A 72,089-nucleotide genomic window follows, 5' to 3' on the forward strand; every position below is an offset into this window, starting at 1 on the left:
TTTCTCTGTGATCTCATTGATGCTAAGAACTTCATCTAGGAAAACAGCATTTCTTGTCTCCTTTGAGCCTTTTACCCTGTTGTATTCTCCCATGATATGCTATGGATGTACTTCATATTACTCATCAAAACTGTAATTACTTATTCAATATCTGAATATATAACCCAATTTTAAAGTTCATATCACTATGATCATATCTTTGATTTATGCCATTGCTTCAGCATCTATTACAGTGTTTGGCACATATTGTGGACTTAAATATTTGTTAAACAAGTAAATGGATGAATAAATGAAGAATGAGAGATTTGTGAATTACTCCTAGACCAGCATGACATGTGTCAAATAACCTGGAAACAGATTTTAGCTTAGGTTATTATTTACAAAACAGTACTTGAATCCAGACTATGTACCCTTGCAGCATAATTATATTACCTATGCAATATTTACTTCTTAAAATAAGCCAGTATCATTAAAGCCAAGTATTTAGCCTGATAATTCAGAGTATGAAGAAATAGAGAAAAAAAGAGAGAGTATCATCTTCAGAGCTATTATTAACCAGAAAATTATTCCTACTAAAGGCAAGAAATCAGTGGTCAGCAAGAGATGTGACAAAACAGTTATCTGTAGAGGCTGTATTGTAGCCATTCTTTGACTACAAACTTGTCTTAACTATGCATCTGATATGATGACACTCTTGAATTAGCTGCTTTTTTTAATCTTTATAATTGATGACGTATGTTTTAAATTGAGGTTAAATATATATTTTAAATGCCTTAAAAAGGTAGAATTTTTAATAATATTGGCTTGGACATATGTGCTTCTGAAACTAAAATACAAAAATAATTTGTAAGTGTAAAGAATGTAAGTCCTACCTTGTGAGTGAATGCTCTCTTTGACCCAAATTGGAAGACGATGGTAATTGAAATGCCTGTGTCCATTCAGTAATTCACTCAGGATTCAAGGATTCATTATAACTATCAAAGCTTTATTGCTTTTTTAGTAGCTAAGGTGGTTTATTGTTTGAAAGCACTGGGTGATATACAGTATCCTTGTACAATATGACACCCTTAGAAAATACGGAGCCATGCTATGGCACCGTTATATTTAGATTATAGCTTACCTGGTCCATTTATTCAAAAGAAATTCAATTTTGACTTCTATTTTCACCCAAGGGCCACATACTTGAAATTTCATCCTGTAAAAACCAAAGTTTGAATGAGTAATTTAGCATGAGCCGTACATAATTATTAAATGTATATATATATGTGTGTGTATATATATATATATATATGCACACACACAAATATATATATATTTCTTTAAAAACAATAAAAACATGCAATAGTGGTTAGTGGTCTGGCACAAAGGTTTAGCTAGTTAAGCAACAACAACAAGTAAAGCAACAGCAATAAATATATGTCTCTGTGATCATTTCCTATAACTTGGCTCTGTGTCAAGGAATATGCAAGCTTTTTTTTTTGTTTAAAGTGTCTTATTTAACTTCACTATAGTACTTAAAAATCAATCAATGATGACTCAAAGAAAGTTACTGTCCAATCCTGTCTCAATCTTCTTTCTTTTGGTTTTAAGTTGCTAACTGTTGCCTTTTGTGCACTTAATAGTCCAAGTCTCAAGCTAGTCTGAATACAGACAGAAAAAGGACTTACAATTGTGCTAACATATTAATCTTAGAAAATTTTGAGGCTCTTCATTTCCAATTGTCAAATGCCTTCACTTAAAATACAGAATTCTCCAGGCTGGGCATGGTGGCTCACGCCTGTAATCACAGCACTTTGGGAGGCTGAGGCGGGTGGATGGCAGGGTCAGGAGATCCAGACCATCTTGGCTAACACAGTGAAACCCCGACTCTACCGAAAATACAAAAAATTAGCCTGGCGAGGTGGCGGGTGCCTGTAGTCCCAGTTACTCGGGAGGCTGAGGCAGGAGAATGGCGTGAACCCGGGAGGCGGAGCTTGCAGTGAGCCGAGATCGCGCCACTGTACTCGTTTCAAAAATATATATATATATAATATATAATATAATATATATTATATATAACAACATATAATAAATATATAATATATATATATAATTCTCAACTATGAAGATGGTTCTAATTAGTTTGTTTCTACCAGCTATTTCGCAAATGTAGAAGATACCAGAATTTTAAGTGGTTTTCTCTTGGCTATTGTACTTATTCTCCTCCAAACAATATTTAAACCACCCAAGAAAGTCTCCTCATCTTTACTCTTTTTCCCTGCTGTTCAATTGCTCTGCTTTTTGTTTCTCATTCTCTTTTACAATTTGATTGAGATATATTTCACATAACATAAAATCCACTCATGTAAAGTATACAATTCACTTTTCTAAAGAGTACATTCACAGAATTGTGGAGTGATTATCACAATTTAGTTTCAGAGTATTTTCAATAGCCAAGAAGAATTCCCAAGCCCATAAGTGGTCACTCTCCATTCTTCCTCTACTCTTTCTCCAGCAACAAGCAACAACTATTCTATATTCTATCTATAGATTTGCATGTGTTAGACTTTGTTTAAATGAAATCATATAATAGTTGGTGTTTTCTGTCTGGCTTCTTTCATTAAGCATAATGCATTCCAAGTTCACCCAAATGGTAATATGTTCCAGTACTTCATTTCTTTCTTGTTGTGAAATAATACTGCATTGTATAAATATACTACCTTTGTTTATCCATTCATCAGGTGGTACATATTTGGGTCACTTCCACTTTGTCAGATTATGAATAATGTTGTGAACATTGTGTACAAGTTTGTTATTTAGATGTATTTTGTTTCTCCTGGCTATGTATCATATGACTTGTGAGTCATATGAAAATTCTCTCTTTAGCACTTTGAGAAACTACCATTTTTAAAAATACAAAATGACTGCTTATTTTCCGTTTTTACCAGCAATGTATGAGTATTCCAATTTCTCCACATTCTAGCCAAATTTATTATTGTCTGTGATTTTATTTTAACCATTCCAGTATAAGTGGTATTTTCTTGTGGTTTTGATTTACATTTCCCTAATGACTAATGATTCTGAACATATTTTCATATGCTTATTGGCCATTTGTACATCTTCTCTGGATATTAAAATTAACTTGAATCCACATTCCAGTCCTCTTCTTTGGGTTGTTATTGTCATACAAAATCCATCTTTTCATGCTATAATCTCAGCAAACTTTTATAATTGTTGCTTTATATAATGTCATTTAAAGTAGGTCAGAGATGTGTTACATACAAAAATACATGTTTGCTTTGTAAAATATTTATTTCTGTAGTTTCCTTTATCAGTACTCTTTATTTCTTCATGTGGATTCAAATCATCTTTTAGTATACTTTATTTCTACTCCCAAAATTTTCTTTCTTGTAGGATAAATCTGCTAGCAATAAAGTTTTTCAGTTCTCATTTATTTGGAAATGTTTAATTTTCTCTTTGTTTTGAAGGAGAGGTTAGATTAGTTGACATCCTTTTTCTCTCGCTACTGAGGATGTCCTTCAACTGTCTTCTGTGGTTTCTAATGAGGTCAGCCTTTAGCTTTCAAGGTCTTTTGTACGTGATAAATCATTTTTCTCTTGCTGCTTTAAAATTTTTTTCTTTGTGCCTGACTTTTGACAATTTGGCTGTGATGTATCTAGATGTCTATTTCTTTGGGTTTATCCTACTTGGAGTTCTTTGAGCCCCCAACTAAGCACAACTCTGAGTCAAATCAAATAGCCACTACACTCAGAATAGTGATCTCCAAGGGACAAGTTAGGACAAAATATTGACTGTGCTCTTGCAATGATGCCTTTCACAGAGTTCTAAATGTGGGCACATATTTCCACTGTCTGTAGTGCCATCGGCTTTAGGTTACTTAGTGCTCCAGTGAGCAAAGTAGAGAAGGGATGGGAATAGCCCCACTGTGAAGAATCACTGACTGAGCCAGTTTAATGACATACAGTAGATTCACTTGGATAGGCAATTTTCAGTTTGTTCTGTGGTTTTGGCTAAATGCCAGAATTCTAAAATAAAAGATTTTAGTTATTTCACCTATATTTTTATCATTTTACATTTTATGTAAACATAATTATTACTTATGCATCTGATATGATGACACTCTTTTAAATTAGCTGCTTTTTTAATCTTTATAATTAATGATGTATGTTTTAAATTGAGGTGAAATACATTTTTAAATGTCTTTAAAAAGGCAGAAGTTTTAATAATATTGGCTTGGACATATGTGCTTCTGAAACTAAAATACAAAAATAGTTTGTAGGTGTAAAGAATGTACACCTAACAAAGTCTTCACTCTGCCATTAAGGAGCTGAGTTCCCCTCTGTTACCTTTTAAGAACAAAAGAAAAAAAAAAAAATCTGTTACAGTTGTCTGACTGTAAACCACACTAGTGAATATAACAAAGGATTCAGAAACCAGACATCCTATGTTTGAATCTTGGCCCTACCATTTGTTATGCAACCTTGGTAAATAGCCTTTTACACCTTTATTCACTTATATAATGACATCATAGTAGTGTCTAGTTTATAGGATATTCTGGAGAATTTAAAAAATGAGATAAACAACTTGGAAATATACTTGCCATATAACCATACTCAAAAGTTATCTATTATTGTTTTTGTATGCTGCACCCTTAAATTATCAAGAAAGAGAACAAACATTTTACCATAAGATGTTTTCACACTCCCTGCTTCTCTTGCAGAAAATTCTCTTCTTGGAAGTGGAATAAGGCTATTAATCTGTAGATAAGAGCATTTTAGATATGGCTGTTATTATTGTTCACCTTTAGTTACATCATAAACTTGTACACTAAAGAAAAGTTACACAGAGTAATGGAGATGCACTATAAAAGAGAAAGATATATGGGGTGTCCTTCCAAAACTAGTCTTTCCAGGAAGAATCACACTTGATATTAAGAGCAAAAAGTCAGTATAAGAGAAAAATATTAATAAAACCCTCAGCATACTGAGGATATATCTTAAGGTAGAGAGTATCCACTGATCATTAAAGAAAATAAAGGGGGTAATAGTGACTATTGAGAATGGATCTCCAGATTATTTTCTTTTTGGAAATTCTAAAATTTTAGCTTAAATAGAATTGTTTTCATTTCTGTGGCCAAACAGGCAAAGGAATTCATCTGATAAAGTACAGTACAACTAGCATCCCTCTTTGCCACTATGGACCAGGAGTTAGTCAATTTATTTCCATACCAAGTCAAGGTTTACAAGGTGAATTTAAATTTTCAGGAGCAGTTCAGCATTTCCCCCTGCAGTTTCTTAAGAACTAATTACAAAGTAACTGAAAAGAGTGCAGTTTTCACAATATTCTAAGATCACTTCCTACTGACTTAGAAAAATCATGCTAGATCCTGTTCAGTGAAGCACTAAAACAAAAAACACAAGTGGTTTGGCCATGCTACACCGTGCATAAGGTACTGGATCCATTGTCATTGTCACTGCTTGCCAGGTAAGAACAAAGACCTCGGAAAGTAAGGCACTCATTGATTTGTTTTTGAAGCTTTGATTACATGTCATCAGCTCGGGTGAGTTTGGTGAAAACAGAGAAGCAAAATGCAGCATTTTCTGGGCAAGTCACTGACAGGAGCTGAGGTAGATGCTTTTGGGAAAGCTGCTCAGTGAGCTGTGACTTGTGAACTCAAGCATTTGTCCACATGGTTTTTGTTATGTGACTGTTTATCCTCTGTCTCAGAAGTTGATTTATGAAGTTTGACACGGTGCTATATAAATGCAACACTGTGCTACATAGAAAACAGGAGAAAATGATATATTAATTCACAGCGGCCCAGTTGTTTTGACATCTTAAGTCCCATGCCATAGCAGGACAAATGAAAACTCATTAGAAGTGAATATTTCTGTTCTTCATACTTGAAAATAGGCTTTTGAGCAACTGCCAGGAAGATCTCTGTAAACTCTAGGAGGTTTTTTTATCCTGTGCATAAGTGATCTTTACTTATGTGATTTACACTTTGTCACTATATTGCATTTTATTTTCTGATAATTCCATCAACCCAACTCAGAGGAAAAAAAAAAAAAGCAGAGATCTAAACTTAACATAGATTTTCATAAAGTTACACGTGGAAGTAATCTGGAATGTTCAATTTAGTACATACCCAATTATACCCACAAGCTAATTTATCTAATAATAAGAATGAGTCTTTAAACTGATTTTATGGTAGGCTGGCAATAAAGGTTTCCATATCTGATAGCAGAACTATGACTTGATCTGTTAAAAAAAAATAACTGGGAATCTCTTTGTAATTACATTTCTTTTTGATGCATATGCACCTGATGCAAATCTCAGCAAGTAATTCAAGTATAAACATGTTACATTATCTCTATAATTGAATGAAAATTATTTTTCAAAAATATTATTCCAATGAAGGAAAGAATTATAATCCCCATCAATTTAGTGTATTGCCTTGCCCACTCTGTTTCCCAAGATTCTATCTTTGGTTCTGGGAAGCTCTAGTAGTTGTACAGGATGGGGCAATGGGCAATGGAGGGCTTTAGGCCTCCATCACATGGCCATGTTGGCATCTGTTAAAATGTCCTCTTTCAGGTTGGAGCACTGTTGAAACACAATGAACCTAAATACAAGCCCTTTCCTGTTTTGTTTTGTTTTGTTTTGTTTTGTTTTCCTCTCAGCTACCAACTTGCCACTCCCTGGCACTTGGGAAACATTTGCTCTTTCTAAAACAACCTGGAATCATGAGGTAATGGGTAAAACTTAAGGATCTTTGTCCCACATGCGCCACATGCTAGGAGCAAGAAAAATTGGGCATTTTAAAACATTTTCCCAGGATCCATTTGGGAAGACAGCACAGAATTCTCTGCTCTTCAGCATTCCCAAGGTTATCTGAGATTTCTTGGTACAACCCACTGAGACTATCTTAGAGAAAGTTGGGAAGACTATAACTTTATCGAAATTTCCTTGCAGTGACCAAGATAAAACTACCCCTTGTAAAATGGAGTCATGAATTAGAAATTAAGTTTTATTATGAAGAAAATAAATTTACATTTTCTGTACACTATGTTTATACTCTAAAATTTATATTTGCTACATTAAATTGCTGGCTGTATACAATAAAAGTAGCTGCCATATATTTAACTATTACTTTTCAAGTCTCATACTAAGTATGCTTAATGCACTATATTATTTAGTCTTCATAATCAACAAAAGAAGTAGCTACTTTATATCTAATTTTTATGATTCTCCATTTATTAGCAAGTATATTGAAACCCTGTAACATTATCCATTATTATATCAATGTTACATAGTTTGTAACTATGGTAGAGTCAGGATTTTAACATAGATCAAACTGACATCAAAATCTACATCTTCTCTGTTTTAGGTATAAGGTGTTTTTAGTAGAAAGATACACGAGGAAAGAAAATAATTTACTTTAGATTCTTATAAACATGTCATATGGTCGGAGTACTCTAGTGGACTAAGATACATGATGCTGGAATAGTGAGTCATTAATTGTTTTCCATTTTATATTCAGTAGCCACGTTTGAAATAATTGAGGCAGATACCATCTACAAAGATAATTTGATGCAGTAGCGTTGTAGTCAATGTGGTAACTAGATTTCAAGATTTTCCCATAATAATTCCAGTCTCCAAGTGTTCATGCCCTTGCAGTTTCCCTCCACATTAAACACAGGCTGGCTCTCTGTAACCAATAAAATGCAGTAGAATGACAGCGCTTTGTCTCGCAGGCTAATCTAGATCATAAAAAAGGTCCTACAGCTTCTTTCTTGGTCTTTTAGAACTTTTGCTTTTGTGAATCTTTCTTTTGGAAACAACTACCATGCTGAAAAGCCCGAAACATATGGAGAAACCATATGCAATCACTGTCTTACAGCCCAAGAAAAATGATCAATCAATAGACAACATCAGCTCTGTTACATAGGTGAACTGTCTTTGACATTCCAAACTAAATAGGCACCTGATGCTTATAGCACTAGCAGACATCATGTGGAACAGCTGATGCTAATCAATGGAGCAAAGCAGGAGCAATAACAAAAGAGTTTTTCTTTTAACTTATTGGATTCACACGGGGCTGAGGTGATGTGATTTGGCTGAAATGTAGCTCCCATAATGCCCATGTGTTGTGGGAGGGAGCCAGTGGGAGGTAATTGGATCATGGAGGCGGTTTCCCCCATGCTGTTCTCGTGATAATGAGTAGGTTCTCACGAGATCTGATGGTTTTACAAGTGTCTGCCACTTCCCCCGCTGGCACTCGTTCTATCTCCTGCCACCCTGTGAAGAGGTGCCTACCAGCATGATTGTAAGTTTCCTGAGGCCTCTCCAGACCTGTGAAACTGTGAGTCAATTAAGCCTCTTTTCTTTGTAAGTTACCCAAAGTCAGGCAGTTCTTCCTAACAGCGTGAGAACAGACTAATATATAAGGGAAGGTTGTTAAGTAGGGATAAATAATCATAATAGTCAGAAAACCTGATTCTGTCCCTAAATTTCTATGAGACTGTAGAAAAATTACTGAAACTATGTACACTTCCATTTTCTTATCTGCAAAATTGAGAAAATAATAGTACTTCAACAGGAGTAGAATGAAATGAGGTATTATGTGAGTGAATTTTTAAAAAACTCTATAGCAGCTCTAAGTGTATATTAACTAGTATTTTTGTTATATTTTGTTTTCTGATAAGGTATCGTGTGTTGAAAAATTGGATGACTTGCCTAAGATGAATAACTAGTAAGTGGCCTGGAACTTAAGTTTAATGACTTCTATGAACAATATTCTTTCTACTTCTGTGCATGTCCAATAATATCTTCTATTTGTAAATAGATGATTTTATTTTATTTTATGTTGCCCTTCACAAATTAGGCATTTCCTTATAGGCAATGGAAAGTCATTTTCTTTGTCAAGGAACAGATAAGTATTTCATTTTAAAATATGTGCCTTTTGTCATATTTTATTGATGGTTACTGAATATAATTTTGTCTAAAAAGCAAAATATCTCTTTGTCATTGCACAACAATAGTATTGATTATAATATTTTCAGTCACAACTTTACACCATCATTGCATATTTATATTATGCTCTCACAACAAATCTCACATTCTGTATTATCTATTGGTGCATATGTGAAAGTAAGATTTGTTTCTTGGCTAAGAATTTCATGACCTAATTATTACAGATAGATAGGCTTTAGAAAGAAAGTCAATAAATGTAAAGGAGTATCAAAGCATATATTTATATTATATATTTAAAAACAAAACATGAAGTGATAATTTGTTTAATATATAAAATGATTTTAAGCATTTTTATTAATGAAATAAAAATTAATATTAAAAACTACTCATTTTGCAACTTTGTTAGAATGCAAATAATAGATGAAATTTAAAAAGAAACAGGTGTTTCTTTTTTTAAAATTTCAAACAAGTGAAGTATAACAAAGCTGATTCATTGACTTAGCATAAGGTGGCAAATACTTTACCTCTTTACATGGGTTAAACCTAAGATCTCATTAGACTGTAAATCTGTAGAACTACTTTTTGTTTTTCCCCTTGGTAAAACAAACTTTTATGACAGTTTAAGGAGTAACATGATCTTTGTGTATATGCAGAGATTTATGCTTTTGTTGTTTTTATAACCAGTATGAATGTAACCATTATGCTGAAAGAACAGAATTCTATAGGGTTTGAATAGGACATTTTTTTGTTTGTTTTTCATGTAAATCTGTGGACTCCTTCTTCTTTGCATCTTGGATGAAATCTCACAAGGCTATAATTATTTGATCATTCTAATATATTACAATTTACTTTGATTACTTTGGCCAAATAAAAGTTATCATTTAGCTGTTATAATACCCAACACAGTCTAATATAGAAATTCCGAACATCTTTTGAAGTTGTGTCTTCTTACCTCACTTATCTTGGAACAACTTGAATCTGAGTAGCTTGTAGTGGTAAAGAAGGGCCTACTAAACCTCTTCTCTATGTTTTTAAGTTAGTATTTATTTCCCTTGTACCTCTGTCCCATTCTCTGCTGTTTCCAACCTTCTAGTTATAGCTGTGAGCAAGGCAGAAGAGATGATATGAGATTTAAAAAGGCTCATTTTACTGGTACATTTGTGAATGGCATTGGTGCATACTGCAAATAGTTGTAAATGTGACTTTTCTCTCATGAATGCTTCTGTGTGTTTCTCAGAGATTTTCTCATTGAGAACATCCAACTAAAAGTTCTGTGATGAGCTGGATTTTCTCTGGTTTTATTATTCAGGCCCTCAGTCTCAGGCATTTTAAGATCTTTTCAACACCACTCTATATCGGAGTACCACAATGCCTCCAAGAGAATCTCTTGTGCAAAGTCCCTGTGAAGATAATTCCTGGCTGGCTCTCTACAGAGTGTCCCACATCTGGTCCATGGGTCATACTCATGTCTACTATACACAGCTTCTTCCCATTGTAGCCACCTTTTTCTCCCTCTGCCACTAGATAGGGCTTTCCACACCCAGATTTTTATCTGTAGTATTTTGGATTTAGGGCAACTATCATTAATTTCTGCACTTTCACCACATCACCTCTCCTAAAAAAGATTCCAGGTAATACATATCAAAGTTTCCATGTGGCCCTCTAAAGTTTCTCATACTAGGATTGAGGTGGATGAAAGGCCTCCCTTCACACCACCGTGAACCACTCATCTTGTCATGACAACAAGGAGAAACAGAGGGAACATTTATTTTTTAAAAATTACTTTAGCCAGGATTTTTCAAACTCAGCTTTTTTAGATTATCAAATCCATTGACCAAGTAGGGAAGATCCACCCTTAATGTGGATGAGTGCCACTCACTTGGCTGAGACCTTGGATTAAAACAAACAAACAAATAAACAAAGCAAAGGCACAGAAAAGAAAAATTTGCACACTTTCTCTTCTGGAGCTGGGACACACTTCTCCTGCTCTTAGACAGCAGAATCCAGGCTCTCTGGCCTGTGGATTCTGTACTTAACAACACGCTCTCCTCTCCCCTCACCCCAGGCTGTCAGGCCTTTGGCACAGACAGCCTGTTGCAGGATTTCTCAGCCTCCATATTTGCAGGAGCTGATTCCCATAATAAATCCCCACTCTATCTAACTATCTGTCTATCATCTATCTATCTATCTATCTATCTATCTATCTATCTATCTTCTATCTATCTTCGTCATCATCTATATCCTATTGGTTCTGTCTCTTTGGAGAACTCTGATGAATACATCCTGTTACACAAGCATTTGAAACATTAAAACAAAACATAAACAATTCTCCCAATTTCCTTTCAAGATTGCTCACTAAAAGAACACATGACATGTAGGAGTCCCACAGCATGAAAAAATGTCAAGATCAATACTGCAATGTATTAGGATATATTAATGAAGGTTTACTTATATGTAAGATTGTTTTTTACACTGTTAAGATTGAAAAGGTGAGAACAAACTAAATGTATGGCATAATGGGAGTAATTTAATAAGTTGTAATACAACTATGCAATTAGACATATAGGAAAAATTGATATTTTATAAGAATTAGATATAACAAATATGGGAGAATGGGGGAACTAAAAATCTGGAAATGGGGAATGGGAGAAAGAGTTGATAATCAAAATGTCTAAACCAAGTTGAAGTCTTCAGAGACATCAAAGAAACCATGCATATTTGGACACTAAAGAGGAACCATCAACAGGGGCCCCTGACTAGGTCAATTGAAACTAAACTGCCAACTCTGAGAAAGCTGCTCCTTATGTGTAGTCATCACTGCTGTAGGTCCACAGCCGAGCCCTTAATGGTGGGCTTGAACCCACTTTTGGTTTAGCATGGCCAGCAGTCAGGAAGATGAGTTCGATATGAAACAAAGAAGAGTGAAAAATAGATGGGCATCTCCATCTGTCTGTCACTTTGGCTGACTGTGACAACATTCTGAGAGTAGTGGTTTCTGCTTTACTTCTGCCAAATCTCATGCACTTTCCTCTTTTAGCTAACTTTTACCCAGAAGTGTACAGAGACAATGATTCTGGAAAACAATATCCAGACTTAGCAGACTTTACATAACATGTTCCAGCATATTCTTTTTAAGAAACTTGATTTCAAATACTAAGAATAATTTCATAACTGCTAATCAGTTTAACTTGTCCAATAATTATTGGTTACCTACTATGTGCTAGTCACTGTGCTTACATGGTCCAGGCATGTGCAAAACTGAATTCTATCCCCACAAGAGGCATAATCTAGTAGAGAGGAAGAATGCAGGTGAAGATAAAACCCCAGAATGAAAAGCACAGTAACAGGGGAAATATAAAAGGATTTGAAAGTACATAAACACTGCAAACACTGCATCTAGTGCAGAAATGGGATCAGAGAATGTTTCCAAGATGCAGTTACTTTTAAATGGGTCAGTAGGAAACAATAAATCGAATTTATCAGAAGCATTTGTGAGAGTGTATGTGCGTATATTAGGGGATAATTACATGACAAGGTGGGGAGTAAATTGCACAAAGTGAATGTTTCACAAAAAACAAATATTTTAACACGTGAAGATACCCTGTAGCAGACAGTGTAATGTCCTACTTTTTGTATACCTGACTTTCTGCCTGAAGGCTTTCTGGCTACAAGAGCATGTTTAGCCTAGGGCCATATTATGACTTCTGTGAACCCTAGACTAATTGGTCTTTGAGGTCTCCTTTCTCTATTAAAAATTTTTTAAACACTATACTTTATTACTATGTTGATGTAAGATAAAGACAATCTATACCAGATTGTAAAATCTGAATCCAATTTAGTCATTTAGACTTAAATATTTTCTTTGAGCATTTTTTAAAATGAAATGGCTACTTTTCAAATAAGACCATGAAAGTGTGTGTAATGGAAACTAGTAATCATTTAGCTAATTCGATCACTGCTCATGTCTAATTGAATTTATTCCTGTGTGCAAAATATAAATGTATGGTATTTCAGTCTCATGGATAAGAATAGTAGACTAGTGAACTAGCCTAACTGCAGAGTTTGAAATATTTCTTAAGAAATTACCATTTCATTTTTCCAGGTGAAATTTAACATTTTAAAATATCTCTTAAGAAATGAGTTACCAGTTTTAGTGTGTCACTTGTGGTTTTCCTTACAAATATGAGTTATGTAACCTGTTGGAAGGGCTAGCTTGTAGAGTACCTTTTGATTCTATCCACAGAATTCATCTGTAACAAAGATTCCAAGCAAATATGATATATTTGATATTGTTGCATATTATTCAAGGGAATCTCAGCTAAATGAGCTGATAAACTTTTTATTCATCTAGCCAAATTAAATGGAACATGTCTATTTCTAAATTCTAAAGTTGGTCAATAGATACGATCACTAAGTAATTTACATTCCTGACTTATTTTGCCCCTTAATATTCCAGACAACTTAGGTGACATGGCATGAAAGAGGGAGTTCATTTAAAGGGACATATACACAGTAATTATTGTCATCTATTTCATCTAACTGTAATTTTCTGTGAAGTTCTTAACCTCTTGGTGATAAACTTTATTTTATTGTTCTTGCTTACTTATTTGTGTGTGTGTGTGTATTTTTTTTTTTTTTTTTTTTGAGACAGAGTCTCGCTCTGTCACCCGGGCTGGAGTGCAGTGGCACGATCTCGGCTCACTGCAAGCTGCGCCTCCTAGGTTCACACCGTTCTCCTGCCTCAACCTCCCGAGTAGCTGGGACTACAGGTGCCCGCCACCAAACCCGGCTAATTTTTTGTATTTTTAGTAGAGACGGGGTTTCTCTGTATTAGCCAGGATGATCTCGATCTCCTGACCTTGTGATCTGCCCACCTCAGCCTCCCGAAGTGCTGGGATTACAGGCGTGAGACACTGCACCCAACCTTGTGTGTCTTTTGGCTTACGTTCAAGAAATAAAATCAGTTTCTATGAACATGTATCCTCATTGTGAGAATAAAAAATGCACTTTCCTTACAAGGATACTCAAAGCTCTAAAATAGTTTCATTAATATATAGTTATCCTAATACCTTTGAAATACCAATGAATACTTTTCTTTCCATATTCCTGAAATCTTTTAAATACTAAATCAACTTCCCAACACTCAAAGGAAGAAAAAGTGGAAGATTTTGTTTGTCCTTTTACTGATTTAGTCATCAAACAGCTTTTTTTTTGGTTTGTCTTTAATGATCTACTATATCATAGAGTCCTTGCCCTCATGTAGTAGAACAACTAAATGTCTCATGTGTTCATGTGAAGAGATCCCCAAACAGGCTTTGTGTGAGCAACATGGCTATTTATTTCACCTGGGTGCAGGCAGGCTGAGTCCAAAAAGAGAGTCAGCAAAGGGTGGTGGATTATCATTAGTTCCTATAGGTTTTGGGATAGGCAGTGGAGTTAGGAGCAATGTTTTGCAGGCAGGGGGCGGATCTCACAAAGTCCATTCTCAAGGGTGGGGAGAATTACAAAGAACCTTCTTAAGGGTGGGGAATTACAAAGTATGTTGATCAGTTAGGTTGGGGAAGAAATAAATCACAATGGTGGAATGTCATCAGTTAAGGCTATTTTCCCTTCTTTTCTGGATCTTCAATTGTTTCAGGCCATCTGGATATATACGTGCAGGTCACTGAGGATATGCTACTTCAAGTGGGATTAGGGGCTGCGTGGGAACCTAGAGTGGGAGAAATTAAGCTGAAGGAAGTTTTGGGGTATGGAGTGATATTGTGGGGTTGTTAGAAGGAGCATTTGTCATATAGAATTATTGGTGATGGCCTGGATGCAGTTTTGTATGAATTGAGAAATTAAAGTGAAAGATACAAGGTCCGAATAGAAGAAGGAGAAAAATAGGTATTACAGGACTAAGAATTGGGAGTACCCAGGACGTCCAATTAGAGAGTGTCCAAGGGGGTTCAATGTTATTGTTTGCTTGGTTGGTGAGTTTTTGGGCTCTATCCTTCTTTTATGTTGTCATATAGCAGGCCAGATTGATTTAGGTAAAAACAACACTCTTCATTTAAAAATATACGAAGTCCCCTTTTTTTAGATTTTGGAGTAAAGAGAAATGCAAAGCCAGCAATTGTTTGTTAAAGAAGGATTAGAAATGGCTAGGAGAGAGTGACTGAGATTAATAGTGTGGTGGAGATAAGTGGGGTGAGGTAGAGGGTGGCATAAGAATGGGAACGAGAATAAGAGTGAGTATAAAAGTAAAGAATAGGATTTCATCAAGGTGAAAGTATTGGAGGATACCTTGCCTCTGAAGATCTTCTGTCCACTTCAGGAGAGACTTAAGGGTGGCAATTTGAGGTAAAACCAGGAGACACTAAATACTAAGAGCCTGAGAAACTGCTTGGGTGATTTGACTAATAAAGGCTGGTCCATTATCAGACTGTATAGAGGTGGGAAGGCCAAACCGAGGAATTATGTCTGACAGAAGGGAAGAAATGACCATGGTGGCCTTCTCAGATCCTCTGGGAAAGCCCTCTACCCATTCAGTGAACGTATCTACCCAGACCAAGAGGTATTTTAGTTTCCTGATTTGGGGCATGTGAGTAAAGTCAGTTTGCCAGTCCTGGGCAGGGGCAAATCCCCGAGCTTGGTGTGTAGGGAAGGGAAGGGGCCTGAACACTCCCTGAGGAGTAGTAGAATAGCAGATGGAACACTGAGAAGTGATTTCCTTGAGGATAGATTTCCATGATGGAAAGGAAATGTGAGGTTCTAAGAGGCGGGCTAGTGGCTTATAACCTACATAGAAGAGGTTATGAAATGAGGACAGAATAGAATGGGACTCTGAGACTGGAAGGAGATATTTTCTTTGGTCCAAGAACCATTTGCCTTTTGTGGGAAGAGATAGGGGGACGTTTCAGTGAGGGAGTAGGTGGGAGTGGCCAGATGAGAAGGAGAAAAACTGCCGTGAGGGATAGAAGTTGGAACACTAGCAGCTTTTTTAGCTACCTTATCAGCATAAACATTGCCCAGGGTGATGGAATTTGATGCCTTTTGATGACCTTTGCAGTGAATGACTCCAGTTTAATTTGGAAGTAAAGCAGCTTTGAGAAGAATTTTTATTAAAGAGGCATTAATGATGGAGGACCCTTGCATAGTGAGGAAATCTTTCTCCCCATAAAATAGCATGGTGGTGCAGGATATGGGGCCAGTATAAATATTGACGCATAGTCCCTTTGCAAGAGTGAGGGCCCGAGTTAAGGCAATGAGTTTGGCTTGCTGAGAGGTAGTGGAGGGGGACAGAGTGGTAGCCTCAATGATGGATGTGGAAGATACTATAGCATAGCCTACCTTTGCTCATGAGTGGCGATTAGGCCTGGTGGAACTGTCATCAATAAACCAAGTGTGATCAGGGTGAGGAACAGGAAAGAAGGAAACATGGGGAAATGGAGTGAATGTCAGGTGGATCAGAGAGATACAGTCATAGGGGTCAGGTATAATGGGGGAGGCTGGATTGAAGTCTGGGCCAGGAACAATGGTAACTGTGGAAGACTCAACAAAGAGTGAGTACAGTTGAAGGAGTTGGGGAGCAGAAAGTATATGTGTCAGGTGTGAGGAAGAAAATGGATTTTGGAAGTTAAGAGAACTGTAGAGAGTGAGTTGAGCATAGTTTGTGATTTTGTGGGCCTCTAAAAGTATTAGGGCAGCAGCAGCCACTGCACACAGACATGAGGGCTAGGCTAAAACAGTCAGGTCAAGTTGTTTGGAGAGAAAGACTACAGGGTGCAGTCCTGGCTTTTGTGTAAGAACTCCAACCACACAGCCCTGAACTTTGGCTGTGTGTAATGAAAAGGGTTGGGATGAAGTTAGGGAGCACTAGTGTGGGGGCTATTTTTAAGGAACAGAAAGAGGAGTGGCAAAAGGATTTAGGATCTGTGGGGTCAGCTAGGTTTGCTTTTGTGAGTTTATATAATGGTTTAGTCAAGACAGTAAAACTAGGTATCCAAAGGCGGAAGTACCTAACCATGCCTAGGAAGGAAAGGAGTTGTTGTTTTGTAGAAGGGGTTCAGGTTTGGGAGATTAGCCAGACATGATCAGCAGGAGAGCACATGTGTTTTCATGAAGAATTATGCTGAGATAGGTAACAGATGAGGAAGAAATTTGAGCTTGACTGAAGTAATGGGGGCTGTCTGCAAAGCCTTGCAGCAGTACAGCCCAGGCAATTTGCTGAGCCTGATGGGTGTCAGGGTCAGTCCAAGTGAAAGCAAAGAGAGGCTGGGATGAGGGGTACAAACGAATAGTAAAGAAAGCATGTTTGAAATCCAGAACAGAATGCTGGGTTATGGAGAGGTTGTGGAGGAAGGTATTGAGGATAGGAGAGTATATGGCTTTGGCACCACAGGGTTGATAGGCAAGACAATTTGGTTGATAAGGCACAGATCCTGAACTAACCTGTAAGGCTTGTCCGATTTTTGGACAGGTAAAACGGGGGAATTGTAACGAGAGTTTATGTGCTTTAAAAGGCCATGCTGTAACAGGCAAGTGATAACAGGCTTTAATCCTTTTAAAGCACACTGCAGGATGAGATATTGGCATTGAGTGGGGTAAGGGTGATTAGGTTTTAATGGAATGATAAGGGGGGCACGATTGGTCACCAAGGAGGGAGTAGAAGCATCCTATACTTGTGGGTTAAGGTGGGGAGAAACAAGGGGAGGATGTGAAGGAGGCTTTGAACTGGGAAAAAAAGATGACAATGAGATATGGCTGTAGCCCAGGAATAGTCAGGGGAGCAGATAATTTAGTTAAAATGTCTCGACCTAATAAGGGAACTGGGCTGGTGGGGATAACTAAAAAGGAGTGCTTAAAAGAATATTGTCCAATTTGGCATGAGAGTTGGGGAGTTTTAAGAGGTGTAGAAGCCTGGCCGTCAATACCCACAACAGTTATGGAGGCAAGGGAAACATGCCCTTGAAAAGAAGGTAATGTGGAGTAAGTAGCCTCCATATTGATTAAGAATGGGACTGACTTACCTTCCACTGTAAGAGTTACCCAAAGCGTCTGCGATGGTCCAGGAGGCCTCTGAGGCAATCAGGCAGTGTCAGTCTTCAGCCGCTAAGCCGAGAAGATCTGGGAAGGAGTCAGTCAGAGAGCCTTGGGCCAGAGTGCCAGGGCCTCTGGGAGTGGTTGCTGGACAAGTTGGACAGTCCTATTTCCAGTGGGGTCTCACACAGATGGGACATGGCTTAGGAGGAATCCGGGCTACGAGCATTCCTTGGTCCGTTGGCCTGATTTCTGGCACTTGTAGCAAGCTCCTGGGGGAGGAGGTTCTGGAGGAACCCCTGGCAGCTGCGGTTCAGGCGTTTGGAATTCTTGTGTGCTGGAAGTGTGGCTGGGGTTTGTCTCACAGTGGAGGCAAGGAATTACAACTTAGAAATACACTGCTACTTGACTGCGTCTACTCTGTTACTGTACACTTTGAAGATCAGGTTAATTAAGTCCTGTTGTGGGGTTTGAGGGCCGGAATTTAATTTTTGGAGCTTTTTTTTATGTCGACAGCAGATTGGGCAATAAAATAAAATGCATATTGAGAATAAGACAGCCTTCTGACCCCTATGGGTCTAGGGTGGTAAAACGTCAAAGGATTGTTGCCAAATGGGCCAGGAACTAGGCTGGGTTTTTATATTTGATGAAAAAGAGCCTAAATGCTAACTGATTTGGGAGAGGTAAAGATAAAAGGAGCATTAACCTTGATTATGGCCTTAGCTCCAACCACCTCTTTAAGAGGAAATTGTTGGGCAGGTGGCGGAGGGCTAGTCACGGAATGAAACTGTAAGCCAGACTGGTTGTGAGGAGGGGAGGTGATAGAAGGATTGTAGGGTGGGGGAGCAGAGGCTGAGGAAGAATTGGGACCTGGCTTGGCCTGGTGAGGAGAAGCCTGGGGAGACAGGGAGAGGTCAGATGAGTCCATAGAAAAGAAGGATTCAAAGGACTCAGAGCTTGGGGTGGAGACTGAAGGAACAGACAGGAGAGAAAGAATAAAGATTTGGGAGGAGTCTCATTGGAAGCAGAGACTAGGGAGGGACTGATGTGTAAAAAAAATGCCTGAACATCAGGCATCTCAGACCATTTGCCCATTTTTCGACAAAAATTATCTAGATCTTGTAGGATAGACAAATCGAAAGTGCCATTCTTTGGCTACTTGGAACTACTGTCAAATTTGCATTGGGGCCAAGCAGTGTTGCAGAAGAAAATAAGATGCTTAGATTTTAGATCAGGTGAGAGTTGAAGAGGTTTTAAGTTCTTGAGTACACAGCCTAAGGGAGAAGGCGGAATGGAGGGTGCAAGGTTGCCCACAGTGAAGGAGGCAAGTTTAAAGAGAAGGGTAGAGACACGGAGAAGGGGGTTGGGGAGCAGCCCTGGTCTGCAACATGAGTGAGCAGTCAAAGCAGGCATCCCCACAATTGACTTGCCACTGAGGGAATGTGGGTGAATGATGAAGGCAGGCGTCCCTGCAGAGATCAGACACCAATGGAACATGGAGGAATAATCAGCAAGGCGTCACCGCTATGATTAAACACCAAGGGAAGGCTGCCTTCCTGAGTCCATGACCAGTTCTGGGGTTTTGGGTCCACAGATAAAATGTGTCTCCTTTATGTCTACCAGAAAATGAATGGAATTGAAATTAAGAAAAGGGAGAGATTGAAGGGTGATGCCAAGATTGAAAGGAGAAAGAGGTTGAAGGATAGTGAGAGAGGTTGGAGATGACAGTAAAAAGAAGCCACTTACCTGATTTTAAATCGGTGAGATGTTCCTTAGACTGGTTAATCTGAGGACCTGAGGTCGTAGGTGGATCCCTTCATGGAGTGAGGGTGAGGACAGGGGACTGGTCTCCCAAAGGAGTCCTGCTGACCAGGGTCTTCAACACCAAATGTCTCATGTGTCCATGTGAAGAGACCCCCAAACAGGCTTTGTGTGAGCAACATGGCTGTTTATTTCACCTGGGTACAGGTGGGCTGAGTCCAAAAAGAGAGTCAGCAAAGGGCGGTGGATTATCGTTAGTTCCTATAGATTTGGGGATAGGCAGTGGAGTTAGGAGCAATGTTTTGCAGGCAGGTGTTGGATCTCACAAAGTCCATTCCAAAGGTGGGGAGGATTACAAAGAACCTTCTTAAGGGTGGGGGATTACAAAGTATTTTGATCAGTTAGGTTGGGGCAGAAATAAATCACAGTGGTGGAATGTCATCAGTTAAGGCTGTTTTTACTTTTCTGGATCTTCAGTTGCTTCAGGCCATCTGGATGTATACATGCAGGTCACTGGGGATATGATGGCTTAGCTTAGGTTCAGAGGCCTGACACTAAAAGGAAAACCAAACATTTTAATAATTATTAAATTGTGAATTAATTTCTATCAATAAATAACTGATAAAAATATGTAAACCGAGGGGATAGGGAGCAAGATGGCCGAATAGGAACAGTTCCAGCCTCCAGCTCCCAGTGCGAGCGACACATAAGATGGGTGATTTCTGCATTTTCAACTGAGGTGCAGACCGACACCTCACACCTCACACAGTGGGGTACACCCCTGAGACGAAGCTTCCAGAGCAAGAATCAGACAGCAGTACTCGCTGTTCAGCAATATTCTATCATCTGCAGCCTCTGCTGCTGATACCCAGGCAAACAGGGTCTGGAGTGGATCTCAAGCAATCTCCAACAGACGTACAGCTGAGGGTCCTCACTGTTAGAAGGAAAACTAACAAACAGAAAGGACACCCACACCAAAACCCCATCAGTAGGTCACCAGCATCAAAGACCAAAGGCAGATAAAACCACAAAGATGGGGAAAAAGCAGGGCAGAAAAGCTGGAAATTCAAAAAATCAGAGTACATCTCTCCCTCAAAAGGAACACAGCTCATCGCCAGCAATGCATCAAAGCTGTATGGAGAATGACTTTGATGAGTCGAGAGGAGAAGGCTTCAGTCGATCAAACTTCTCAGAGCTAAAGGAAGAACTATGTACCCAGTGCAAAGAAACTAAAAATCTTGAAAAAAGAATGGAAGAATGGATAACTAGAATAATCAATGCAGAGAAGGCCATAAACGAACTGACAGAGATAAAAACCATGACACAAGAAATACGTGACAAATGCAAAAGCTTCAGTAACCGACTCAATCAACTGGAAGAAAGAGGATCAATTATTGAAGATCAAATGAATGAAATGAAGTGAGAAGAGAAGTCTAGAGAAAAAAAAGGAAAAAGAAATGAACAAAGCCTCCAAGAAATATGGGATTATGTAAAAAGACCAAATCTACGTCTGATTGGTGTGCCTGAAAGTGAGGGGGAAAATGGAACCACGTTGGAAAACACTCTTCGGGATATCATCCGGGAGAACTTCCCCAACCTAGTAAGGCAGGCCAACATTCAAATTCAAGAAATACAAAGAATGCCACAGAGATACTCCTCGAGAAGAGCAACTCCAAAACGCATAATTGTCAGATTCACCAAAGTTGAAATGAAGGAAAAAATGTTAAGGGCAGCCAGAGAGAAAAGTCAGCTTACCCACAAAGGGAAGCCCATCAGACTAACAGCAGATCTCTCGGCAGAAACTCTACAAGCCAGAAGAGAGTGGGGGCCAATATTCCACATTCTTAAAGAATTTTCAACCCAGAATTTCATATCCAGCCAAACTAAGTTTCATCAGTGAAGGAGAAATAAAATCCTTTACAGACAAGCAAATGCTTAGAGATTTTGTCACCACCAGACCTGCCCTACAAGAGATCCTGAAGGAAGCACTAAACATGGAAAGGAACAACCAGTGCCAGCCATTGCAAAAACATGCCAAAATGTAAAGTCCATCAATGCTAGGAAAAAACTGCATCAACTAACGAGCAAAATAACCAGCTAATATCACAATGACAGGATCAAATTCACACATAACAATATTAACCTTAAATGTAAATGGACTAAATGGTCCAATTGAAAGACACAGACTGGCAAATTGGATAAAGAGTCAAGACCCATCAGTCTGCTGTATTCAGGAGACCCATCTCACATGCAGAGACACACATGGACTCAAAATAAAGGGATGGAGGAAGATCTACCAAGCAAATGGAGAACAAAAAAAAGCAGGGGTTGCTAGTCTCTGGTAAAACAGACTTTAAACCATCAAAGATCAAAAGAGACAAAGAAGGCCATTACATAATGGTAAAGGGATCAATTCAACAGGAAGAGCTAACTATCCTAAATATATATGTGCCCAATATATGAGCACCCAGATTCATAAAGCAAGTCCTTAGAGACTTACAAAGAGACTTAGACTCCCATACAATAATAATGGGAGACTTCAACACTCCACTGTCAACATTAGACAAATCAACAAGACAGAAAGTCAACAAGGATATCCAGGAATTGAATTCAACTCTGCACCAAGTGGACTTAATCAACATCTATAGAACTTTCCACCCCAAATCAACAGAATATACATTCTTCTCAGCACCACATCACACCTATTCCAAAATTGACCACATAGTAGGAAGTAAAGCACTCCTCAGCAAATGTAAAAGAACAGAAATTATAACAAACTGTCTCTCAGACCACAGTGCAATCAAACTAGAACTCAGGACTAAGAAACTCAATCAAAACCGCTCAACTACATGGAAACTGAACAACCTGCTCCTGAATGACTACTGGGTACATAACAAAATGAAGGCAGAAATAAAGATATTCTTTGAAACCAATGAGAACAAAGATACAACATACCAGAATCTCTGAGACACATTTAAAGCAGTGTGTAGAGGGCAATGTATAGCACTAAATGCCCACAAGAGAAAGCTGGAAAGATCTAAAATGGACACCCTAACATCACAATTAAAAGAACTAGAGAAGCAAGAGCAAACACATTCAAAAGCTAGCAGAAGGCAAGAAATAACTAAGATCAGAGCAGAACTGAAGGAACTAGAGACACAAAAAACCCTCCAAAAAATCAATGGATCCAGGAGCTGGTTTTATTGAAAAGATCAACAAAATTGATAGACTACTAGCAAGACTAATGAAGACGAAAAGAGAGAATAATCAAATAGATACAATAAAAAATGATTCAGGGGATATCACCACCGACCTTACAGAAATACAAACTACCATAAGAGGATACTATAAACACCTAGAAGAAATGGATAATTTCCTGGACACTTACAGTCTCCCAGGACTAAACCAGGAAGAAGTTGAAACCCTGAATAGACCAATAACAGACTCTGAAATTGAGGCAATAATTAATAGCCTACCAACCAAAAAAAAGTCCAGGACCAAATGGATTCACAGCCAAATTCTAACAGAGATACGAGGAGGAGCTGGTACCAATCCTTCTGAAACTATTGCAATCGATAGAAAAAGAGGGAATCCTCCCTAACTCATTTTAGGAGGCCAACATCATCCTGATATCAAAGCCTGGCAGAGACACAACAAAAAAAGAGAATTTTAGACCAATATCCCTGATGAACATCGATGCAAAACTCCTCAATAAAATACTGGCAAACCGAATCCAGCAGCAGATCAAAAAGCTTATCCACCCAGATCAAGTGGGCTTCATCCCTGGGATGCAAGGCTGGTTCAACATACACAAATCAATAAATCCAGCATATAAACAGAACCAAAGACAAAAACCACATGATTATCTCAATAGATGCAGAAAGGGCCTTTGACAAAATTCAACAGCCCTTCATGCTAAAAACTCTCAGTAAATTCGGTATTGGTGGAACGTATCTCAAAATAATAAGAGCTATTTATGACAAACCCACAGCCAATATCATACTGAATGGGCAAAAACTGGAAGCATTCCCTTTGAAAACTGGCACAAGACAGGGATGCCCTCTCTCACCACTCCTATTCAACATAGTGTTGGAAATTCTGGCTAGGGCAATCAGGCATGAGAAAGAAATAAAGGGCATTCAGTTAGGAAAAGAAGAAGTCAAATTGTCCCTGTTTGTAGATGACATGATTGTATATTTAGATGACAAAGAGAATAAAATACCTAGGAATCCAGTTTACAAGGGATGTGAAGGATCTCTTCAAGGAGAACTACAAACCACTGCTCAGTGAAATAAAAGAGGACACAAACAAATGGAAGAACATACCATGCTCATGTATACGAAGAATCAATCTCGTGAAAATAGCCATACTGCCCAAGGTAATTTACAGATTCGATGCCATTCCCATCAAGCTACCAAAGACTTTCTTCACAGAATTGGAAAAAAACTGCTTTAAAGTTCATATGGCACCAAAAAAAGAGCCTGCATTGCCAAGACAATCCTAAGTCAAAAGAACAAAGCTGGAGGCATCATGCTACCAGACTTCAAACTATATTACAAGGCTACAATAACCAAAACAGCATGGTACTGGTACCAAAACAGAGATATAGACCAATGGAACAGAACAGACTCCTCAGAAATAATACCACACATCTACAGCCATCTGATCTTTGACAAACCTGACAAAAACAAGAAATGGGGAAAGGATTCTCTATTTAACAAATAGTGCTGGGAAAATTGGCTAGCCATAAGTAGAAAGCTGAAACTGGATCCTTTCTTTACTCCTTATACGAAAATTAATTCAAGATGGATTAGAAACTTAAATGTTAGATTTAAAACCATAAAAACTTTCGAAGAAAACCTAGGTAATACTATTCAGGACATAGGCATGTGCAAGGACATCATGTCTAAAACACCAAAAGCAACAGCAACAAAAGCCAAAATTGACAAATGGGATCTAATTAAACTAAAGAGCTTCTGCACAGCAAAAGAAACTACCATCAGAGTGAACAGGCAACCTACAGAATGGGAGAAATTTTTTGCAATCTACTCATCTGACAAAGGGCTAATATCCAGAACCTACAAAGAACTCAAACAAATTTACAAGAAAAAAACAAACAACCCCATCAAAAAGTGGGCAAAGGATATGAACAGACATTTCTCAAAAGAAAACATGCTTACAGCCAACAGATACATGAAAAAATGCTTGTCATCACTGGCCATCAGAGAAATACAAATCAAAACCACAATGAGATACCATCTCACACCAGTTAGAATGGCAATAATTAAAAAGTCAGGAAACAACAGGTGCTGGACAGGATGTGGAGAAATAGGAACACTTATACACTGTTGGTGAAATTGTAAACTGGTTCAAGCATTGTGGAAAACAGTATGGCGATTCCTCAAGGATCTAGAACTAGAAATACCATATGACCCAGCCATTCCATTACTGAATATATACCCAAAGGATTATAAATCATGCTGCTATAAAGACACATGCACACATATGTTTATTGCAGCACTATTCACAATAGCAAAGACTTGGAATCAACCCAAATGTCCATCAGTGACAGACTGCATTAAGAAAATGTGGCACATATATACCATGGAATACTATGCAGTCATAAAAAAGGATGAGTTTGTGTCCTTTGTAGGGACATGGATGCAGCTGGAAACCATCATTCTCAGCAAACTATCGCAAGAACAGAAAACCAAACACCACACATTCTCACTCATAGGTGGGAATTGAACAATGAGATCACTTGGACTCTGGAAGGGGAACATCACACACCGGGTCTATTATGGGGAGGGGGGAGGGGGAGGGATGGCACTGGGAGTTATACTTGATGTAAATGACAAGTTGATGGGTGCTGACAAGTTGATGGGTGCAGCACACCAACATGGCACATGTATACATATGTAACAAACCTGCACATTGTTCACATGTACCCTAGAACTTAAAGCACAATTTAAAAAAAAAAAAGAAAGAAAGAAAGAAAAGAAAAGAAAAAAAGAAAAACTAAAAAAAAAATATGTAAACCAAAAATAAAATTTTAAGTCCTCCAACTCACTGACAGGATCTCCCTCTTGGTCAAATTGATTCCAAAGAAACCTGAAAAACTAGCTCAGGCCATGATGAGACTCTTGGGTTGGACATGCCTCATTATACTCTCCCTTTGGAGTTCAGTCACAACTAACCAACATGGACATTAAAACAGAAATCGTAAGACTGACAAAACAGACTATAGCAATAAGATGCTAAATTTCAACCTGACTTTAGTATAGCATCACATGACACATAAGAGGATCTAAAGGAAAATAAAAGTATTTTATCCTAAAATATGTTTATTTGACATATTTTGAAATGGCCTTGCAAAGCTCTCTGTTTTAGGGGAAATTTATATTCTGTAGATATTTTCCTTCCCTTTCCAGGTCTTTTTCTAATCCTGGAGAGATGATCTGAGAGTCTAGTAACTTTTAAGTGTCTGAATAGAAAACATTTGCCAGCTATTGCCTCTAAGGGTAGCCACCTAAAAGACTTAATCTACAAAATAAGAACCTTGGTCTCCATAACTCTTTATCTTAACCTAGATATTTCTTTAGATAATAACTTGAATCTTTCAACCAATTGCCAATCAGAAAATCTTTGGATCTGCCTATGACCTGTCAGCCCTGCTTTGATTCGTCCAGCCTTTCTGAACCAAACACATGTATACCTCACCTGTATTGACTGATGTCTTATGTCTCCCCAGAACATATAAAACCAAGCTGTAACCCAGCCACCGGGGCACATGTTCTCAGGACCTCCTAAGGCTGTTTCTTGGGTCATGGTTCTCACATTTGAGTTAAAATAAATCTATTTAAATATTTTAGAATTTGGCTTTTTTTATCAAAACATATAATAACTTGATGTATTAATTAATACAGTGTCTGTGCTCCTTTTCCATGGTAAAGAAAATTAATTATTTATTGTTTTTTAAAAGCATTCTTAAGAGGACAGAGTCATTCCAACTTTTCAAGTTCTATATTTTCAAATCCTGATCACTCTTTTAAGAAAGGCCCAATATAAATGTTCCATGACACCTTACCTGATTTTCCTTCCATAAGAGCTTCTCTCTTTCAAAACAACAATAGAATTTAGTGTGAAACTGTCTTCTGAAATGTGTGATTTTCTTTCTTTCTTTTATTTTTTTCTTTTTAAACACGCAGTTATATGTACTTATGTCACTGAAGAGTAAAAGTTTTGAAATTTTAGACTATGATATTTAAATTTTAATATTCAGTTGTTCACTGCAATATGTAACCAACAAATATTGGTAAATTAACAGATGCATAAAAATGCAAAAGGAGAGTGATATTAGCAACGCAATGGAATGGGAGACTCCTAACTATTCTTCCTCTTATAGACACACCTAATAAACACCTGTACATGGATCAATTCTGTACAGAGAAAGCCAGAATCCAGTTAAAAGGCTCAAATACACCGGATGACTAATAAGATATCCACCATTTAGAAATGGGTGCTAAAGTGGAGATCCATTCATGCACTAGCCCCACCCTGAGCAGAATGCTTTACACTCAGGGAAAAAAATCACAACTCCCAAGCTCTTCCCAAGGGGTCTGAAGGGTTTATATCATATATATAGTGCCCAACTTTTGTAGTGCCTGCCAGAGGATTTGGCTGTTCATTCACTGTGATAGAGGAATGGCAGGGATGGGGCAGAGAAGGATTTCCCTTAAGCACAAAAAACAAGGGGATTTTAAGCTGCACAGGCATTTCCAGTAGCTGCAACCCTAAGGATCAGCCTAGCTTCCAACTTTCCCCTGGAAAGGGGTTTGGCCGCATGCTTTTCCAGCAGCTCCCAGTGGTTCTGGCCTCTATTTATCAAATAAAGAACAACTCTCCTCTAGCCTAAATGGGAGAAATGGCATTCCCAGTTCCTTCTTCCTCGGCTTTCTCAAGAAATAATTTCAGCCCTATAATCTCTCCATGAAAAGAGGCTACAGGCCTTTGTCAGCAAGAACAGGAGGGCAGCACCCCCACACCCTCTTCCCTCGCTTGTTCCTGAGACAAGATAAATGTCTGCAATCTCTCCTATTCATAAAAAGTTCAACAAATATCAGTCATACTCTTGACAGATGGGACTTTTCTAGGCAGAGATAAGAAGGGCCTGAAACGAAACAATGGTTGAAGATTTGCGGAAGAGAAGGTGGAATCTGTAATTATTTAGAAGTTAAAGTTGGCAGCATTTTGTGTTTATTTAGTAGGGGGTAGTAGAAAGGAGGGAGAAGCAAAAAGCACCTCCCCAGTTTTGTACTCAGTTTTGGATGACTGATTGGACCATTATGAGACTGCAATATTAAGAGGATAACTAAATTGGTTTTGGATCTTAGCTCTTTGGATCTTGGATCTTTATCACTTATTAACTGTATTATCTAATAATATTATTTAGCCTTTTAGACATTTAAGTTTTCTTGCTGTCAGAATGGAGATCACATTACTTACTTCATAGGGTTGTTATATGTATTAAATAACACGTCATAGCCAGGCGCGGTGGCTCAAGCCTGTAATCCCAGCACTTTGGGAGGCCGAGACGGGCAGATCACAAGGTCAGGAGATCAAGACCATCCTGGCTAACACGGTGAAACCCCATCTCTACTAAAAAAATACAAAAATCTAGCTGGGCGAGGTGGGGGTGCCTGTAGTCCCAGCTACTCGGGAGGCTGAGGCAGGAGAATGGCGTAAACCCAGGAGGCAGAGCTTGCAGTGAGCTGAGATCCAGCCACTGCACTCCAGCCTGGGCCACAGAGCGAGACTCCATCTCAAAAAAAAAAAAAAAAAAAAAAAAAAAAAAAAAAAAAAAAAAACCAGCATATCCAGAAAGCAACCGCCACAGTTCCTAGAAGGAAGCATCAGACACTATAAACATTAGCTCTTGGCTGTAATAAACCATGATCTCACCACTACACTCCAGCCAGGGTAGTAGAGTGAGACCTTGTCTAAAAATAACAGCAGCAATAACGAAAACCAAGCAAGCAAGCAAGCAAACAAACAAACAAACAAAATTTGTTTGTATCCGTCTTCTATCTCTGGTTTTTATCGCAGCCCATATACAGAGAAACCGTGTGACTTGGCGAATAAGTGTTTTGACTTCGAGTTAAATAAAATGAACTCAAATTCTGGCTGCACTGAACACTATTTGATAATAATAAGTTACTTAATAGTTCTAAGCTTCAGTATCATAATCTGTGACATGAGGATAGAAATGTCAACATTGTAATGTTTTCCTAGGGATTCAGTGAGATAATATATTTAAATTGTCTTGTGTAGTGCGTGACATATTGTACCTACACTTAATAAACAATAATTATTTGTAGAGTACTCCTAGAGGACAATTTAAGGGAGTCTCCATAACAGATTCATGATTCCATTTTTGATGCTTTAATATTTTTGTGCATCCTTACTTAGTAGACATATGTCTATTGTTACCAGTAGCAATAAATTTCAAGTATGAATGACTAAGACAATTGTGTATCTGCCCTCATAATGCATAATGTGATGGAAATGTCATTCAATTGAAACTATTATTATTATTTTGCTTGAACTTCAGAACCAAGAGCAATTATTCTTTAACTGTTCTCCTGCCAGTGTTTGAAGCATGATGTGACAGTCTGAAACATTTATACAGTCCATGTGATCACCGGCTTCCATGCCATTTGTTCTTTGAAAAAAATATTCTGTTTACTTCAAGTTCTGAGTAATGCTTTTCAATTTTTGGAAAGTTTGATTAGCTAAAACAAGCCTGGTTGAATCAGAATATGGCAGTATTGTATAAATTCTTTCGGGGTACATTTTTTTAAAGATTGTGAAAAAAACTGCCAAATTTGATCCATCTGTTCACATATGAGTTCTTCAATATTAATAGGCTGGGCAATAGGGAAATTTACTTAATTATTCTTCATGGCTAGTGCATCAGGTAACAACAATTATCTTTACTTTCATCACAGCAGTGCTGCTGTGCAAAATAAGCTCAATTTGTGTTCAGAATATGATTTTAACTCATACTGATACTCTGGCAATTTAAACAGTATTATAATATTACTACCTGCAGAAAAACAAGCAAATCAATAAAAGCAAAAATCAAAAACAGTTTGAGTGACAAATGACTGGACCAAAAAAACATTTCTTACAATCTGAGTCCCAAAGTACTGTCTCTAGGATTGGATTTATGTAGACTGATTTATTGGAAGTTTCATGGTGCAAAAAGTGAGGGTTCCTTCTTAGTTTTGCACTTTGTATTGGTCTGGACAAACATATAAAATATCAATCATTTTTGATAATTTTGAAATGATGGGTCTTCATCTATTGTAAAGGCACACTTTGGTAGAACTAGCTGAAGAAGCGAAGGTAAAAATAAGAGACTTCTAGAAGAATGCATTATGGAAAGGAAATAAAATCCACCCTGCAGCCATTTTACAAATTTTCCTTTGGGCTAAAGAGTTTTTCTTGTTACAGTTTTCCCACCAGTCTTCTACCATTTGTGTTTATATCTTGACCCTAAAACTTACGAGCAGTGAGGTTAATCTCTGTGTCAATTTGGTTGAGTTGACCACAGTACTCAGATATTTGATCAAACACCAACCTAGATGTCACTGTGAAGATTTCTTTTAGATGATATTAACAGATCTGTAGATTTTGAGTAGAGCAGATTACTCTCTAATGTGAGTGAGCTTCATCTATTCAGTTGAAAGCCTTAAGAGATAATGACGGAGGCCTCCCCAGAATGAGCAAATTCTGCCAACAGACCACCTTAGGATTCCAGTTGCAACATCAACACTTCCTGGGTCTCCAGTCTCTCAGATAGATTTTGGTCTTGCCACTAATTGTGTGGGTCAATTCCCTAAAATAAATCTCTATCTATGTATCTTTACATATCCTTTTAGTGATTTTTCTCTGGAGATCACTGACTAAAATACTAGCTATGTGACCTTGGGAAAGTGATTAAATCATTCTTTGTCTCAGTTTACTCATCTATTAAATGGGAAAATTACATAGTCTTCACTGGATTATTATTGGGATTAAATAAACTTATACATCTAGCATGTCTGGAAAAGAGGAAGGCATATTATAAATGTTAGATGCATATTTTCTATTATTTCAAAGAATTTAAGGCCATGCTTTCTGTTTCAAATTACCTGCTGTACAATTTCTTCCAGAGAAATCCTGCCAGAGTGGAACAGGAATCAATTTTTTACCGAGGATATGAATTTTAAAATCAGAAGTCTTTGATGCTTAATGAGAGCACATAAATTGCATTTATTTATTTTTTATGTCTCCCAATCTACATAAGCACAATCTTATTTGTTCTCCGGCGTGAGATCTTCTAATATAAAATTACAGTTTCTCAGATTCAGACAGGATATCTGATTCTTGAAACCCTGAAACTTTTTGCTCTTTCTTAGTTGTGCATAGGACCTTTAGTCAGGGTAATCGGCATATTAAAAGTAGATGCACATACTGGTTTTATTTTCAGATGAAAAGGTATGATACAGTTTAAAGAACAATGAAGTCACTAATGGTTTAATAGAGCACTTAGTGAAGAGCATATGTTCCCTGAGTTAGAAAAAATGCACTTTCAAAAAGTCCATTAAGAATCAAGAAGTAAAAAAGTTTTGGGCTGCATACAGCCCTGAATAAATTATACTACTACTTCTTTTAAAATAGAAAAATTGATTTTATCAAAGCTGAATTCCTTACCAAACCCGAGTCCGAATAATATCACTTCTGAAGTGCTTCTGTGACATTCCAACTGACTTCCCAATCACCAAGTCTTTCTCACAGCCTCACCCTTAACTACACTGTTAAGAATTATCCCCATCAATAAAATAAAAAATACAAAGAGAAAAGGGAGGGTAATAATGAAGGTGGAAGGAAACTAGATCTGATTATGTCATTTACATTCTTTTGCTTTAAAAATATTTTCTGCTTTTGGTTTCCTTTTCCCTTCTTTGATTCATAAATCTCTCCAAAGCCATTCCACTTACTGTCCTGGTTCCTGCTATTCCTTTGGAAGTCCACTCTGCATTTCTGCAGGATAGCATAACACTCTTCACTGATGGAGCCCATTCTCAGGATATTCCACTACTTTTCAGAATGAAGAGATTCAACCTGTTTATACATGCCGCTCCTTACTCCTAAAGTGCACTTCAGCCCTTTGTCTGGAAAGCTCTCACTAAGTCTTCAACTTTTAATATATTAACTGGATATAGCAAGGGTTGTGCATTAGTAAGGGTAGAATAAATGCTGTAACAAACACCTTCAAAATCTCAGTGGCTAAACATAATAAAATAAGATGTATGTCACACTATTGGGTGTTTGGCAGTTTGCCTTCCAGAGTAATTCAGGAATCCAGGCAACTTTTATTTCAACACTGATTTTCTATAGCCTCAGAGTCCTCCACTGGATTCTCTACATTTAATCAAGTGTTGAGAGAAGAAATGTCTTATGAGCAATTTTAAGGGCCACTTCTGGAAATGGCATGTGTAATTTCTGTTTTCATTGGTGAGAAATAGTCACGTGGCCTCCCTAGTTTCAAAGCTCCAGGAAGGGAGAAATCATAGGGCAGTTGATGAACATCCAGGGAACTTCTGCTAAAGCAAGTTACGTGTTACCACATCAGCATATCCTCCAAAGTGCATCTCAGGCAGAAATATTTACTCCAAATTTCCAAATATTTACTCCAAATTTTACTCCAGAATTTTACAAGGGAAAAAACTGTTTCATCAGTTTTTTTCCCTTGTAGTACCACATATCATATTGAATTACAATTTATTTATTTTCATATCTACCTCCTTCAGAAGACTATGAGTTCTTAGAAGAGGGAAGCTATGTTTTATTTATCTCTTCATCTCTACCAATTGTTATCATATTTGACATATTACGGTGTATAATAGATACTTGTAGGTGAGTGATTTAATAAATAAATATCATTCAAATATATCTCATGTAATTATAGGGAATTCATCTGACTACCATTACAATTATTAAGTAGAATGTGAAACAACTTTTGTGATTCAGTATTTCAGGAAGAAAATAGGGTTCCATTGTCAAAGTAGGAGAAATAGGGAGAGAAAAAGTAATGGTGAGGTAGCATTATGGGAGGTAAAATGATTTTTTTTTTCATCTTTTTACTTTTCTAACAATGTGTTTGAGTACTACGGGCCAGGGATTGACCTTCGGTTACAGAAGGAAGAAGATTGCCTTTAATTATAGAATGCTTAGAGTTGCACTTTAATGAAGATAGAGAAGATCTAAGTTTTATCTTGGCCAAAAATAATTCTGAACGTAATATTTGACTATAGACTTTTAATTGGGGGTCATAAGTCAGGAATATACCCTTTTATCCAGCAGCCATTATAAACAAACATTTAAAACATTTATATATGCCAATGTACGGTTTCTGCGTGCAATCTAAAGATCTATTCATTGCCATATTATTTTATTATAACATGTAAATATTAATGTAGATGTACCTCCATCTAAAGACTCTACGTATAAAGTTGTACAATATAAAATAAATAAATACACAAGGTTAAGACAATTAATGGAAAAACTAAAAGCAACAATAACAACAGAAACACTGACTAAACTTTTAAATAAGTATGTAATTTCTCCCTGTATATAACTGAAATGAGGATTACTTGGGTAATTATAAATGGATATTAGCATAGCATTCTAAGTAAAAATAATCTTGTATTAGCTTTGTGGGCTGGCATAACAAAATATTACAAGTTGGGAGGCTTACAGAAACCCAGAAATTTATTCTCTCACAGTTCTGGAGGCCAGAATGGCAAAATCAAAGTATCAGAGCCTGCTGCTTCCAAAGCCTCTGGGGGAGGATTGTTCTTTGCTTTTTCCAGTTTCTGATGGTTCCCATCACCTTGGTATTCCTTGGTTTGTAGACGCATTACTCAAATCTCTGCGTGTGTCACATAATTTTCTTTTTTTCTTTCTTTTTTTTTTTTTTTTTTTTGAGCCAGAGTCTTGCTCTGTCGTCCGGGCTGGAGTGCAGTGGCCGGTGGGACTACAGGCAATCGCCACCTCGCCTGGCTAGTTTTTTGTACTTTTTAGTAGTGACGGGGTTTCACCGTGTTAGCCAGGATGGTCTTGATCTCCTGACCTCGTGATCCGCCCGTCTCGGACTCCCAAAGTGCTAGGATTACAGGCTTGAGCCACCGCGCCCAGCCCTCACATAATTTTCTACCTGTGTGTCTGTGTTCAAATTTTCTTCTTTCTATAAGGACACCAGACTTACTGGATTGAGTACTCATCTTAACTTGATTAAATCTGAAAATACCCTGTTTACAAATAAAGTCACATTTACAGACACTTGGTATTACAACTTCAACATATGTTTTTGGAGAGACACGATTCAACGCATAACAAATGTGTAGGGAAGAACCACACCTAGGTAACTAGTTTATCTCTTTCTTTTTTGTTTTCTGCACTTTCCAGTTAATAGCTTTTATTGTTGTTTATTGATGTTTGTGTGAAGAAATAAGGACATTTTACATTTGGAAAGGAATTAGTGTCACTTCTTCCTTTAGCTTCTGGAAAAGCACTAATATCCCATCCTGGCAGATGCTAGCAGCTCTCTTTTCTCAAATTCTTGTGCCTAATGAGAGCAGCTGGTATTCACACCCTAAGTTCCCAAACAATGCAATAATTCCCAACTGCCAGTGATTTCCACAGCCCCAACACTGTAGGAGTGAAGTCTCTCAGGCTCACTTTTCCCACAGTTTTTGACAGGCTTTTGAGGTTTATTTTCCATCCCTAGCCTAATGAGAATATTTATGAATCCAATGGATAGACAGCTTAAGAAACTGCACTGTAGTTCATACACCTAGCTGTCCCCAAGTAGCACTAATGTACCACAAAGCCCTCTCTCAAATATATTACCATTAAACTAAAACATCAGAGCAGTCTCTTCCAAGCAGAAACTTCCTGTCTCAAAAACAAATTAAATGTGAATTTTGTCATTTTTCTGCTAAAATGGTAAGGAAGACATTCGAAGATTTCTCTTGACCCTTTCTTTGGTTTCCTGCAATAAAATGCATCAAATTGTTCAATAAAAACCTTAATTCCAAAGAGAAAAAGAAGAAAGCTATGTATTGCCAGGAAATTAAACAATACTATACCTGGAAGGGATCATGCTGGGATAGCTAATTAAACATTTGAAATATTGGATGTATGAATTTATAATATTTGCTTCAAGCTTGGTTGCTTTTCTGGCTCTCTTTAATATAATTCACCAGCATAAAGTCATATGAAGTTAAACACACACTCATACCTCTTGGTTCCACAAATATAACATTATAGGTTGTTTTGATTTGGAGACTTAAGAGTTGGAGAGGCATAGGTTTTAAACTGTCTCAGACAAGAGGTTTTCTTTTTTATATGCGGATCGTGGGAAAATATAATTTATATGTAAGATATGTTTCCTGACGACAATCTATTCAAAAAATGTTTTAGCACTTACTATATGCAAAACTCTGTGTTAAGTGCTATCAGGGACAGAAGTGTGGCATTAGAGAGGAAAAAAATTATAATGTTTGAAAATGTGATAGAAACATCAAAGGTAAATGAAATTAGCTATGTAAATTATAAAACATTAGTCATTACTACTTCATAGCTTCAATGAGAGCATAAAATCTCTACCATCTCTCAAGATAAAAAAGTAAAAACAAAAATAAACTTATCTTATCCAAATAATCTGTCTTAGTAAGCCTACTGACCCTTCGCTTGCCAACGTAACAAATATTTTCCTCACACTATGCTATTATGAGTAATATAAGGGGAACTTATACGTTATTAACAAATGTTTTCCTCACACTATACTATTATGAGTAATATAATGGAAACTTATGTTATTTAACAAATATTTTCCTCACACTATGCTATTATGAGGAGTATAATGGGAATTTACATGTTATTTCTGCTCTTTAACTACCAAATAAGCAGGGGAGTTTTTAGAAACTTTGTTTCATTGTTTTGTTTTTGTTTGTTCTTGTTTCAGTTTGTTTTTATAAATTTCAACCAAGGGGTTGTCACCCTCCTAAAGCACTACAATTAAATCTAGATTGCTATTCCCATCTGAATATTTATGATAAGAAGTTAACTCTTGAAAATAAAGACTGAATAATATAGGTGTTAGTTATAAATATTTCTCTGAAACATTAAGCTAAAAAATTTTAAATGATCCAAAATCCCATGACCTACATTTGCTTATATGGCCTTTTTCTTCTTGTATCTATCTCAAATGATCAAGCAACTCTCTATCTCCCTAAACTATAAGAACCTAAGTTTCTGATTACATCCAGAACATTTAATTTCCTCAGAAATTTATGTTCCATTGAATCCATTGAATATAAAAGTCAAGCATCAATTAAATATAGATTTGAAACTCATTTGTCAGCTAAGTTCACTGGGTGTTTATATACTGGTTCTGTATCTTATTTCTTTCCTTTTACAAACTATAATTATCCTAACACACTACTAAAAATCAAAGAAAGTTGATATATGTCATACAATGAAGAATAATGGTATATTCTCGATCACTTTCAGTTCCTTCATCTATTGAATCACTTCACATTAGATATTCAACAAATATGTATTGAATCTTATTAGGAGATGGATGCTGTTCTAGATAGTGTTATGCAGAAAGAATTGAACAAGAGGGCAGAGGTTCCTACCCTCAGTTAGCTCACCTCCTGGAAGACAGAGGAAGGCAATGTTCAAATGAATAAGCACAATGATTTCAAAAACTAAAAAATTAAAAAAAAATAAATCTCAGCAATATAAAAGGGAATGATTGAGAGTGACAGTAACTCAACGGAAGCCCTCTCTTAGAAGATCTAAATGAGGAAAATGATTTGCCTCTGCAAAGAACATTGTGGATGATAAGTCTTTAGCCAGAGGAAACATTTAAATACCAAAGACCAAAAGCAGGGACAAACTATTCAAGGAACAGCAAAAAGGCCAGTGTGGCTAGAGTTGAGAGTAGTAAGATAACAGCTGGGAAGGAAGGTATTTGCAGATTTCAAAAGGCCTTATAAAGCAAACTGTAGCCAAAAAAAAAGTGTAGATTTTCTTTCCAATAAAACACATTAGAGCTATAGGAAGATTTTAAACAAAGCAGTAAGGTGCTCTGAGTGATATTTTAAGTAACTCAGGTGAGTTTGTAGTAAATGAATTGCAGAGGAATGTATCCTAAGGGGCAAAGAGTAACCTCCATAATAGCCACCAAAATCAGTAGAGTATATAAGATGAAAGTTTCTCTCTCAGGTCGATAGAGAGACAGGTAGTCAACAGTACATAGGCATCTCTCCTCTACAGGATCACCCCAGATTCTTCTCTTTTGATGCTTCCATGGTAATGTCATTCTCTGTTATCTCCATTATTTTGTGACAGCTCCATTTCCCCCATTTCAGCTGATTCACCAGCATTATGTCCACATTCTAGCCTACAGAGAATGAAAAGAAAGTGGAAGTTAAGCAATTTCTCTTTTTAGTGAACATTACACACACTACTTCTGCTCACACTTCACTGACTACAATTAACTATATGGCCACATAGCCACCTAAAACTTGTAGCTCTATTACTAAATGGAAAAAAAGAAATGTAAGTATGGAAATAGGGAAACTAATACAAAAGTATATACAGACTTCATATAAAAAGGATGGTGTCTTGGACTAGAGAAATAGCAATGAAGAAATTACCTTGTGAACACAAGGTGTTCTGCCACACATTGCCTAAGCTGTAGAACTCAGTCCTTATGGGTCCAAGGTCAAATGGCTTTACTTTGAATATTACCACCATATTTACTACTTTGAGACATTCAGTAAATCACTCAAACTTTCTTTTCATTTTCCACATCTGTAAGTATAAGATGATAGTAACACCTACCTTTTGGAACTATTGTGATAATTAATAGAGTTGTTACACAGGAATACATTAAAATAGTGCTGGACATGCAGTAAGTTCTCAGTAAATGCTAGGAGTTACTTCTTTGGGAGTTGTTGGAGTTTATTTCTTAGCAGAACAGATATACTAAAATAGAATATGAGACATTATTCTTTTAAAAATGTATTATTTTCTGGAACTAAAAATCTAGCCACCTCCCTTGGTAATTTAATCTAATGCATTTCTTCTCTGCCCCTTTATCTGGCATGCCAAAGAAAGAGAAAATATTCTTCCATCTGGTTATGCAAAATTGCATAAAATTGAGAATGCTTATTTGTCCTAGGTTATCTGTTAAATCTCTTTCAGTTAATGGCACTGCTCACTTAAAGCACCTATTTCATTATATATGTAACAGCCTTACAAGATATATCACATTGTTAAGTTTATCTTTGTTCTTTAACCTTAGAGCTAGATATACTTTAAAAAGGCATCACTATATATGTGTAGGAAAAAAAGTAGCTGCAGCTTATAGGGAATAACGAAGATCAATAAAAATGCTGTTGTCATATTTCCAGGAAGGAATGGAATAGCTCTGTTCTAGTGGGTTCTCAAACCAATTTTGAACAATTCAGGGTTATCAGTGAGACTTGGCCTAAAAGATGGACAAGGAAAAAGTAGCATCAACAATGATCAGTAACAAGGTATTCAGGATCATGGGACATGGGGGAGGTAGAAGCACATGTGTGTCTTAGTCCTTTTTGTGTTGCTGGAACAGAATAACAAATTGGGTAACTGAGTAACAGTAGAACTTTCTTTGTCTCACAGTTCTGGAGGGTAGAAAGTTCAAGATGGCGGGGTCACATCTTGCGAGGGCTCTCTTGCTGCATCATAACATGGTGGAGAATATCACGTGATGAGAGAGCATGTGAGAGAGGGCAGAGAGCAAGAGGGGGCCAAGCTCAGTTTTATAAAAAGTCCATCTCACAGTAACTAACCTACTCCTGTGATGATGACATTAAACCATTCATGAGGGCAGAAGCTTCATAATCTAATTACTTCTTAATAGGACCTGCCACCCAACACTGTTGCACTGGGGATTATGTTTTCAATACATGAACTTTGGGGGACACATTCAAACCACAGCAATCTATATACTTCTCTATGAGAGTTACTAGTGAGAAAAGATTTGTGAGAGTTCCCATAGCATCTCAAGGACAACGATAGTTTGCAGGTTGGAAAAGAAGAAAGAAGAGAACTGAAATTCACACCAACCCTCAACACTGAAATGTTTGGATGGAGGTTGCATTAAATAGCTGAAAATGATCATTAAAATGTTTTTTTATTTGGAGATAAAGATAATTTTCCAGTAGTAATTTGATAAATACTCATATACATGAAGTCTGTGTGTGGTGGAAATCCTTAAAGCAAACTGTCCCCAAAGTGGTATGCAGATAGAAGAAAAATAACTTTATTGTCATTATGTTTCTTCTAAATGCAATTTTATTATGGCTCCTAGAAAAATGGCTTGACACTTGTACAAACTGAATTAGTGGTTCACTCTCTTGTTCATCATTCTTGTAGAAGTAAGAACTAAAGATTACATTATGGCAGAAAATCAAGATCTCTGGACACACTTCCCAGGAGAACTGTATCCAAAGCCAACTATAAGAAAGGGTTCAAATAAGACAGATAGGATTGATTACAGATGGGTATAAGTTGCTTTCTGCAAAATGAGGCAGTTACTGAATAGATTTGAAAGGAAAAACATTAAATAATAAGAATATGAGAAAAATGCAGAATATCAGAATGCCCTCTGGTGGGAGAGATAGTTTCAAGCAGGACAAGAAGCCATATAAAATCTTAACAGATTTGATTATATACAAATTACTAAAATGTCTATATGCCAAGTATACACAAACAAAATAAAAAGACAAACAGTAGATTGAGAAAATGTAGTTACACAAGATATGATAAATGAACACTTAATATGTCCTTAGTATTTTAGGGGCTCCAATAAATTCATTTTTTAAATGTGGAAATAACTTGAAAGAATATAAATTCATGAAGAGGAAATACAATTGGTAAGTATTCATGTGAAAAGAACTTTTGCTTAATTATGGGGCACTTGGACACAAAAGTTAAAAATGAGGTCTTACCCATCAAATTTAAAATTGTTTAAAATGAAAGTTACCTGCTTCTGCCAATGACATGCAGAATTGGGCTTTTTCTTTGGTTTCTCTGAGAATGTGAGTTGCTACAACATTGCCAGAAAATAACATAGTATTACAAAATACATTTTGAAACACATATAATCTTTGGCCCAGGTATCACATTTTTTAGCATCTTTCTCACCTACAAAGAAAAACAAAAAACAAAAAGAAAACACCTTTCTATAAGATTACTTGAATAGGGAATTTTAGTTACAAAAATATTGTTTAGAGTGAAGAGAATACTATGAATACCTGAATATCAATTTGCTGCAAAGAATATTGTATTGATATTATTATGAAAAAAAATTCAATATTTATAAAAACTAAAGAAAGACTGGGTATCAAGGCAGAGGAGAAGACGTGGGTACCCAAGCCAACCAAGGCACAGGAGGCATGGGGCTGATCACATGGTGGCATTGCGTTACCTAAGATCTAAAAAATTATCTAGGACTAAATTAATGTAGAAAAAGAGCAGCAGCAAGATAAAATGAAAATTGGGGTCTTTCCATTGTAAGATGACTAGGTTTCAAAATCTAGCTCAACTCTACAATCCTCATTTTTTTAATCTGAAAAATAGAGATAAAATACTGAATTCACAGGGCTGTTGTGAGAACTAAAACAGATGACTGTAAATCACTAAGTGTGGCTCCTGGCAGACTATAAGTGCTCAAATCTGGGAAAGAAGATGCTGTAGGTATCTGAAAACTGCCCAGAATCAGAGTCACTAGGACTGATCTCCCTACTGAGATCTAATATTGCCACAGTACAAGAAGAGAAAGCCTGTCCCATTGTTCATACCAACCTTGCATATGAGAAAAAGTGTTATTTTGAGTTTAGTTGCTTTGAAATATTGTTGTTGTTTTTTTCAGACACTTCCTGAGCACATAAATATTCATGAGTGCAAATCAAATGTTGCAGTTATCATCCAAATTAAAAGATGCAACACCCCTTAAGAAGAAAATATGCTGTAAAAATATACTTTTTAAAGTTTAGTGCCTTCGATGTAGAAGAGAAAGCTTCAAAAGAGAATTGAAATTTATAGAACTTAATTTTTTTGTTTGTATTCAGCAGAGAACAAAGAAACCAAGACTGATCCTAAATGTTCTAGTTTTCTACAAAGGAATAAAATTTGCTTCTGTCACCGCTTCAGGCAAGCCTTTCACAACCCCCCAACTGCACACTCCATCAAGAAAGCCTGGAGTTGAAATTTTTACAAAAAATAAGTAAAACAAAATTACTAAAGAAATACTGATTCATACAAATTTGTTCATTTTGCACAGAAAAGGAGGCAAGTCTGTGTAACTTTCATGAGGGTTTTCTTGTATACTTCTCTGTAGAAGTTAATGGATATTCAGAGTTGAGTGATGGTTAGCTACACAGCAAATGTAGAATTTTTCTCTTCATCCATTTTTAGCTATTTATTGGCAATTTAAAAAATCCAGGTAGTTATCTATAATTATCTTTTAGTTGCAGATTTAGAATGATTTTCATAGTAGAGTTTCATTTTAGGGTTTAAATTTTATATTCTACAGCTTTAAAAATATTATACTTGACAGAGCAATTCCAAATTCTAAGAAAAAATCTTAAGGTACTAATTAGTCATATAAAATTAAATTACAAAGACATTTAGCATAATATTTTATATATCAGTAAAAATAAGGAATAAATGTGTTTTATAATAGAGGATTGGCTTAAGCAATCATTGAGTACTTATTCAAATAATGCTATTGAACCATTGATATGGTTTGGCTCTGCATCCTCACCCAAATCTCATGTCAAGTTGTAATCCCCACATATTGAAAGTGGGTCTGGTGGGAGGTGATTGGATCATGGGGACTGTTTCTAATGGTTTAGCACCATCCTCCTGGTGCTGTCTTGTTAACAAGTTCTCACAAAATCTGGTTAAAAGCTTTTAGCACTTCCCGCTTTGCTATATCTGTCTCCTGCTTCACTATGGTAAGACATGTTTGCTTCCCATTCACCTTCTGCCATAATTGTAAGTTTCCTGTGGCCTCACAGTTATGCTTCTGTACAGCCTGTGGAATTCTGAGTCAATTACACCTCTTTTCTTTATAAATTACACAGTCTCAGATAGTTCTTTACAGTAGTGTAAGAATGGATTGATACAGAAAATTGGTACTGGGAGTGGGCCAGTGTTATCAAAATACCTGAAAATGTGAAGTAAGTTTGAAACTGGGTAACGGGCACAGATTGGAACAGTTTGAAGGGCTCAGAAGATCACAGTAAGATGAGGGAAAGTTTGTAACTCCCTAGAGAATTATTGAATGATTGTGACCAAAATGCTTACAGTGAAGTCAAAGCTGAGATGGTCTGAGATGGAGAGGAGGAACTTTTTGGGAATTGGAGTAAATGTCACTCTTGCTATGCTTTAGCAAAGAGACTGGTGGCATTTTGCCCTGCTCTAGGGAATCTGTGGAACTTTGAATATGAGAGAGATGATTAAGGATATCTGTTGAAAGAACTTCTTAAGCAACAAAACACTCAAGACATAACCTGGCTGTTGCTAAAAGTGTACAGTCATGTGTGTTCACAAAGAGACAGTCTGAAATTGGAACTTATGTTTAAAAGGGAAGTAGAGTTTAAAATTTTTAAAAATTTGCAGTCTGACCATATGGTAGAAAAGAAAAACTCATTTTCAGTGGAGAAACTTAAGCCAGCTACAGAAAGTTGCATAAGTAACAGCAGCCAAATGTTAATAGCTAAGACAATAGGGAAAATGTCTCCAGGGCATTTCAGAGATCTTCATGGCAGTCCCTCCCATTATAGGACTGGAGGTCTGGGAGAGAAGAATAGTTTCATGGACTGGGACCAGGGCCTGCTCCTCTGTGTAGCCTCAGAACATGGAATGCTGCCTCCTAGCTGCTCCAGCTCCAGCCATGGCTAAATGGGGACAAGGTATAGCTTGGGCCATTGCTTCAGAGGGTGGAAGCCCCAAACTTGGTAGTTTCCACATGACGTTGGAACCTCAGGTGCACAGAAGGCAAGAATCGAGGTTTTGGAACCTCTGCCTAGATTTCAGAGAATACATGGAAATGCCTGGATACCCAGGCAAAAGCCTGGTGCAAGGGCAAAGTCCTCATGGAGAACCTCTGTTAGGGCAGTCCAGAAAGGAAATGTTGGGTTGGAGACTGCCTAGTGGAGTGGTGAGTTGAAGGCCATCGTTTTCCAGACCCCAGAATGGTAGATCTACCAACACCTTGTTCCATGCACCTGAAAAAGCCACAGCCACTCAATGCCAGCTTGTGAAAGCTGCTGAGGGGACTGTACCCTGCAGAGTCACAAGGGTGGAGATACCAAAGGCCTTGAGAGCCCATCCTTTTCATCAGTATGCCCTGGATGTGAGACATGTTGTCAAAGGAGATTATTTTGGAGCTTTAAGACCTAATGCCTGTACCCCATTGTATCCTGGAAATAACTCACTTGTTTTTGATTTTGCAGGTTCATACACTGAAGGCACTTGCCTTGTCTCAGATGAGAATATGGACTTGGACTTTTGGGTTCATGCTTGAATGAGTTAAGACTTTGGAGTACTTATGTTGGGAAGGCATGATTGTGTTTTGAAATGAGAGAAGGACATGAGATTTGGGAGAGGCAAAGATCACAATGATGTAGTTTGAATCTGTGTTCGCACCCAAATCTCATTTAAAGTTGTAATCCCCACATGTTGAAGGAGGGGGTCAGGTGGGAGATGATTGGATCGTAGGGGTGGTTTCTAATGGTTTAGCACCATCCCCCTAGTTTTGTCTCATGAGTGAACTCTCACAAGATCTGGTTGTTTAAAAGTGTTAGCATATTCCCCTTTGCTCTCTCTCTCTCTCTCTCTCCTGCTTCACTATGGGAAGATGTGCTGTCTTCCCCCTTGCCTTCCATTATAAGTTTCCTAAGGCCTCCCAGCTATGCTTCTCTACAGTCTGTAGAACTATGAGTCAAACCTCTTTTCTTCATAAATCATTCACTCTTAGGTAGTTTTCTATAGCAGTGTGAGAATGGAATAATATAACTATTAAGATGTTGTAAATGAATATTTATTGAGATGATTTCTGCAATACTTGATAAGTAAAAAAAAGTTAAATGTGTGAAAGAATTCTTATGTTTTAAATACATGCATACACAGTCACAAGCAAGAACACAGTAGATAATCATATACATGAAGATAAGTATAAATATTGCTAATAGTTATCGAGGGATATATTGTAGATTTTAAAAATATTTTACTTATTTACATGTTCTCATTGTTTCTAAAATCACCAAATATTACTTTGATCACAAAAAAATAGAATTACAGAAATAATGCAGTTAACATTTATTGATGTTTCATGATATACCAGAACCTATTCTGATCATGTCTTGTGTATTTCTCACTACTTTTGACAAACATGTTATATTCCTACTACTTTTTAAGAAAATTTGGAACATAGTGTGGATACAGCAGGGATAGGGTGTTTACCTAGGCATCCTGACTTCAGAGATAATTTAAAAACTTAATGTGTTCCTGTGGTACCCACAACAAACCTCCATTCCAGCACCCCGTATCGTTTGTGTGTTGATTTACTTATGCTTTTTTACCTTTAGAGTTTACAAGCTACTTGAGTACAAAATTGGCATTTTTTGCCCCCAACATCCATGAAAATGCTTATCAAATGGAAGATCCTCAATAAATAGTTGATGAATTAATGGATGAATAAACGAAATTCAAAGATAATTCCTTAGATGTATAAAATTATATTATTTTCTAGTTTACATGATTCAAACATCTGTGAGGATGTGATATTTCAGAATAATTAGTGGTAGGCCCTTCAAATGAGAGAAGAAAATATGTCTTTGCTTCCCTGTGTTCTCTCCCCACTCAAAACAATTGAAAAGTAGAATCAGCGGACACGCACAGATCATTAATTGCAAGAGAGGGAGTCTTTCAAGATAAAGCAGCAAAAATATAAACTTGTCTGAGAAGAAAATTCAGGAGGCAAAGGAGGAATTCCATGTCTTTTATTCGTACAGAGAAATGACTATATCTAAAACTTTATTTAATTTTAAGAAAGTAGAAATAGAGATGAGGTGAGAATAACTTGCACAAATTTAATGAACCCTTTTATTGTGAAATCATTGCTTGATTTCAATCAGGTGGATTTCAATCATAATGAAGTTTTGTTTTTATTGTTGTTAGTCTAGCTTCACTATGTAACTAATAAGTAAAGAAAGATACAAAGTTAAAATGATTGGGAGACTGGAAATTTAGACAGAGTTATAATCTTGTAACCCTGGATTGATAGTAATAACCACCACCCTGGGGTTTGACTTTTCCTAACAGATCCTAGGCAAAAAGTTGCAGGCATAGGAAAGTAAATGTTTGAATTTATCTAAGAATTAAAAAAAAAACATTTAAGGTAACAATGTTTTTAAAGTTATATAAACAGACGTGAAGAAAGATTAAGAATCATATAATCATCAAGTTTCAGATAATGAAGAGGTCCTACAGATTAAGCTTTCGCTTTAAAGAGCAAGGAAATGTCCCACTGGTGCTGATGTTTTAGTTCCTGATTGAATGAACATAAGGACTACAATTTATCTCTCCAATTTTCATACAAAAATGAGGCTTGGAGATAAAGTAAGCCTTGCAATTGAGGAAGATGACAGATTCCACTCACAGAATGGACATTGTAATGTATCTACTAACAGATGTCCCGTGAATTTTGACTATCAAGGCAAATAAATGTAGAAATTGCTCAATATCGACTGGTACGTCAGTATAGCAAAAAATTTCTTTTTGGTCATCTTAATGTTCTTCACATACTTTCATGAAAACGTTGACATACAATTATGCTTTGTTCTTTTAATCATGGTTTATTTGATGCTTTGTGTAGTCGAGTCTTATTCCTGAGTGTAAAATGAATCTGTCTACCAACATTGTATCCAAAACTTTCAGAGAACGTTTTAGGACATGTTTTAATAGCTATTAAATGAGGGGCAGTTGAGCTGGATGTGTAAGGGGAAAATGTAGTCACTCTCTGTCAGTGCTAGCAGCTTGAAGCAGAGTCATTTCATATGCCCTGAAGCAAAAACTATCTGCACACTTATGTTAAATAAGGTTTATAAAAATAATACTAGTAAATGTTATGAAGAGAACTATTTTATTGATTTTCCTAGGTTTACATTAGTCAATTCCACAGTGTAATACAATTTATTAGTAGGGTATGAGTGCAATTGAAAGTGGTCAACTGCGAAAGCACAGGTCCCCAAAATACTACTCCACCTTCAACCACATGGGATATGTTCCTAGACTCTCCAGTGGATGCCTGAAACTACACATAATACCAAACCACTGTGTGTATGTGTGTGTGTGTGTATATATTTGTGTATATATATATATACACACACACACACAGTTGATATACCTGCTGATATTGAGCAATTTCTACATTTATTTGCCTTGATAGTCAAAGTTCACTGGACATTTGTTAGTAGATATATTACAATGTCCATTCTGTGAGTGGAATCTGTCATCTTCCTCAATTGCAAGGCTTACTTTATCTCCAAGCCTGATTTTTGTATGAAAAATGGAGAGATAAATTGTAATCCTTATGTTCATTCAATCAGGAACTAAAACATCTGTACCAGTGGGACATTTCCCTGCTCTTTAAAGTGAAAGCTTAATCTATAGGACCTCTTCATTATCTGAAACTTGTGTGTGTATATATATATATATACACACAAACACACACACCCCTATGATGAAGTTTAATTTATAAATTAGTCACAATAAGAGATTAACAATAATAACAATGAAATAGAGCAGTGCTCTTCACTGAGGTTCACTGACAAAATAAAAATTAAAAAATAAAACAATGATAATGATACGCTATACAAGTTATGTGAATGTGTCTTCTCTCTCTCTCTCTCAAAATACTGTAATGTTTTTGGATCCCGGTTGAATTAAGGTAACTGAAATCACAAAAAGCAAAGCTATGGATAAGGTGTGAATACTGTAAGTCATTTCAGCAGCTTCCTTTCTGCCCTCACTCTTGGAAAGAGATCAAGGAACATGCCATTTAAGATGCATTACTTGCTGTCCCGATTTTTTAAAAAAGCCTTTTGGTGGTAATAAGATGGAGAAGGGAAGTGTTTAAGCTGGGCCCCAGAGATCTACTTAGCAAAGGCCAACACTGAGGTTTTACATTTCCCAGCACACTGTGAGACTTTAAAGTATGAGGAAAGTACAGGTCTGTATTGCCTCTAACTGAAAGCAAATGCCTGGAGGAGATGCAGGCATACCCACCCATTCAGTGTGAGGACAAAACAAATAAAACACAAGCTCTACTGAAGGTGGCCACGAATGTTATCTTCCTGTGAAAAGAAACAGTACTATTCCTTGGTCAACTGGAATATCACTGTCAGTTTTGCAACTCTAGCAGCAATTCTTGTGTATAGTGGGTATCAGATAGATATGCACCCTAGGCACACTTGTTTTTAATATATGAGAGGGGCTGTTGGATATTTATTACTTTAGCCATACCTAGGCATTGAGATTTCCTTCCCATTACCTTGGACATTCAAGCATTCAAAAGTGAAAGATCATTAAGAATGGTGTTTTTGTAAGTCATAACATAATATTATAGAGCTTACCTGAATTTTTATGCTATGATAATCTAAGTAGGATCAACCCAGTAGTTTAATATCTTGAGCCTCTTTTTATCTTGTACCCAATGTTTCTTTTCACAAATATAATCACTGCAGTATGAAAATGAAATAAATGAGACAAAACACTTGTGGTTAGCTGAAAATGCCCATGGTTTTTTTTAAAAGCATTTAAATCCTAAATAGAATATTACAATTCCTCTGAAGTTTGCTGTGAAAGTGCTTCATAATTACACCATAATCTCAGTTATCTTTAGTAGTATTTCAGGTCATAATCTTTTTATAATTTAGGTTTAGAGAATTACCTTATTTGCAATGACTATTCAGAAAAAGGAGAAGAAGATTTATATTACAGATAATAATATTTTTCTTTTGAATTTTTTATCAACATATGATTTTCTATACAATATACCTTACTGAGTCTGAGTCTGGAGGGATTTAGTTTTATTGATAGAAGAAGAGAGAATCAAGTCTGCTGTGTGGATAATTTATTTGATTTTACGATGCTGGATGTTTTTTATAAGAAAAACTTAAAAGAAAATTAAACTCATTTAAAAAGCACACAAATTGTTTTTGCAACAAAGCAATTAAAGAAGCCTGCCTATCCAAAGTGGTGGGTAATATTCTAAGCACAAAAAAAGGCAAAATTGCCTTCTGTTTGGGAACTATGTTCTATCTCTTGAGATTTAATAAGAAAGGGATGTTTGGGATTAATATGAAGATTTAGATCTCTCTCATCTGAAATCATAAAAAAATCAAATACATAGAAACAGAGTAGCATAGTGGCTACCAGAGGTGGGGATTGGGGAGGCAATAGGAAACTAGGAGATGTAGGTCAATGAGTACAAAGTTGCAGTCATGTAAAATGAGTAAGAAGTATGGAGATGGCATGTACAGCATGATAACTCTAGTTAATAATATTGTACCGTACACTGTATGTGTGCTAAGAAAACAGATTTTGGGAGATTATAGTGCACACACACAAACACACACACAAGATAAGTATGTGATATAATGGATATCTTAATTAACTTGACTGTGGTAATCCTCTCACTATGTATATGTATATCGAGACATTATGTTATACACCCTACCTGTAAACAATAAAAAAAGATTCAGTACACACTGTTATTTTTGAATTAAAAGATTCACTTCAATTTTTAAAGTTAAAAATGAATTAAAGTAAATTGATTTATAAATATTTTTCTCCAGTCAGTTTCTGAAAATAAGAATGATTTTGACCTAACATAAAACAGTGAAAACTCACAGATTACCTTTATTATTTATGCAGATACGAGCAGGTATATCTTACAAGCAGTAGAAGGGATATCTTAACTAGTTTTAATTAGCAGAATCCACAAATATTAAACACAAATGGTTTCAGAAATTGCTTTTATTATCTCTATGTCATGCTCAATACTATATTAAGCTCAAAGGGGGTATATGCTAGAAATATAGTTTATGTCTGTTTAACAAGATTAATAAACATGGGGAAAAGAAGAGAATCAAGACAGAATGTGTCATTGTGAGTAATTACATGATTTTTTTATCGCTGAAATTTAAACTGTGAAAAATAAAGGAGTAATATAGATAAAGCTGATGTAAACCACAGTAGCCAGATAATGAAAACTTCAACCTCTCATGTTAAAGCAATAGTAAATGATCACAGAGGCAACCCCATTCCAATGAATAATTTTAACCCTAAAATTGATACAACCAAATTTTCATGGGTTGTTTTGATATATATTTGAAGGACTGGTTTGAGGAAATCAAGAGCTACACTATAGTTAACAAGGATAGTTCTGAGACTAGGAGACTACTGCAGTAATATAGAACCATAATGAGTACAGCTTAACCTAAGACTCTAGGAATAAGGATAAACGAGAGGTATATATGAATATGAATATATATGTGTGTGTGTGTGTGTGTGTGTGTATGAAGGATGTGATTATAGGGTAAGGGAAGTAGAGAATTTTAAATCTCTAGTTTGGTGCTGGAGAGCATCCTGGAAATATCAGTTGAGAAATAAAGCACATATTTAGGATGATATTTAAACAAATCAGATATGTTACAATACTCTATGAATAATAGTTTTTCATTATTTATTTATTTTTTCCAAAAACTGTTGGTCAGTGTGGTGCTAGAAATTGAAATATATATGTTAAGAATATTCATGAAAGGCAAGGTAATTAATTGTACTCAGTTCTTAATATTGTATATGAGGTAATGGACACTGTATTCCTGCAAATGGTATCATACTTTCTGATTAATAGAAAGGCAATTAAAGATCAAAGATGTGAAATAATTTGCTAAAATTCAAACATCTAGAAAATATCTGTGATGGGATTGTTATGGAATCCAACTAAAAAAATTATTATATTGAGATAATAATTTGAGTTATTTTCATATATATATTTCATATTTCAAATATATTTATATCATTTATATGCTTGTGTGTGTGCGTGTGTGTGTGTGTGTGTTTGTGTGTGTGTATCCCTAGGATTTTATTCACCAGACAAATGCTACTGCTGCTGGCTATTTAGTAGTGTATTGGGTGTGCATTAGTTATGAGTAAAAGGGAGAGAAAAGAAAGAGAATAGAGTAGGGAGGAGGAGAAACTGGATGAGTGAGAGAAACATTTGGCATTGGTAATGTACTCAATTCCTCTATTAAATTGCAGAATTGCAGTACATATGGGACAGAGTTTATAACTTCAAGGGCATGGTAACTTCTCCTAGCCACAGAGCATGCATCATAAATATCCTAATTCATTCATTGTAATTTCATTTTTCTTTTTTACTTTGGTAATTCACAGCCCAGAACCATTTTCAGGGATGAAGAACTTACTTCTCAGCTGTTGAAAGTGCTGCCAGATAGGCTCTCAGCCGTCAATCCTTTGATTATTGCTTTGGCTTAAGACAGCTGTTTCACCCAAGTAGCCTGCATTTGATATTTAATCAGCCTGAGATGGAAGCCCATAATATTCACTCCAATTTGGGAAACTGAAAAGCTATCTCATTTTCAAAGCTACCTATGGGTCAGAGGAGACTTTGCTGCTCCTGCATTGATGCTATACTTCATCCTCTGCTCAGTCCTACTTTTTCTCCCTCGCTATCCACAGGTGTTGACTCCAAGAGTACTCTCTGCTTGAAGGTACTGCATGCTAATCTCTATCTTATCATCTGCTCCCTGGGAAAGTAAACCTGCAACTCTGTATGATTGGCTTAAATTATGTATAATTTTAGCCATTGAGATGAAAAGGAAAGTATACTGGAAAAAAATTTTATTTTTAAACAAAAATACAAAATCTTGAGAAAATAAGCTTTCTTTTCCATCGTCCGTTCTGTTTGAATGCCTGGTAGCTCTCCTTTAACCATGAGAATGAATAAAAAAAATTATGAAGATCAATATATCCCACATTATCAATGAACCTCTGTAAATGTCTATCTTCTGATACTTTTTTATATAGAAAAAAATTAATAATTTTTGATCAATAGAGGCATCGTTATTTGGTTCTCAGTTGCTTGTATCCAAAATCATACCACAAGACACTGAGCTGAGAACCTTGGTGTAGATGGAGCTACTAAGGTCTAGTGTGGGAATTGCTTTCCCTATGTGTTTTGAATGTAGTGTTTAATTAACCACCCTAATACGGGTCCTAGAGACCTTTCTTAATCTTAGTATTTATTGATTTATTCTTGGTATACCACTGATATTTCTTTAAATTTGGCATGTTTTTGCCTTTTATATTTGTGTGCTGTTACTTATATTAGCCTTCTTTTTCAGTCAATAAAATATTATATTCTTTATATTCTAATTACTTCTCAATTCCTATACACAGTTGATGGTACTCTTTCTGCTGTTTTTCAGTGCTGTAGTATTTTTATTATTTTAAGCATATTATTCTGCCATTTAAGATGATACATAAGAATGAAATGGGAGAACTCATAATTCCTGATTTCTAGACTTATTGTAAATATATAGTAGTGAAGAAAGTGTGGTTTTGACTTATGAACAAAAATATGCCTCATAAAGTAACAGAATATAGAGTCCATAGATAGACCCAGACATATGTGGTCTATACATTTTTAATAAAGCTTAAGTAACTCAATGGCAGACTAATGGTCTTTTCAACATATGATGATAGAAAGCTTTCACATAAAATATAGAAAGAATGATGAAACTCAATCCTTTACTTAAATTGTATGCAATAAAATAATTAACTAAAAATGGGTTGTGGCACTAAATGGAAGAGTTAAAATGATAACATGTCAAGAATTAGCCAGATGTGGCTTTTCTATGACCTTGGATTGGGTGATACTTTATTAGACAAGACATATACATATAAACTATATTGGAAAAGAATGATAGATTGGATGCCCCTCATCACAATTAATAGTGTCTTCCTTGACAGGCACTATTGAAAATAATAAGTCACAGAGTTTAGTTTCTAAAACACTGTATTAGTCCATTTTCATGCCATGATATTATCACAACATTATCATATCATGATAAAGGCATATTCAAGACTGGGCAATTTACAAAAGAGGTTTACCGGACTTACAGTTCCACGTGGCTGGGGAAGCCTTACAATCATGGAGGAAGGCAAAGAGGAGCAAGTCACGTCTTATGTGGATGGCAGCAGGCAAAGAGATGCCTTATGCAGAGAAACTCCCGTTTTTAAAACTATCAGATCTTGTGCGACCCTTTCACTATCACAAGAACAGTACGGGAAAGACCTGCTCCTATGATTCAGTCATCTCCCACCGGGTCCCTTCCACAACATACAGGAATTATGGAAGCTACAAGATGACATTTGGTTGGGGACACAGAGCCAAACCATATCATTCTGCCCCTGGCCCCTCCTAAGTCTCATATTTTTACATTTCAAAAACAATCTTGCCCCCCAACAGTTCCCCAAATTCTCAACTCATTTCAGCATCATCTCAAAATTCCACAATCCAAAGTCTCATTTGAGACAAGGCTATGCCTTCCACCTATGAGCCTGTAAAATCAAAAGCAAGTTAGTTACTTTCTAGATACTATGGGGATACAGGCACTGGAAAAATATAGCCGTTCCAAATGGTGTAAATTGGCCAAACAAAGGGGCTACAGTCCCCATGCAAGTCTGAAATCTAGTGGGGTAATCAAATCTTAAAGCTCGAAAATTATCACCTATGACTCCATGTCTCACATCTAGATCATGTTAATGCAAGAGGTGGCTTCCCATGGTCTTGAACAGCTCTGCCCTTGTGGTTTTGCAGGGTACAGCCTTTCTCCTGGCTGCTTTCACAGCCTAGCATTGAGTGTCTGTGACTTTTCCAGGTGCAAGCTGTTGGTGGATCTACCATTCTGGGGTCTAGAGGATGGTGATCGTTTTCTCACAGCTCCAGTAGGCAGTGCCCCAGTAGGAACTCTGTGTGGAAGCTCCAACCCTACATTTCCCTTCCACACTGCCCTAGCAGAGGTTCTCCATGCAGGCCCTGTCCCTACAGCAAACTTCTGCCTGGGCATACAGACGTTTCCCTACATCCTCTGAAATCTAGGTGGAGGTTCCCAAACCTCAATTCTTGACTTCTGTCCACTTGCAGAATCAATGCCACATAGAAACTGCCAAGGCTTGGGGCTTCCACCCTCTGAAGCAACAGCCCAAGTTGTACCTTGGCCTCTTTTAGCCATGGCTGGAGCAGCTAGGAAACTGGGCACCAAGTCATTAGGCCTAACACAGCACAGGGACCTGGGCTTCGTCCACGAAACCACATTTTCCTCCTAGGCCTCTGGGCCTGTAATGGGAGGGGCTGCTGTGAAGACCTCTGACATCCCCGGAGACATTTTCCCCATTGTCTTGGGGATTAACATTTCACCCCTTGTTACTCATGCAAATTTCTGCGGTAGGTTTGAATTTCTCCTCAGAAAAATGGGATTTTCCTCATCACATTGTCAGGCTGCAAAGATTTCTGAACTTTTATGCTCTGCCTCCCTTATAAAACTGAATGTCTTTTACAGCACCCAAGTCTCCTCTTGAATGTTTTGCTGCTTAGAAATTTCTTCCATCAGATACCCTAAAGCATCTTTCTCAAGTTCAAAGTTCCACAGATCTCTAGGGCAAGGGAAAAATGTCACCAGTCTCTTTACTAAAGCATAACAAGAGTCACCTTTGCTCCAGTTGCAAACAAATTCCTCATCTCCATCTGGGACCACCTCAGCCTCGACCTAATTGTTCATATCACTGTCAGCAGCATCTTTGTCAAAGCCTTTCAACAAGTCTCTAGGAAGTTCCAAACTTTCCCACATTTTCCTGTCTTCTTCTGAGCCCTCCAAACTGTTCCATCCTCTGCTTGTTACCGAGTTCCAAAGTCTCTTCCACATTTTGGAGTATCTTTTCAGCAACACCCCACTAATACAAATACATATCTGACAAGTACTTTTTTCCATACTCTATAAAGTACTCTTATAAATCAATAAGACAAACAACTCAATAACAATAAGCAAAGTAAAACAAAACAAAAACATCTCCAAATATACAGATAGCGAATGACATGAAAAGGTGCATAACATCATCAGTCATTAAGTAAATGCAATTTAACATGTCAATGCCATACTATTCCATCCTTTTAAGAATGGCTAAAATTAAAAAGATTAATGACAGCAAATACTGGTGAGGATGTGGAACAACTGTAATTCTCATCCGATCCTGGTGAGAATACAGAATAGGTTAGCAATGTTGCGAAACAGTTTGGAATTTCCTTTTAAGTTAAATATAACACCATTCAATATGGCATCTCCATTTTTGTTTTTGGTCTAAAAGAAACTAAAACATATGTCCACTGATGGACCTCTAAACTAATGCTAACAGGACTTTCTAATAAATTTTTTAAAAGACTTGATATGGTTTGGCTCTGTGCACCCTTCCAAATCTGATGCTGAATTGTAGTTCCCAGTGCTGGGGGAGGGACCTGGTAGGAGGTGATTGGATCATGGGGGCATATTTCCCCCATGTTCTCATTATAGTGAGTGAGTTGTGAGGAGAGTACATGGTTTAAAAGTGTGTGGCGGCAGGGCACAGTGGCTCCTGCCTGTGATCTCAGCACTTCGGGAGACCGAAGAGAGTGGATCACCTGAAGTCAGTTCAAGACCAGCCTGGCCAACATGGTGAAACCCTGTCCCTACTAAAAATACAAAAACTTAGCTGGGCATGGTGGTGGGTACCTGTAATCCCAGCTACTTGAGAGACTGAGGCAGGAGAATGGCTTGAACTCGGGAGGCAGAGGTTGCAGTGAGCCAAGATTGTGCCATGGCACTCCAGCCTGGGCAACAAGAGCAAGACTCCATCTCAAGAAAGACATAACAAACAAACAAACAAACAAAAAGTCTGTCGCACTTTCTCCCTCTTGCTTGCTCTCTCTCTCTCTTTCTCTCTCTCTCTCTCACTCACTCTCATACCACTCTCTCACTCTCTCCTGCCACCATGAGAAGAAGGTGCTTGGTTCCCTTTTACCTTCCACCCTGATTATAAGTTCCCTGAGGCCTCCCTGTCATTCTTCCTATTAAACCTAAATAACTAATGAATAAAGGAATAAACTCAATATAATATAGAAAATACAGTATTTTTCAAAAAATGGTGCTGGAACAATTAGACATATATGATCAAAAAATGAAAGTTGTCCTTTGTGAGTCAATGAAAGCTCTTTTATTCATAAATTACCCAGTCCCAGGTAGTTCTTGATAGAAGTATGAAAACGAACTAATACAAGACTTTATTTTTTAGAGCGGTTTTAGATTCATAGCAAATTTGACAGAAAGGTACAGAGATATCCTACATTTCCCACATACCCACACATGTATAGCCTCCCCATTATCAGCATCCCCTACCAGTGTCACATTCATTATAACTGATGAAGCAACATTGACACGTAATTATCACCCAAATTCCATAGTTAACATTAAAGTTCACTCTTGGTGTTGCACATTGTATGGGTTTGAACAAATGTATAATGACATGTTTTCACCATTATAGTATCATACAGATAGTTTCATTGCTCTAAAAATCTTGTGTTCAATTTATTTATCCCACCTTTCTCCCTAATCCCCGGCAACCACTAATCATTTTTTCCCTGTCTTCATAGTTTTGCCTTTTCCAGAATGTCATGTAGTTGAATTATACAGTATGCAGTCTCTTCAGATTGGCTTAGATTCAATTAGTAATATACATTTAACTTTCCTCCATGTCTTTTCATGGCTGGATAGCTCATTGCTTTTTAACATTGAGTAATAGTTCGTTTCTGGATGTACTACAGTTTATCCATTTACTTAGTGAAGGACATCTTGATTGCCTCCAAGTTTTAACAATTATGAATAGAACTTCTATAAATATCCATATGCAAGCTTTTGTGTGAACATAAGGTTTTAACTCCTTTGGGCGAATATCAGAGTGCATGATTGCTAGATTTTATGGTACAAGTATGTTTAGTTTTGTATGAAACTGCCAAACCATTTTGATAATGGTTTAGAACCAAATGATAAGAATCATTTTTGCAAAGTTATAACAAAAGATCAAAAATTTCAATACAAAACCTCAAAAGTGGCTGTACCATTTTGCATTTAATCTTCTTTGATGAGGTGTTTGTTAAGGTCTGGCCCATTTTTTAAGAGGCTTGTTTAGTTTCTTATTGTTTTATTCTATGTATATTTTGGATAACAGTCTTACAGTTTTATATCAGATATATCTTTTGCGAATATTTTCTTTTAGTCTGTGACTTGACATTTCATTCTTTTTTTTTTTTTTTTTTTTTTTTTTTTTGAGACAGAGCCTCACTCTGTTGCCCAGGATGGAGTGCAGTGGCACGATCTCGGCTCACTGCAAGCTCCACCTCCTGGGTTCATGCCATTCTCCTGCCTCAGTCTCCTGAATAGCTGAGACTACAGGTAACCGCCACCACTCCTGGCTATTTTTTTGTATTTTTAGTAGAGATGGGGTTTCACCTTGTTAGCCAGGATGATCTTGACCTCTTGACCTTGTGATCCACCGCCTTGGCCTCCCAAAGTGCTGGGATTACAGGTCTGAGCCACAGTGCCTGGCCCAACATTTCATTCTCTTAATGGTGACTTTTGCAGAGCAGAAATTTTTAATTTTTATGCAGTCAGCTTATCAAAATTTTCTTCAAGGATTGTAGACTTTGATGTTATCTAAAAAGTCATGGCCAAATCTAACTTCACCTAAATTTTTTCCCATCTCTGAGGAGCTTTATAGTTTTGTCTTTTACATGTAGTTGTTGTAATTTCTTCTGAGATAATTTTTTGTAAAAGATGTAAAGTCTGTGTCTAGATTCATTTTTTTTGTTCATATATGTCTAATTGTTCCATTTTTTGAAAAATACTATATTTTCTATATTATATTGAGTTTATTCCTTTGTCAAAGATCAGTTAACTAACAGCAGCTTTGTTTTTAATAGCCCAAACTGTAAACAATCCAAATAAATATAAATTGGGTAATGGATAAACAAAATGTGATATGAGTATACAACCCAAAAGGATTATATTAAGGCTAAATATTGCATAATTCTTTTTATGTGATTCTGTAGAAATGACAGAAAACAAACAAACAAATAAGCAAAGAAACAAAAAATAGTAGGGAAAGGAAAGGAATGAATGTAGGGATGTGGGAACATTGAATATGCGGAGAGAAACGAAGTATCTTTTGGGAGTGTTCAAATTATTTTATATCTTCATGTGATATGATTTCATTGCTGGTTATATTTGTTTAAACTTATTGAACTGAGCTCCATGGTGATGAGGATCACACTCACCATGACATAGATTCACATATATCATAATTTTTAAAACAAATAGCTTATTTTTCATAAATTACTAATTGATTTTATAATGTGTCTATTTAGTAATAAGTGCCTAGATATTTTTTCAAGAATAAAAATGCTAAGAATGTTTTCTTTCTTCCAAAAATATTTTGTTAAGGGAAAATTATGTAGGCTAATCAGTCATGTAATAACTGCTTGTGCAGCTATTATACTTTTTGTTTTTAAATGTATTTCTACTGAACAATTCAGAAGTGTGTGAAGCTACGAACGATGTGTATACACATTTACTTTGGCAGTATATATAAGGGTTAGTCCCATATCAGACTAAATATGCTAATGAGGTTTGTCTGGGTATAGGGCTATGTATTCACAAAGACTCAGGTAAAGCAGGGAAGCCTTTGTACTCAGTCAAGGGAGAGAGCGCACATCATTTCCACTCTGACCCCTGGAAGATCTTCAGAGTGTAATTCTGAAACTTCAGGCCTTTGTTTCCTATTTAAGTGGAAATCACGTACTACAGAGTTCCTGTGACAAAAGAGAAATAAACAGAACACACGTTATGCATATGTACCCTAGAACTTAAAGTATAATAAAAAAAAAAAAAGAGAGAAATAAACAGAACAGAACAAAACAAAATAAAAACATTCAAATTGGTTAAAAAAGGACTTAAGAAATTACAATGCTAAATAAATGTAAAGAAATTAAAATGCTAAATAAATACAAAGAAACACTTTGGGAGACGTAAACTCTGTTTTTATTTTGGGTTTGCAACTGATTTTCTCTGCATCACTTCTCTCAAACATATGCAGCTATTTACTCCTCCACAGATACTTATATTGCCATATGGATTATTTGTTAACAACCCAGTTTCTAGACCATTGGAAAGGGACTAGACCTACAAATAAAAAGATCATATACCAAAGTCATTGAAGTTTAAACCTAAAAAGGAGTGTTTACTTATTGAATTATATTCCTGTCCCATCTATAAAAATAGTAAATGTATAAAATAAAAATGTAAAATTGAGCAGGATACATCAAATAAAGAATATTTACAAAATATCTTTCTTAGAGTATTTCAGTTTGTACATATACTATCTCATATTTGATCATGAAGGGCAAACAGTGCCATATTAAAATTAAAGCTGAGATGAAAAAAGGAGTGTACTTGAGAAGTTAAGGAGACTGCAGAATATGATAAAACCATATTTTTAAAGACTTCTTATTTTACTGAAAATTAGTTTCGAATCTTCATCAGTGTAGTCAGAGAAAAAATTACTTTGTCTATAGTACCAAGATTAAAATGAGATCTGCTGAAAAAGAAATAATGAATTTATTCTCCACATTTATTTTGTGGTACAGAAGACACATTACTCTACATTATGCTTATATTAGACTTAAACAAATTTCATTATAAAAACAAGATTAGAAGAGAGCTTTAGAATTTGAAAACGCACATTACTTATATGAATTTTTATAATAAAATACTTTCAGGATGATAATATGTTTCTGTGCTTTAAGATAATTAAATACCAAAGTGCATATAAGTAGTTTTTAGTCTGATTTTGTAGGTTTAAGTCAAGGGAATTTAAAATCCAGGCACCAAACCTTTATAATATATGCTGCCATTTATAATTCTTGGCACTGATTACCTCTGTCTAGAGTAGGTGTGCAAGTAATGTTTGTAATATCTGAAAATGAGAATGGCAAGTGTACAGTATGAAAGTAGTGGGCATTGAAATTTCACATTACCTGGTGAGTGTACCTTTATAAAATCAAAGTCTATCAGAATATATTAAAAGAAATAAAAATCCTATTGGATTTATTTAGCTTTCAATACATAAACAAGTCCTTTATTTAAATGTATTAGTTTAACTGCAATTCTCTCTCATTTTTTTTTGCCATACTCTATACTAATGCATCACTCCATAAAGCAAAAACTGTACGAGGCAAACCAGTATGGTTATTCCTCTTCCTACGCATGATTGCCTATTACTCTTTGGTTGCAGAAATACTTTGACATAAATATAATAAGCTTTCTCTTCATATTTCTTATAACCCTTTATCGTAAAACTAATGAATCCTGCTAGATCCAAGTTCAACGTAATACCAAATCAGAATTATTTCCTTTTGGACAATGCTACCTTGAATGTTATGAGCCAACTAATTTGCTAAGTAATTCCATTAAATAATTTTTTGTTAATCTTTCAGTTATTTTTAATACAGATAGATAGTTAAGAGGCACTTTAAAAATGGTTGTGTTGAACTCTAGATGATTGAGATGCTATAAGGGAATAAAAAAAGAGTACATGGTAAAATATCTTGACATTTCACTAGGAACATCACTAATAATGTGCTTAATTTTGTTTAATTCAGAATTCTTTTAAGTCAGAAATAGAACTACTTAGATGTATAGGACACTGGGAAAACCTGTTTTAAGGGATAACTTATTTATGAATAGAAGATAAATCTAATACAAACAAATGCACATCTTTTTTTATACATAATACTTTTAATAATCATAGCAGATATGCAAAACAGTATAATTCCTATTTATTTGTATAGTTACATTAGATTTGTGCTTTTTGAAAATGGTCAGGGAATCAAATTAGATTATGTTTGTTTATTTCAATCAAATTTACACATACATGCTGTTTAAAGAGACTGTCTATGATTCTGATTTTGGTTAAAATAAGATCAGTCCACTATAATCTGTTTCTCCTACTGATTACATATAAAATTTCTGGAAAAATACAAAAAGTTATTACCTGAGGACTCTCAAAAGGAACCCAAAGCATGCGAGTTGTGAAGGGTTGCCAAACCTTGGGGAAGCAATTGTCATAGAATTAAATTTCCCTCTATCCTAGCCACCCTTTTTTCTTCTCCTGCAGCTTTGCTGTCCAGTTGCCCGTCATGCTGCTGCTTGGTGAAGCAGTAGTATGGTCATCTAAGGCTGTACTAGAAAATCAATTTTCTGGCCAGAGCAAATGAAGAAAGGGCTTCTGCAGTTTTGTAGGCAAGGACTGTAAGGAAATCCAAAGAAGAGAAAACTGAAGAAAGATATCCTTTAATTCTGGTATAAATCCATATGAGTCTTGTTTGGGGCTTATCTCTGAGGGGCACATGTGACCGAAAAGAGCATAATAAAGAATTTGAGAACTGAACTCAAATTTAAACTTCTGCTTATGTCACAGACTAATACTTAAGTGGTATATGCATGAAACAGACCCCAAACTGCATGAAAGTCCTTGAAAACCAAAGTGACATTAGAGCCACTGCTAACAGAAAGTGAGGCAGAACTTGCAAACTGAACCTAATCAGATTGATTTTCAACTCAAATAAACACACCAAAAACAATAGCATAGTTTGTAAGATTATAACAGAATTCAGAGTCTACAAAACATGACATTCAGAATGTCTAGGATTCAATCCAAAGTTACGCGACATACAAATAACCTATAAAATGTGAACAATTTCCAAGTGAAACAGTAATCAGCAAATTCCAACCCTGAAATGTTGGAATTCAAATGTTGGAAATATCAGACAAATACTTTGAAGTCATTATTATAACTATGATCTGTGAGGTAAAAATAAACATTTGAAATAAATGAAAAAATATAAATGTTTGGCAAAGAAATTAAGAATATTTGAAAAGGTTTAACTTGATATTCTAGAACTGAAAATTTTAATGCCTAAATTTTTTAAAAAAAATCACTGATTGTGTTCAGTATAAGAAGGGAAATAATGGAGAAATTAATCAGTGACTTGAGAATAAACTGATAGAACTTATTCTGTCTGAAAAATATGTTTTGAAATATATGAAAAGAAATCCCCAGACCTGTGGAACAATATCATACTGAAAATAACTTTTATTGGAGCTTCAGAAGGAAGAAATAAATAAATACAGAAAAAATATAATATTTGAATAATGACTAAAACCTTTTCTAAGTTGGCAAACATCATAAATTCAAATATTTAAGAAGATCAGCAAACTCCAAATAAGTTAAACTCAGACAGCAACAAATAGACACATCATACTCAACGACTAAAAATCAAATAAAAGAAATTCTTGAAATCAGAAAGAAAAATTAATACAAGACATGGATATTAACCATAAATTTAACCATAAAAATGAAAACAGGTATCTCATCAGAAATTATAAAGACGAGGAAGATGGCTTAATAAAGAAAATCTTAAAGAAAACAAAGATAATTTGTTTCTGGTGAGATTATTCTAAAAGAAACACTAAAGAAAGTATTTTAGAATGATGGAAAAGATGACAGATGGAAATTTGGAGGCTTAAGTATGAGTAAAGAACAACAATGGTAGATTTTTGGTAAATATAAAATAATACTTTAAGTACTTTAAAAAATATATGAATCTTTAGATTAAAATTATAACATTGTCTATTGGAGTTTTGTAAGTGTATAATAATACATATGATAACAATACCATAAAGTTCAGTAGCAGATGATAAGGGGGCCTGTATATTTGCCAGGATTCCATATTTTACTTGAAGTATTAACTATTAATAGGCTGTGAAATGTTAAATGTGCATATAGTAATCACTAAGCAACCCTTTAAAAAATAATGGAAAGGTGTAACTAAAAATCCAATGGGTAAATAAAATGTAATACTAAAAAAAATCTAAATACTCCAAAATAAGCCACAAAATGAATGACCAAAATAAAGTTAAAAGAGAGTGGACAAACTAGACAAAAAAGTAAGTAATATGGTATCACTGAATCCAATCATATCAAAAATTAAATAAAATCTATATGGCTAAAACACATTGGTTAAAAGGCTGTTAAATTGGATTTAAAAAATCCAACTACATATTGTCTGTAAGAACCCAGTTTAAGTAGATAATAAAATAAAATCAGAAATAAGAATGACATTACAATCCTGAATGTACATGCATCAATCAACAAGAGTGTTCCAAAGTACATGAATCAAAAACTGACAATACTGAAATATGAAGCAGACAAATGCACAAGTATAGTTGAAGACTTCAGCATTCTTCTCTCAATAATAACGACAAAGTAATCAGAAAATAAGTAAAGACACACAATACCTGAATAACTCTAGCAATGAAATTTATTTAACTGACAATTATACACAATTCCACTCAACTACAGCAAAATACACATTCTTTTCAAAGTAATATGAAATACTAAAATATGATAATAACAATAAAGCAAATCAAATCTCAAAAAAATTTAAGATAATTATAATAATGGAAAAAATACAAAACTATTATTTTACCATAATATAATTAAAGTGGCATATAAAAAGGAAGAGTTATATTTGATAGGTTAATCAGGCTTGACAGGAAGAAAATGGAAGCGATACATTTCTAGAATTCTTTGTTGCTACATTTTTTTGGTTATGTGTAAAAAAGAGATAGGAAGCACTTAGAGTGTGATGTTAAGAGAAAGTATTTATTTGCAAAGTTATTTACTTACTTGTGTGTTTATTTTTTTTTTCAGTGAAAGAGACATAGCCATGTCTTCCTGTCTGCTAACTAAAATCTGTGAACACAGCATACTAATTCCTCAGGCAGATAGGGCATAGCAAAAATAAATGGAAATGTGATATATCATGTACAACTTTTGACAAAGACTCTTACCAGAATGTAGAGCAGGTGATTTCATCATCTTTTGATTTTTTAAAGTTAAATTCACATAATTTTCCCACTATTTAGGTGTACAGTTTTTTGAATTTTGAAAAATGCACATACTTATGCAAGCACCACCACAACCAAAATATAGAGCATTTTGATAAATGAAAAAAGTCCCATGACGCTCCTCCTGCTTCTTCCTCCCCCCCCCCCCTGGCCCTGGCAACCATGGATCTGTTTTCTGTACAGGGACAAATAGCTTTTAACACTAGACTTTATTCTTTAATCAACATCTCTTGAGAAATCCTGCTGTAAAACAGATGAAAGTAGAGTTGCTCTGGAAAAGTGAGTTTAGTAGTTCTGGGGAACTAAAAACTTAACCTGACCTTCATCCACTATGTTTCCAGTAAAGTATCTCAGGAAGATGCTTGAAGCAATGGTTACATTTTTTCTACTTTTAAAAATTTAGATGTTTTGAAGCTAGAAAATATATCATTAGTATGTCACTATGTTGCTTCTTCATATAATACGCATTTCATGAACATAGGAGACTTGAAAATCTGTAAGAAACATATTGTACATGGGGTGCTGAAAGTGTTGAGTTTAGTATTGTTGAAATCCATTCATGGTAGGTGATAAACTTTCTGCCCAAACTTTCTACATAGATAACTGATAGAGCTCATGATTTCTCCACTTCTCCTGTAACATTTTTTTATACTCTACACCTTTCATCATATTGCTAATGTATTTTTAAGTGGAAATGTCATCAAACTGTCTTTTAATGATACTCACTGAAAAATTTGTATTCTATTTTTGTTATTTTTTAAAATTTATTTTTATTTATTTTTTTGTTTTGTTTTTATTTTTTGAGACAGAGCCTCACTCCGTTGCCCAAGCTGGAGTGCAGTGGCGTGATTTTGGCTCACTGCAACTTCTGCCTCCCATGCTCAAGGAATTTTCCTGCCTCAGCTTCCCAAGGAGCTGGGACTACAGGTGAATGCCACCACACCCAGCTAATTTTTGTGTTTTTAGTAGAGACAGGGTTTTGCCATGTTGGCCAGGCTGATCTCGAACTCCCGACCTCAAGTGTTCTGTCTGCCTCTCAAAGTGCTGGAATTACAGGCATGAGCCACTGTGTCGGGCCAGTTTCTTGTTTGTTTGTTTGTCTTTTAGTGAAGGATCTTTTGTATAAATAAAATACATAACATTTTATTTCTGAAATCACATGAGTTTTGACAAATGCATGACCTCAATTCCATCACTCTAGACAGTTTATGTCTTTTATATTGTCAATCCCTGCACCTCTACAAAGTGACAACTACTTTTCTAATTTGTCATCAAAGCTTTTTTTTCCCCTGCTCTAGAAATTCAAATAAATGAAATTCTATGGTTTGTATTGTACATGCATTATGTACATACAGTATATTTTTCAGATTTATTTATATTGATGTATGTTCCTTTTTATTGCTGAGTAAATATATTACGATTTGTTTATTCCTCTACTTTTTGATGAACATTGTATTGAATTTTTTATTTCTATGAATAAAACTCATATGAACATTTGTGTAAAGTTATTCATAGATATACATTTTCAGTTTTTTACTACACCTAGAAGTAGGGTCTTAGAGTAGATTATATTTATTTATTTATTTATTTATTTTTTTATTTTTTTATTATACTTTAAGTTCTAGGGTACATGTGCATAACGTGCAGGTTACATATGTATACATGTGCCATGTTGGTGTGCTGCACCCATCAACTCGTCAGCACCCATCAATTCATCATTTATATCAGGTATAACTCCCCAATGCAATCCCTCCCCCCTCCCCCCTCCCCATGATAGGCCCCATTGTGTGATGTTCCCCTTCCCGAGTCCAAGTGAACTTCATAAGATTTAGCTAAAGTGTCTTCCAAAATGATTGCATTAGAGTTCCAATTGCTCTACAGTCTCAGCACTTGACATTGTCAGGTTTAAAAATGTTTGTGACTTTAGCATGCATTTCCATTGCTACTAAAGATTTTACAGATTTTGGCACCTGATCATGTGTAAGAATCATTTATATATCCTCTTTTTGAACTTTATGTTTAATATTTTTATCCAAATTTTAATTTTTTTGTGTGGTTTTTAGAAATTGTAATACTTATTTATTATGTGCAGTGAACCATTGTTAGATGTATGTATTGCAACTATTTTCTTACTCTGTGCCTTTTCTTATCATTTTCTTCTTTGGAAGAACAGAATATTTGCTTTGCTGAAATCTAGCTTATCAAATTTTAAATTTCATAGCAAGAGTTTCTGCTTCCTAAAAAAATGTTGCTTTGTATCTATATTTTATTCCAGAAACCTTATAGTTAATAAACGTTCCTATGCTCTAAGGTCTTTCTCAATTGGCTTTTTGTGTATAATGTGAGGTAGAGGTTTAATTTTATATTTTCATGTGAATATCCAAACATTCCAGTATAGTAGCCACCACACAAAACCAGCATGGACCTTCACAAGAACTTTGGTTCAGATATAAAAGCTGATGATGGCACATATACCCACCAAGTGATTATAATAAGGTTTATATAATGAAGATTTCTGGAGGGAACACATCCAGCTTCCCATATTGGTTTGAAAATGGTTTAAGAGACCTGAGAAAATACCTTGGCTTGGACTTTTTATAGTAGTTTGGATGTGTACACCAAGTTAGGATTCTTTTACATGGTTTTAACTTCAAGTTAGCACCAAATGAGGAAGAGAGTCTTATCATCCTGCCCAGGATATGGGGCATAAGCAGAAGAGGGAGAAGTGAGGCTTAAAGCAGTCAACTGTCAAACATCAAAAGGTGGAGTCAGACTTTATTCCATCAGGCATCATCTGTTAAAAGGATCAATGTTTCCCCACTGCATTACCTTTGCACTTGTGTGGAATGTGTTGAATGTGGACTTGTAGATCGATTTCTGAACTGTTTCTGTTGTTCTATTTAAAAATATTCCTATTATTGCAAAAACATGACACCATCTTCATTAGTGTATCTTCATAGTATGTCTTTTCTTTGTACAGAGTATGTTACCCAAGCTCCTTTTCAACATTGTTTTGATTATTCTACACAGATACCTTTTAGAATTATGTGTCAATCGTGTATATTGATTTTTATTGGTACTAAATTGAATTTATAGATTAATTTGAGTAGAATAGCTATTGTAATATTGAGTTTTCCAATCCATAGTCATGTTATGACTCTCTGTTCATTTGTGTCTTTTTAGATTATTGATTTTAAAACTTTCTCTTTTTTCCCTAAGACAAGCACTTTGAGCTATACATTTACACCTACACACTACTTTGGCTGAATTCCACAAATATTGATGGATTCTTATATTATAATTCCTATAAATCATACGCATACCTGCATGTGTGCATGCATACACATGCATACATATATAATTTTCATTGTGATTTTTATGAGCAATAGATTATTTAAAAGTATATTGCTTACTTTCTACTTACTTGGGACTTTTCTAGCTATCTTATGGTGCTCATTTCTAATTTAATTCTGTTGTCCTTTAAAAGCATATTTTGTAAAGATTTAAACTATTAAGGTATTTTGAGGTTGATTTTAGGACCTAGAATAAGGTTCATATGAATACATATTCCAGATGCATTCTCTTAGAAGTAGAATTCCCTTAGTTACTGTTAGGTCACATTGGATAATAGTGTGGTTAATATTTTCTATATACTTACTAATTTTTTTGGCTGTCTATTCAGTACTAAAAGAAGCAGTTTAAAAATTTGGGCCGGGCGCAGTGGCTTAAGCCTGTAATCTCAGCAATTTGGGAGGCTGAGGCGGGCGGATCATTTGAGGTCAGGAGTTAGAGAACAGCCTGGCTAATATGATGAAAACCTGTTTCTCCTAAAAATACAGAAAATTAGCCAGGCATTGTGGCGCCCACTTGTAATCCCAGCCACTCGGGAGGCTGAGGCAGGAGAATTGCTTGAACCCAGCAGGCAGAGGCTGCAGTCAGCCGAGATTGCACCATTGCACTCCAGCTTGGGCAACAAGAGCGAAACTCCATCTCAAAAAAAAAAATTGCCTTAGCATGAATTTGTCTATTTCTCTTTGTGTTTCTGACAACTTTTGTTCTATATATTTTGAATTTTAATTATAGTTGCTATATATTTAAGGTGGTTGAATTTTTTAATCTATAGAGATACTATATATCTCAATGAACGAGTGTTCATGATTACAAAATGTTCCTCTATTGCAAAACTTTTCAATAATATTATAGGACTTACTGCCAAATTTTGCCAACTCAGATGTGTCTGCTTTGTCAATGATAAACCTTATTTAATACTTATTTTCTTAAATCCTGCTTTATTTGACATCGCTATAGCCATACCAGGTTGATTAGGCTTCGTGTTTTCAACTTTTTAATCTTTTTACTTGGCGTCATTTCCCTGTCTTTCATTTTTCTTCAGCTTGAAAATACCTGCCTTTAAATTGTGAGTGTTTAATCCATTTACATTTGTAGCACTTTTTGGTATGTTTAGGTTAGATTCTTTTTTTTTTTTTTTTTTTTTTTTGTCTCTCTTTTCTTTTAGTTTTTCTGTCATTGGTGTCACTCCAGTCTTTTCTTTGTATACCATGCTCTCTGCTCTATAGGCTTGTTATCCATAGTTCTTTCTGGTGTCATTCATTTTTCATTGGTGCTCCAGAGATTAGAGTAGGCAGCTTTAAATTATCAGTTTACTCAAAATTAAAATTGTGCCTACATGTGAGTGTCATTGTATTTACTATTTCATAGTATTTCTGAGCTTCCTGGACCTATGGTTCGATTATTGTGTTCAAATTTCAGTTATGCCCTAATTTACAGAGTGAATTCCTTAGTCCTTGGACAAAACCTTTACTTGTTGCCTTTGACTTCTCAGCTACAGTGGAAAATCTGTGGTGCTAACCTTTCTAATTTGCTGATAATTAAACTCCAAACTTGCTCCCGTCTATGACAGACGGATAATGGGAACTCTGGATTTTTAAGCTTCTACCTGTTGTTTTTGATTTTGTGGTCTCCTGCCTAACACATCATAATTGTGTATCTGTGAAGGATATTAGATGTTTCCCTGTGGATCCTATCATTCCGATATTTTCTCCCTCAATTTTCAGCCCACACTGCAACCCTAAATTATACCTCTTGACCCTTTAAGAAATAAGTCCTCAGCATTCTGTTTGAATTCTACCTAGTAGCCGTGTGAACAAGAGGGTTTTCAGGGAAGAGCTATATAATTGTAGCTTTCACCCCCTGTGTTTTCCTCCTTTCAATGATTTAATCTCCTCCAGTATCTGCCTGCTTTTGTTCATTCTACAGTGCCTTCAATTAATGAATTTTTTTTTTTTTTATATTTTGTCTACAGATTGTAATGTTTGTCAGCGGGAGGGTTAGTCTGATATAACCTGTTTTGCCATTACTGAATGCTAAAAACCTGCTTTTAGATTTGTTTTGAAAATATTGGTAATTATTATTTTCTGAGTATGAAAGTAATAAAGGGTCATTACAAAATATTTTTGAAAACACATAAAATGAAAATGAAGAACATAAAAATTACTCTATCATTACACTAATTAGAAATAAACACTTGATATTTTTATGTATATTCTACAATTTTTATGTACATAAGAAAATATATGTTTATAGTTAAAATCTGAAAGGCTATAGAGATACTGCTGTAGACTTGAAAACAATTTTTGTGTAGGCATATGTTTAAGTTAGCATAATATTCACTTTTCAATTTTCATAAATAGCCTTTTAAAACATAGTTTTAATAACTTTATATTGTACCACCCAGTTAAACGTCATTTGTCTAACAATGCTAATGTCATTTGTTATAATTTATAAATCATTTATCTCATAATACTAAGTGTCTTTGTATGCAATTATTTGTCTGCATTTATGATTATTTCTTCAGTTTAGAATTCTAGAAATGGATTACTGAAACAAAGGGATGTAGTAAGTATACTCTGAAAATTTATATTATATTTTCCTAAATCTTTTTATAAAATTTTCTTCTCAAATTTTTCTGAAAGCAGTATGTGATGGTGTCTATTTTATATTTTCAATCAGCACTTCTTGATACTTGACTTTGCATTTATCTAATTGTGCGAGTTTGAATATTTTTTATTTGGTTATTTTCCATTTGTGTTGTCTTATACTACGATCATCTATACATATTTTTTATCCAGTTTGTTAATTTGTATGAGCTTTTTTAAAGGAGAAAACAATATATTAGGGTTTATTAATCTCTTGAATAAGCTATAGCATTGTGTGGCTTGTTTTTGTTTGTTTCTTTTAGGTTCATAGAGTACACGCACGGTTTTGTCACATGGGTAAATTGTGTGTCACTGGGGTTTGGTGTACATATTTTGTCACCCAAGTAAGAAGCATAGTATTTGACAGGTAGTTTTTCAATCCTCACCCTCTTTCCACCCTCCACCCTCCAGTAGGCCCCCATGTCTGTTATTCCCTTCTTTGTGTCTATATGTGCTCAGTGTTTAACTCCTAGTTACCAGTGAGAATTTATGGTATTTGGTTTTCTGTTCCTGTTACTTCACTGGTTATAATGGCCTCCAGCTCCGTTTACGTTGCCGCAAAGGACATGATCTTGTTCTTTTTTATGACCGTGTATATTCTGTGGTGTATATGTACCATAGTGTCTTCATTCAGTGCACCATTAACAGGCATCTAGGTTGATTCCATGTCTTTGCTATTTTGAATAGTGTATGAGTTTACTTTTTTCTATATTATCTACATTACACACTTTCCAGTTCCTTTTTATTCTCTATAGTTGTGTTGAGAATAAGGCATTTTGATTATTGTAATGTTTTATCTCTGGATATTGGATTCTCCCAGATTCTCCCAGATTCTTGTTTTCTGTGTTAATGGTTATAGCTGCCCATATCTTCAATGACTTTCCAAACTATTTTTTGTATGGATTGTATTTCTTGTTATGTAGTCACTGAAATCTTTGTTCTGCTATCACCATGACAGCTAGTAACCTGATAGGAATTTCCTTGTGTGCCTGAATCCAATTATTTAAAAAGTGCCCTGTCTCTTTAAATTCCTTTGGCAGATGCCACCTAGTAAGATACTTTAGTTTAATGAGGTTGAAATAATGGTCAGCCTCTAGGCAAGTCTCTCAGTGACCAACTGGGAAAGTCACAATACACACCTCTAATGCTTGGAGGACTCTGTTCTTATTGCCCATCCTGGCACCAGCAAGCTACACCATGAAAGTTGGAGTCTCCTGAGGCTTCCTACTCAGAAGCCAGGAAACAGCAGCAGCTATGAAAAAAAAAAACACTGAAATATATGGAACATTATCTGCCTCTTTCTTCATCATGTATTCTCCTGAATGTTGTAAATGTTAGACTTCACAGTCACAAAATAGTTGATTTTAATAGTTCTTGCCATGTTAGTAGTTGTTTTGGTGGAGGGACTTATTCCAGGAGCTTCTCACTCTGCCATCCTCTGTGACAACTTGGATACAGAGTTTTTGGCCACAAGACAAAACAATGTGTACTTTTGCCATCAAGCTTTTCAATAACATTATAGAACTTACTGCCAGATTTTGCCGACTCAGATGTGTCTGCTTTGTCAATAATAAACCTTAAATATATACTTTTCAAATGTCTTATCACAATTTTCATAGAATGATATCACTGGAAGCGTTTTACATCATACAAAATTTATGTTTTCAAAGTTTGGGAAAATTGCCCCAAGAAGGTAAAAAGGAAGATATCTCACATGTCCTGACATCTCGTCTAGCTTATTATTATGGTACCACATGAAAGTAAAGGGTAAACACAAAATGCTGGAAAAATTTCCAGGAAAACCATAGGGGACCTGAATCTGCATTTGAGTCATTTAAAGAGAATGAGAAAGAGGTGACAAAGGGGCTGTGAAAGACTGGTATATTATTCAAAATGTGATATACAATATTTTAATATGAGCACTTTAATTTTGGTATTTTTAATGTAATTGTATTTAATGTAGCAGTATCAAGAGCATAATGTTGCTCCTGAAATTTAACTCAGAAAATTATTTTCTTCATAGATACTATAACCACATTCTTCATGTCCTAAATGTCTTTCTATGCAATATTAATACATATTCTTTTTATGCAAACTCATTTTGACAGCAATAGTGCAAGCATATGATTCATTTCCATTTAAATTTCTTACTTATTAAAAATAATTTAAGAAAAAAATTTAACCAGCATAATTTATTAGGCAGTACAAAGACATTTGTATGATGCTTATAGTTCAAAATTGATTTCACATTTTAAAATAATTTATAAAGGGAAAGAAAAAATATATTCACACTGACACGTCTTGAAATTTAAAATATATACTAGATATGAATAGATATCATACATTTCTCTCCATATTGATTTGTTCTACAAATGGAGATAGCACATACTGAGAAATTTTTATTTGAATAAGAATAAAAATTTCTGAGCATTATAATGTGCTAAATTGATTTTATTTAAAAAATGCTCATGCTGTTTAGCCCTTCCTCCCCTTCTGAATCAATTGTTTGGGAATTGTAATGCTTTTAGCACATTATCATTGCTTTTATTTCTAAATGGAAAAGGTATGTATAAGATTGATATACCCTAAAAGGAATTGCTGGGCTCACACATTGTGTAAGGTGACACAGAAAAATCAATAGCAAATGGGAAGAATGACACTGGCACTGGGATGATAAAATCATGTACAAATTGAGTTGTTATTTGGTTGTTTCGTGCCATACATAGCAGGTTGGTTTCAGTTACCTTGATAACTTGAGGGAAAGTTATTTGAAAATTTATCTCTCTTTTCTATTTTACTTTGGATTAATCTAAATGACACTTACATTGGAAAAAGATGTAAGGAAATTTATGGAACTCATCAATCTGCTCAGTCTGTATTGGCAGCCTTCAGCTTAGCTGATATTTCATGGTTTCAAAAGTATAATTAATATGTCCTTTCTCAAGGATCTTGCAGTCTAGTGATGATGGCAGACAATGTAACAGATCCTTAATGAACAGGGTGATGGGGCTAC

Source organism: Piliocolobus tephrosceles, chromosome 1 (assembly GCF_002776525.5).
Source record: "Piliocolobus tephrosceles isolate RC106 chromosome 1, ASM277652v3, whole genome shotgun sequence".
Lineage (NCBI taxonomy): Eukaryota > Metazoa > Chordata > Mammalia > Primates > Cercopithecidae > Piliocolobus > Piliocolobus tephrosceles.